At 31.7% G+C, this 72,089-nt stretch overlaps 7 protein-coding genes, 2 long non-coding RNA genes and 1 pseudogene across 9 annotated transcripts; 4 read left to right on the top strand and 6 right to left on the bottom strand.

Moving 5' to 3' along the window:
• LOC122855082 overlaps window positions 1–1,672 on the bottom strand; it is a 1,830-nt pseudogene extending 158 nt beyond the window's left edge.
• A 6,792-nt stretch (window positions 1,673–8,464) lies between these two features.
• Window positions 8,465–10,609, top strand: LOC122853855. Its single transcript, XM_044154268.1, has one exon. The coding sequence runs from the start codon at window positions 8,465–8,467 to the stop codon at window positions 10,607–10,609; it is 2,145 nt and encodes a 714-aa protein (XP_044010203.1).
• Window positions 10,610–12,548: 1,939 nt separating this feature from the next.
• LOC122855089 lies at window positions 12,549–13,187 on the bottom strand. The gene is made up of 3 exons (XR_006374045.1): window positions 12,929–13,187; window positions 12,672–12,760; window positions 12,549–12,586 (listed from the first exon to the last, which is right to left on the bottom strand). It is a non-coding gene; the product is annotated as an uncharacterized LOC122855089 (long non-coding RNA).
• A 6,175-nt stretch (window positions 13,188–19,362) lies between these two features.
• On the top strand, window positions 19,363–26,801 carry LOC122855062 (clathrin heavy chain). Its single transcript, XM_044156184.1, has 5 exons — window positions 19,363–19,993; window positions 20,467–22,842; window positions 22,942–25,127; window positions 25,212–25,434; window positions 25,493–26,801. Exons 1-5 carry the CDS (start codon window positions 19,952–19,954, stop codon window positions 25,700–25,702), a joined length of 5,037 nt encoding a protein of 1,678 aa, XP_044012119.1. The 5' UTR covers window positions 19,363–19,951; the 3' UTR covers window positions 25,703–26,801.
• Window positions 25,931–28,076, bottom strand: LOC122855080 (ribonuclease P protein subunit p29). The gene is made up of 4 exons (XM_044156239.1): window positions 27,923–28,076; window positions 27,722–27,861; window positions 27,049–27,439; window positions 25,931–26,973 (listed from the first exon to the last, which is right to left on the bottom strand). Exons 1-4 carry the CDS (start codon window positions 27,939–27,941, stop codon window positions 26,837–26,839), a joined length of 687 nt encoding a protein of 228 aa, XP_044012174.1. The 5' UTR covers window positions 27,942–28,076; the 3' UTR covers window positions 25,931–26,836.
• A 7,527-nt stretch (window positions 28,077–35,603) lies between these two features.
• Window positions 35,604–45,755, top strand: LOC122855061 (DNA polymerase zeta catalytic subunit). The gene is made up of 5 exons (XM_044156183.1): window positions 35,604–36,187; window positions 36,254–36,534; window positions 36,601–39,157; window positions 41,405–41,465; window positions 41,549–45,755. Exons 1-5 carry the CDS (start codon window positions 36,049–36,051, stop codon window positions 44,949–44,951), a joined length of 6,441 nt encoding a protein of 2,146 aa, XP_044012118.1. The 5' UTR covers window positions 35,604–36,048; the 3' UTR covers window positions 44,952–45,755.
• On the bottom strand, window positions 38,499–40,064 carry LOC122855090. Its single transcript, XR_006374046.1, has 3 exons — window positions 39,696–40,064; window positions 38,837–38,938; window positions 38,499–38,764 (listed from the first exon to the last, which is right to left on the bottom strand). It is a non-coding gene; the product is annotated as an uncharacterized LOC122855090 (long non-coding RNA).
• LOC122855086 (guanine nucleotide-binding protein subunit gamma-1-like) lies at window positions 45,562–46,006 on the bottom strand. Its single transcript, XM_044156243.1, has one exon. It carries the CDS (start codon window positions 45,889–45,891, stop codon window positions 45,679–45,681), a length of 213 nt encoding a protein of 70 aa, XP_044012178.1. The 5' UTR covers window positions 45,892–46,006; the 3' UTR covers window positions 45,562–45,678.
• A 15,017-nt stretch (window positions 46,007–61,023) lies between these two features.
• Window positions 61,024–66,894, top strand: LOC122855063 (THO complex subunit 2). The gene is made up of 13 exons (XM_044156185.1): window positions 61,024–61,342; window positions 61,532–61,575; window positions 61,902–61,993; window positions 62,066–62,182; window positions 62,240–62,355; window positions 62,431–62,561; window positions 62,628–65,848; window positions 65,929–66,031; window positions 66,134–66,279; window positions 66,343–66,403; window positions 66,487–66,548; window positions 66,699–66,757; window positions 66,846–66,894. Exons 1-13 carry the CDS (start codon window positions 61,275–61,277, stop codon window positions 66,874–66,876), a joined length of 4,251 nt encoding a protein of 1,416 aa, XP_044012120.1. The 5' UTR covers window positions 61,024–61,274; the 3' UTR covers window positions 66,877–66,894.
• Window positions 66,895–67,001: 107 nt separating this feature from the next.
• On the bottom strand, window positions 67,002–68,982 carry LOC122855074. Its single transcript, XM_044156231.1, has 4 exons — window positions 68,742–68,982; window positions 68,010–68,673; window positions 67,787–67,917; window positions 67,002–67,724 (listed from the first exon to the last, which is right to left on the bottom strand). The coding sequence occupies exons 1-4, from the start codon at window positions 68,774–68,776 to the stop codon at window positions 67,244–67,246; spliced, it is 1,311 nt and encodes a 436-aa protein (XP_044012166.1). The 5' UTR covers window positions 68,777–68,982; the 3' UTR covers window positions 67,002–67,243.
• Between the last annotated feature and the right edge of the window lie 3,107 nt (window positions 68,983–72,089).

The following is a 72,089-nucleotide window of genomic DNA, read 5'->3' as shown; positions in this document are numbered from 1 at the left end:
ATAGAGTTTGAATTTAAGATAAATGAACCAAAACCATGAATGAACCGTTATTGAACCCACTAAAAAAGGTTCATTTTCGGTTATCGGCAAAAAATTTTGCAACCATAAAAGAACCATTCAATTACAGTTCAAGTAGAGTTTCGATTTAAGAGAAATGAACCAAAACCATAATTGAACTCACCAAAATGGGTTTATTTCCGGTTACTTAACAGAGCAATCAAAAGCCACAATTGAACTGAAAACAAACTCACTAAATTACGTAAAATGACGTATTTCTTTTATTCTTTCTTACATAGAAACATATCTTTTAGTTATGGCATAAGAGCCTACACATACATAGCAGAAAATGAAAACATAAACAAAGTATTTAATAGAAAAATAGTGAAAATGCTCACGATATTGGAAAGCGTATTTTAGGAGTAATTCGACCTTCAATTTTGTTTGCTGTTCTAGGCTTTGATTGTATTCGTGGCATGGTCGTAGAACCACTTCGCTATCTTGTTGAAAACTTATTGACTTCATAAGTTGCTGCTGCTCTAACTTTAGCTTTATCATCTTTTAATAAAACTTGAAATTCTGGTACAAGATCAGTTTTAGTTATTTCAGGACCAACTGCTTTTTGAAAATCTGTAAATTTATCATCAACCATATAACGTACATGCCATGATAAATCAGTATCACATTGACGTAATTTTGGCATAACAAAATGTTCAACATCTTCTTGTTGTAATAATGTTGCAATACTAACACATGCACTGCAAAAACTGCGCCTTTGGATTATAGGCACTGTTCCATTGGATTCATGGAGCACTGCTCCGCTAAAGTTGTTCCTTTGATTTCTTGGTCCTGTACCTATATATTTGTTGAGCAGATTTCGGCGTTTCGGAGGCATGCGCAAACACAACTACATTATATTTTTTCTCTCTCTCTATTTGTACTTTTATATCTGTCATGTCATGATATTTACATCATAAATATTCATTTATAAATTATTATAAATATTCTATATATCTTTAGTTATTAAATTTATCGAATATTTAACATATATGCATTCATATATATGTTAATTGTTTAATAGTTACTGATATAGAGAGGTTATGTTATGTGTATGCGTGTCTCTTTCTTAATTCGAGTGACGGCTCAGGCTGCTCAACGAATACAGTTGAACAGTACCTTTGAATTAACAGAGCAACTGGACCGATATCGGTGCTCCTTGAATATAATTGAGCAGCGCTCAATAAAATGTGCTCCATGAATCCAATGGAACAGTGCCTAGAATCCAAAGGCGCAGTTTTTGCAGTGTGCATCAACAGCTAATAAACAAACAGAATCTTGTTCATCTTGGGCAAGTATAACAAACATTGGAATTAAATCAGATTTTAAATATTCAATTTCAACAACTTTTGCAAATTCTCCCAACTTCGATGATGCTGAACGTCGCCCCATTGGTGTATCATGTTGACATAAATTACAAAAATGATTTCTTAATTCAGCTTTTGTTGCTGTACTTACACGTGGATAACATACACTTAACTAACCACATGTCGATGTTCTTGACGTAAACCAATCACCAGATGCCAAACGTTGTACCAATGGAACAAAATGCATCAACTCACTACGAGTATGTTCAGCACAAAGTGCCACGGCAATCGTTGAAAGTTTTTTGATTGAATTTAATCGCAGCTATAAAATAAAAATATATTCATTAATTGTAATAAAATAAAATGTTCATCATATTTACATTTTAAACAAATTTTAAGTCAACTGATATGATGGAATTAATATAAAAAAAAACCGCTCCAGTTATAACCTCATTGTTACAAACACTTGCTGACTAAGATCGAGTTATTTTTTTTTTTTCAAACATAAAAAACTTTGGTAATATTTGAAAAATAATAATTATTGTACTTACTAGTAAATTTGCATTTTATAATTTATCGATCAAAACTCAATTGGATAAAGACTGTCGTCCGTTGATGAGTCGGCTGCTTCCATTTTGCTCAACCACAAATTTATCCAAGCGGAATTTATTTATTCTTAGTGTTTTAATATAAGCTCTGTGCACAATATTGCCGCTTTTTTTATTATTTTATTTGTTTATTTATATGATTTTCTATTGCCTTATACACTAGGGCACAACACTACAACTTTTTTCTTTAAACAAGATGAAGTATGAAAACAATCTATATACGTGGCTGGCTTCTTGCTACGGATTATTATTTATAAGAGGCTTTCCTAGTTTCTTTCGCGGCGGACGACCGCCAGAAATACCACTTCCACTGCTCACCGTCACTACTCTTATAAATGTGTGCGCCACTGTAACACTCACACATATATAAGAGTAGTGACGGCGACCAATGGAGGCCGTATTTCTGGCAGCCGTCCGCCGTGAAAGAAAACCCCTAATATAACTATGTAACAAGCGTTGATCGAAAATGCATTGGATAATAAAAGTGAACTTGACAATTTTTTTTTTTCAATAAAGCATGTGTAATTGTAATTCAATAAAGATTGTGTATGTGCAAGGTTGCATGTGGTTCTCCATAAACCAAAAGAACACAAAAGAATAGATTGTCATATCATGAAAATGTTCAACCGATGAAAAATACTTTTAGTTTGTCTGCTCAAAAATAGTCAAACGGATAATTTATTAATAACAACCCTGGTAGAAATAATCTCTCCGGATTTTCTCCGGATTTCTCTAGATTTCTCCGGATTTTCCCCGGATTTCTCCGGATTTCTCCGGATTTCTCCGGATTTTCTACGTAATTGAGACTTCTGGGGATATGTACGGAGTAATCTCCAGACTATTTCTATAATATCTCCGGATTTTTTCCGGAATTTTGACTTAAAAAAACAAACACAAAAGAATGGAAAAATTAATAAGAAAAAGTAGAAATAAGAGTTTACATACGAAAAATCTACATCATTTTTTCCCAAAATAATCATAAACCGCTCTATAATAACTTATAAGTTCATAGTAACCGTTAAATAACCTAAAGATGACCATTACTTAACCACCGAATAAATTATCAGTTTGAACGGTTATAGAACCCTAAAATAACCGTTAGAAATTTGTTAAAAAACCGTTCGATAATGGTTGCAAACGCGCAACATGCAACCGTTTATAGAGTTATTTAACAGTTTACTAACGGCTATTGAAATGAACCTGATATTACTAACCTGAAATGAACCAAACCAACAAATAACCATTAATGAACCAAGAAAAATGGTTGCACCATTCCGTCAGGGATTATAATATCGTAGGAGAATACTTTATTGGAATACATCAGTGCAAGATAATTGTGGTTTTTTTTTTTTATAATAAATAAGCATTGAAATTTTATTCATATTGAAATTATTGTTAATTAAAAAATAAAAGTTTTAAGTTGATTAAATAAACGAATTAAAAAAAGAAATAGTTTTAAAGCGTAGTTATCCCAAGCGCCCTTGTAAAAACCGGTATGAGCATGTTCAACTCTATTTTTCTATGAAGAATACGGATAGACTCTGCTAACATGTGCTTAGGATTTTGAGAGAAATACTGATATTTGTACTGAATTTGATTTGATTAATGTATATAAAAAAATGTTAATTTTTAAATTAAAAAATAAATTATTTGAAAAATGAAAAAAAATAACAGTGGTCTATACATAGGCAAAAAGTTTTCTTCATTTGAAGACACAGAAAAAGTGATATTTAATTATATGAGTGAAATACGATATGAGTTTGTACTGAAAAACAGTAAATCTTTACAAAATTTATATCCAAAAAACTCTTACTTAGTTATTTATTGCGCCGTTTTTATAACTTGTAAAATTTTCACATAAAAACGTATGTACTATTTCAAGTTACATAAATAATAATTTAAGAAGAATGAAATATAAAAGAGAAAAGATTTACGAACAAAAAACTCTGGTGATAAATACTCTCTGATGGATAGTTTAGACACCACAAATTTTTTAGTAAGAAAAAAAATTTTTTCAAAATTTACATTTTACTTTTTTGATTAAAAACTTTTGAGCCTAGTACGAAGTCTCTCGGTTACTTAGTTCGTAAGTTATGAGCGTTTTTTTGTTTTCGCCGATGAATTCAAGACTGCGGCTGAGCCTATGGCTAGGGCCTCCGTAAAAAAGAGAAATAGACATTGATGTGTTAGTTAGAAGAAGAAAATTAGTATTGTAATTGTACAATAATTTAACAATATAATTTATTCATACTTTTTTAATCAAAGTAAAGAAAAAATGGTATACTTGATAAATATATATATGTATATTTGTAATTATTAAGTTTATTATTGTGAATTAAAAAAAGGTCTTTTTTAGTTAAAAAAATCTTTTTCCATTTAAACTAAAAAGTATCTTTTTTTCAATAAGTATAATATATTACGTATAAAAAAACACAGTGATATTCAAAGTTTCAATATCGATATTATTAGGATCTCACTATGTATTATATTTCATCTGTCGATATTTATTGATTTCCAATTATTCAAGTTCGTTTAACATACTAAATGCGAAATAGTGTTCGTAAAATATAATTTGGGAACTGAACTATCGAGGTGCTGTAATGTATAGGTACACTGAGAAAAAAAATTGCTGTTATTGAAAAAAAATTTTCTTCATATTAGCAAATTTTTTCTTGGAACTTTTTTGTCTTACGTTGAAAAAAAAAATAATTAATTCGAGAAAAAATGTCTTGTTTCGAGAAAATATTTTTTTTCAATTTGAGAGAAATTATTTTTTTTTTTTTAAAATATAGAATTAATTTAGGAAAACTTGTGATAAACTTAAGGATATTTTGTCTTTTGATTTGAGAAAATTTGCAAAAAAAAAATGACATATACCTCAATTTGAAAGACAAGTCATTCGATTTAAGGCAACAAGCGTTCAAGTTGAGAGAAAATTTGCTAAAATAAAATAATATATACCTCAATTCAAAACAATATTGATTTTTTTTATGTAAAATATTTATTAATTAAAATAACTTGAAAATTAAATTAAAGCAACAAACGATCAATTTAAGAAAAACTTTGCTAAAATGAAATGACATAACCCTCAATTTGGAAGAAGAGTCATTCAATTTAAAGCAACGAGCGATCAAGTTGAGAGAAAATTTGCTAAAATAAAATAATATATGCCTCAATTCAAAACAGTATTGATTTTTTTTATGTAAAATATTTGTTAATTAAAATCACTTGAGAATTAAATCAAAGCAACAAACAATCAATTTGAGAAAAAATTTGCTAAAATAAAATGACATATACCTTAATTTGAAAGACGAGTCATTCAATTTGAAGCAGCGAGCGATCAAGTTGAGAGAAAATTTGCTAAAATAAAATAAAAAATTGCTTTATTTATATCATTATTCACTCAACTTAAATATGTTCTTTTCTTAACTGAAATGATTTTTGTCTCAACTTAAATTAATCAATAATCAAAAGTTGAAAAAATACATTTTTTGATTAAAAAAAAAAAAAAAATTATTATTTTTTGCTCACTGAGAACTTCGTTTCGTTTTTTATTTGTATCATAGTTTTTACGAGGGCTAGAAGCCATAGGCTCAGCCGCAGTATTGGATTTATCAACGAAAAAAAAAAAAAGTCTATAACTTTTGAACCACTGAACTTAGAAAGTTTGTTCGTAGCTCAAAAGAAGCGCCTCGAAAAACTCTTCGAAAACCATCATAAAATTTTTCCCTGTTAGTCCAGTCAAAAAACTTCGAAGTTCGCCAAATTTCTCAACAAGAAAAAGGAAAAATATGGGCAGATTCCTTGTGACGAGCTGATTAAAGATATGTAAAAAAAAATTGCATCAACCCCCGGGAAAGGGTTGCAAAAAAATAAATCAAGTTTATTTTTTAAAAAACACATAGAAAAAATAATTTTACAGGGATAAAGTTTAGTAACTTTTTGTAGAGAAAAAAATTTGCAATTTTTTGGTTTTTTTAGTTTTTTTTTATATAGAAGGGTTGATTTAATATCAGGGTTCAAAGTTTAAATTAATCGCGTAATCGTTGTAAGTAATGGGGGAACTAAAAGTTTCAGGGGAAAGTTGACATGGAAATATATTGTTGTCGCGCTCACACTCGGTTACACTCGGCCACGCTCGTTCATTCGGTTCCTACTATATCTGTCTTCTTTAAATATATATCTTTCTTTTTTTTTTTCAAATCAAACTCTGAGCCGATTTTCATTTTCGAAGCATCCGCGGCCGAAAAATAATAACAAAAGCAATTGTTTATTGTTAAATTAATATTAACAAATGGATACTAGCTTTAATAGTTGACCGATTTCAATAATTTTTTTATTGTTTTAAAGGGCTTGAAACGTGCTATTATATAATTGAATGAAAAAAATTATCACTTAAAAAACAACAATAAAAAAAATTGTTTTTTGTAAAATTATTATTAAAAATTGAATTTCTATTTTAATAATTAATTGATTTGAAAATTTTTTTTTTTGTTCTAAAGGAGACAAAAAGAAACTTCAATATTATTATAAAAAAAATTTTCACTTGGAAAATAACAATGAAAGCAATTGTTTATTGTAAAATTGTTATTTAAAAATTAAATTTCTATCTTAATAATTGATTTATTTCTTTTTTTTTTGTTTTTTTTGTTTTAAAAAAAACAAGATAAACTTTAATATTTTTGAAGAAAAAAAAATTTTCATTCGACTTCGTTTTAGGCTCAAAAAATGCGTCTACAAAAACTCTAGAGCCCGCATTATGGACTTTTTCCGCCATGAGCGATAGTTTTCGAACCAAAAAAAAAAAACCTTGAAATTAAAAAAAAAAAAAAGACATTATCTAAACCTATATTCCCAACGCCAGTGTGTTATCCCCTAAGCCATCGCACGTTAACTTGAAAGACCAAAAATTTTCATCCTCATTAAGAATGACTTTCTTTCACATATACTATTTATTAAATATATAATAAACTTGACGTCTTATAATACATCTATTTGAATAAATTAGTTGAATCTATATATCTATGTAGTAAAAAAAGAAAATATATGATTGACTTCGTTAACTTATTCAAATTAGAGTATGTATTTTATAATAAATTAAGTTACATCACCACTTAACTTTTTTTTGTTATTTGTCTAAAAAAAAAAAAATAAAATAAACTTTATTCAAATAAATGTATTATAAGACGTCAAGTTTATTTTATATTTAATAAATAATATATGTGAAAGAGGGTGATTCTTAATGAGGATGAAAATTTTCGGTCTTTAACAAGAACTCTTTACTGGCGTTAAAATATCTAAGGTTTTAGGTAGGTTTTTAGGGAGATAGGTTCGGATCGCGCTCGGGACAAAAAATTAATTTACAAAAAAAAAAAAACTATGATATGTTACGTCTTGGTATTAAAATAATTTATAATCAATAAATAAAATAATACTTTAATAGATTTAACACATGGAGATACCGAGTCAACATTAAAAATTATTATGCATCTTATCATCCATGCCATGTCACGCAAATTAATTTTAAACAAAATTAAAACAAATAGTTATAGTAAAATTAAATAAAATTAAATAAGTAATTACAACACACTAAATATAAATAAATTAATTAAATTAATTAACAACATTCTATAATTTTATAAATTATATCAACGAGCGACCAATCCTATATAATTATTGACTGTGACATTTCTCTCTGTGCAAGTTTATTTTACCGTTTATTATTCTTACATCAAGGTACATCTACAATCATACACATTCCCTCCTAACCTGTTACCCTGTAGGGAATAACAAAATAAGAGGATTTTTAATTTTAACGTGAAATACCAAGTTGATTTATTTTAATTATTCTATGATTATTTGGTTATTTAATTTTGATTTTACATATTCTTTCTTTTTCTTGTTATTTCATAGTTAAATTTTAATTTTTCAACTTGGTACGTAACAGATACAAATAAAAAACGAAATGAAGTTCTCAGTGAGCAAAAAATAATAATTTTTTTTTTTTTTTTAATCAAAAAATGTATTTTTTCAACTTTTGATTATTGATTAATTTAAGTTGAGACAAAAATCATTTCAGTTGAGAAAAGAACATATTTAAGTTGAGTGAATAATGATATAAATAGAGCAATTTTTGATTTTATTTTAGCAAATTTTCTCTCAACTTGATCGCTCGCTGCTTCTAATTGAATGACTCGTCTTTCAAATTAAGGTATATGTCATTTTATTTTAGCAAATTTTTTCTCAAATTGATTGTTTGTTGCTTTGATTTAATTCTCAAGTGATTTTAATTAACAAATATTTTACATAAAAAAAATCAATACTGTTGGGTGTCATATGTATACTATTGAATGGCAAAAAAGAGGTTCGCCTCACGTTCACCTCTTGGTATGGCTTAAGGATAAAGTGAGGCCAAATGATATCGATTTTGTTCTTAGTGCTGAGTTGCCCAATCAGAACGAAGATCCTCTTTTATTTAATATCGTTAGTAGAAACATGATTCATAGCCCATGTGGACCATTGAACATAACATCACCATGTATGCAAAATGGGAAGTGTTCAAAAGGTTTTTCCAAACTGTTTACTATCGAAACTCAATCAGGGCAAGATGGGTATCCAAAATATCAACGTCGATCTCCTGAAGACGGTGGACAAACTTTCCAGCTTAGAAAGTCTGGCCGCATGGTAACGATCGACAATCGGTGGATTGTGCCATATAGCCCCGTATTATTACGTGCATTTGACTGTCACATCAACATAGAACCATGTCATTCAGTAAAAGCTATTCAATATATTTGTAGTTATATTAATAAAGGATCTGATCAGGCTGCATTCTCGGTAGAATCACGTGATGAAATAAAGGCATTCCAAAATGGTAGATATATTAGTTCCTCAGAAGCTGCATGGCGAATATTTGGTTTTACGATTCATGAACGGTCACCAGTAGTTTTTCAGCTTTCAGTACACCTTGAAAATGGTCAACGCGTTTACTTCACGGATCAAAATGCTCGCGAAAGACTTGAAAATGTGAGAAACACTACTCTCATGGCTTTTTTTGAACTTTGCTCCCGTGATGACTTTGCAAAAACCTTGCTTTATATTGAAGTTTCATCTTATTTTACTTTTACTAATAATCGTTTTAATAGAAGAAAACAAGGAAGTCCGGTTGAACAATATCCTGGAGTCAAGAAATCCAATATGCTTGGTCGAGTATACACAGTTCATCCGACCAATGTTGAGTGTTATTATCTACGTATGCTTTTGCATCACGTCCGCGGACCAACTTCTTTTGTAGATTTGAAAACTGTTGATGACGTTATTCACCCAACATTTCAAAGAGCTTGCCAAGCACTTGGTCTGTTAGAAGACGAAAGTCATTGGAATGCTACTCTCGAAGAAGCTGTTTTATTTCAATCCGCGTCGAATCTAAGAGAACTGTTTGTTACTATGATTGCATTCTGCCATATTACTAATTTAACAGAATTGTGGGAAACTCACAGAGAGAGTATGTCATTAGACATTTTGCAACAAGAAAGGCATCGCTCCGGAAATCGCGATTTTGCTGTCACTCCATATATTCTGAATAAAACTTTAATATTAATAGAAAATGATCTTTTAAAAATATCGGGAAAAAAACTGTCTGATTTTAACATGGAATCACCGTCACGAACTGATGATAACGATGATAATTTTCTTCGAGATAGGGCTTATATTGCGGAAACCTCTTATGATTTAGATATACTTTCAAATTACATTCAGGAAAATGAACCAAAATTAACAGACGATCAGCAAGCAGTTTATAATACAATTTTACAAAGTGTATTGCAAAATACTGGTAAATTATTTTTTCTCGATGCACCTGGTGGAGCTGGTAAGACTTTCATGCTGAATCTTTTGCTTTCAAAGCTACGTGTGCAGGGGATAATTTCATTAGCAGTCGCTTCTTCGGGGATAGCAGCAACATTATTACAAAATGGCAAGACAGCACATTCCGCTTTTAAACTCCCTTTGGATCTTCAGACTACCGAGCACCCAGTTTGTAGTGTGAAGAAGCAAAGTTCTTTAGGAAAATTGCTAAGAGAAACACGTTTTATTGTTTGGGATGAATCGACAATGGCAAATAAAGGTGGTCCTGAGGCACTTGATCGGACGCTGAAGGATTTCAAAAGTGATGATTGTCCGATGGGTGGAGTTGTTGTTCTTTTTGCTGGTGACTTTAGGCAAATATTGCCAGTTGTACCAAAAGGCAGTGAAAGCGATGAAATCAATGCATGCTTAAAATCATCATATCTTTGGTCTTCCATAGCATCTTTGAGACTAACGACCAATATGCGTGTACACCTTGGTGGTGATAATAATGCTGACCTCTTCTCTCAAACACTTTTAAAAATTGGTAGTGGAACTTTCCAGAATGATAACGATAGCACGATACAGATAACATCTACATTTGCGATTTCCGTTCTAGATCAAAATAATGTAATCAATAAAGTATATCTCGAAATTTCTCAACTTCCCAATAAATCTAATGAATGGCTCCGTGAACGTGCTATTTTGGCCCCTAAAAATGACACCGTCAACGTCATAAACGAAAAGATTCTTTCTATGTTTGAAGCTGATGAAAAAACTTATATTTCTTTTTAGTCCGTAAGACAGAGGCAAAAACAGCGTGTGAAACTGAATTGAACAAATAGTCCGTAAGCTGATGGAAAAAAATCGCCACAAAACGGCCACGTACAAATACCTGTTAAATGATAGTTTTTTATACCCAGAACACGTTACACCTATTGTCAAGCAGTTTTTTTGTCGCCCGTCCACAGGTAAGCCAGGTAAAAAATCGATAATTTATACGACTCTAAATTGATTAGAATTTGTTTAATACTTTTAATTTTATTATATTGAGTTAATTTTAAAATTCCAATCAAATGAGTTATCATCCGGCCGAGATATTAATTTTTAAAAATTGAAAAAAACATGAATTATAGCGTACGTCTAAACTGATTGGTGAGCTAGGTTATTTTTCTTTAATGTATTTTAAATATAAAAAAAAAAATTCCAATCAAAAAAAAAATCATTAAAAGGGTTAAAAAATCTATTAAAAATTAAATTGAATTGTAGAGTAATGCGGGGGCTGAGCGTGAAAATAATAGAGTGGTGGGGAGTCAGCTTGGAGTTTATATTAGAAAAGGAAGACTATAGAGAAAAAAAAGATAAAAAACTCCCACCACTCTATTATTTTCACGCCCCTCTGTATTCCCCATACCGCTCAGCCCCCGCATTACTCTACAATTCAATTTAATTAGATTTTAACCCGCACAATGTTTTGATTGAATTTTTATAAAAATACATTAAAAAATAACCTAGCTCATCAATCAGTTTAGACGTACGCTAACCATGTTTTTCAATAAAATTAATATCGGATGATAACTCATTTGATTGAAATTTTAAAATTAACTTAATATAATAAAATTAAAAGTATTAAATCCAATCAATTTAAGTCGTATAAATATCGATTTTTTTACCTGTGGACGGCAGACAATAAAAATGATTGGAAATAGGTGCAACGTGTTCTGGGTCTTAAGGACTACCATTTAACAGGTATTTTCTTCAATTCAGTTTCACACGCTGTTTTTGCCTCTGTCTTACCGTCTATTTGATACACTTAGTGATCAATTAAGACGATGCTGTAGATATCCCGATCGAATTTCTCAATTCATTAAATCCGTCAGGTCTCCCACCACACAAACTTAATTTAAAAATTGGCGCCCCTATTATTCTCATGCGTAATTTAAATGCTCCAAAATTGTGCAATGGGACAAGGTTAAGAATAATATCTTTGAAGCATGGAGGTGTATAAGGAGGGTAATCTCCTATGTTAAAGCATAGGCTGTTGGTGAAGCTCACGGAATGGAGCAAGTCAGTACCTTTTTTTGCCGATGGTGGCGCTTTTACTACAACAGTTCTATGGTCACGTGGTATTTTTATTTACATTTTTGGCAATTTCATAATATGTACATGACAATGTGACACATCAAAGTATATGATCATTAAAAAATTAAAATTACCGGTGTTTACATTCAATTTTTTTTTATTTAGTTCGAATGAATCATTATGGTCTACAGTCTGAGTTGACGCATGTATCATATGTAATGATGATTTAGTTGGTACATGAACATTACATTGCATTGGTACATATAATTCGTACTCATCTGGTACATGAACATCAGAGTCATTTTGTTCATGAACATTACATTGCATTGGTACATAAAATTCATGCTCATCTGGTACATTAACACCAGGTTTAATTGATACATGAACATAAGGATTAATTGATGCATCAACGATAGATTCATCTGGTACTTCATCAATCGCTTTTATTGCCTCGTTATCACCCTTGAATATTGTATTATCTGAAGATGAACAGACGTCTGAAGATATAGGGACATATTAGGTTTCAATCGTTTTTACTACGAGGATATATCCACGTTCCTGAAGGTAATTGTTGAGTAAGCTGTGATATTATAGCGCTTGGATGAAAAGGTTTTTCACAAACCAAACTGGATACACTAAATTCCTTAGCTTTTAGAGATTTGATTTCCAAGCATCAAAAAGTTTAGGATCCTTAAATTGTTAAGAAAATACAAATTAGTATGAAAAATAATATATATATGTAGGTATATAAATATATATTTCATTAAAATATTACCTTTGGTACAGAAAAAATAGAAATACCATTTTTATTTGCCTTTAATGTTTGACATTCGAAAACAATACATTTTTGTACCATTTTTCGTGCTAAAAAAAAGAACACCAGTGATAATAAAATAATTTTAAATATTAGTTATAACTGTATATTATTTATTTAATAATATTCGAATATTTTTAACATTAAAGCTACATAAACAAAAGGATTGACATATCTATACTTATATCTTATTATAAAAAAAATAAGAACTAACTTACTTTTAAATGCAGACTTATTGATAGTTTTATCAATTTATTATATATTATGATCATAGTTTAAATCGTCACATTAATTAATAACAATTAATAAATAATTATCTTTTGACTTGTCACATTATCATGAAAAAATATAAACAAAAATAACATGTGACCATAGAACTGTTGTAGCAAAAGCGTCATCACCGGCAGAAAAACGTACTGACTTGCTCCATTCTGTGAGCTTCAGTAAATTTCGAGAGATTACCCTCCTTATTCACCTCCATGCTTTGAAGAAAAATCTCATCGAAGCCGAAATCCTAACTGGTTCTGCGAGTGGTTAAATCGTTTATATTCCAATTCCAATATTCCGATTCCCTATTAAACTTTGTTTTGCTATGTCCATTAATAAGGCACAAGGACAGACAATGAAAGTATCAGGAATTGACAACACCGATCCCTGCTTTACTCATGGACAATTTTATGTTGCCTGCTCAGTGCTCCCGTGTAAGTTCAGAAAAAAACTTATACATATACGCCCCTGACCAAAGAACTAATAATATCGTTTATAAAGAAATATTAGATAATCAGAAGTATTTAGCACATTTTAATAGGAATAAAATTACTTTTCCAAAAACATTTAGCTTAGTTGTTAGTTTGAGACTATAGCAATTTAAGTGTTTTATATTACTTTATTTTAAATTTTTATTTTTGTTATTTAATTTTTATGTTAATAAATATAGATAAAATGGCTATACTAGAGTTGAATCTTATAAACCTTCGGAAAGTCGGAAAGAAATTAATATTTTCCAATAATTTTTTTTTTATTTTAAAGAGCAAAACAAAGGCTAATTTGTACCGATAAAATTACAATTTGTACCTCAATAATAATAATAAAGTATTATCAATTGATATTTCGGAGTAACTTGTTTTTTTATTATTATTATTGAGGTACAAATTCTAATTTAATCGGTACAAATTAGTTTGATTTGTTTTAAAAAAAATTATTAAAAAATATTGATTTTTAAAGGCGCCATGCAATTGTTTATCAAATATTATTATTAACAATTGCATGGCGCCTTTAAAAATTAATATTTTTCAATAATTTTTTTTTTATTTTAAAGAGCAAAACAAAGGATGTTTTGTTGACAAGAAAAAAAAAATGATAAAATTAGCGTTTTTTTTTTTTTCATTGCTATTTTTTATAAACAATAAGATAGTAACTGACAAAACTAAAACTGTCAATCTGTTCTAAATAATTTCGTTTACTTATATTCACAAAAAAACACTATACAAAATAATTCCGGTCTATACTTTTTTTTGCAATAACTACTGTTTTGGAGGGTCATTTTTTCATTACTCCATAAGAGCCCATGTTAAATTTTTTTTTTTATAAACATTATAACTCTTAAACTAAGTCTGTAAGAAACGTAAAGATTTGTTTTAATAGATTCATCATAATTTTAACTATCTAAAAACACAATAAAAAAAGAAGTTTATAATTCTACGTACCCTGGCGGAAATGACGAGAGTTGATTTCAGTGCTTTTACAAGAACTAATCAATAGCTATCCAAGAGCAAATTAAAATTAATATTACAGAACCCCTAATTATAATATAAACCATTAAATACCATAATAAAATATTAAAATATTCTATTGACAGTTTAGACACATTAATTTAACGTAAATTATCTTTCATTATTGATAATTTATACGATTCAAAAACATAGAATTAAGAGGTTAGGGAGCGAGCTGTCAAACAGATTTCAGACACAAAACACAAGACCTCCAATAGCGGTAATTTATGAAAACTTACTACTAAAATCAAAAGCAAATCAATAGCAAAACAAGAGCGAAACAAGAACAAAAAAAAAATCATGAAAATTAATAAATTAACTCTTTTGTTGATAAGTGTATGGCATTTTATCATATTTATTATTATTATTTAGTCATTTTAACCAAAAAAAAAAAAAAAAAAGTACACCTAGTCTGCGCAGTATCCAATCCATAGCAAAACAAGAGCAAAACAAGAACAAAACCAGAACGTTCCAATAGCAAAACAAGAGCGAAACAAAAACAAAAAAAAAATCATAAAAATTAATAAATAAACTTATTGTTGATAACTGTATGTCATTTTATCATATTTATTATTATTATTTAGTCATTTTAACCAAAAAAAAAAATATATTTATAAAAAGAAACTATACTTTCTTATGCCCATATATACTTATATTAGTAATTCAATTTAAAGAAAATCCAATCTATATAATAAAAAAAAACTTCTTTTGATTTTTTAATTCATATATTCTTGATATGACAATAAATTGACCATGGAAAATTTATTCTCCATTTTAACAAGTCATTGATTTTTGTTCTTGTTTCGCTCTTGTTTTCATATTGGAACGTTCTGGTTTTGTTCTTGTTTTGCTCTTGTTTTGCTATGGATTGGATACTGCGCAGACTAGGTGTACTTTTTTTTTTTTTTTTTTATAAATATATATTTTTTTTTGGTTAAAATGACTAAATAATAATAATAAATATGATAAAATGACATACAGTTATCAACAAAAAGTTTATTTATTAATTTTTATGATTTTTTTTTTGTTCTTGTTTCGCTCTTGATTTGCTATTGGAACGTTCTGGTTTTGTTCGCATGTTTTGCTCTTGTTTTGCTATGGATTGGATACTGCGCATACTAGGTGTATTTTTTTTTTTTTTTTTTTATATAGGTATATATTTTTTTTTTTTGGTTAAAATGACTAAATAATAATAATAAATATGATAAAATGACATACACTTATCAACAAAAGGGTTAATTTATTAATTTTCATGGTTTTTTTTTTGTTCTTGTTTCGCTCTTGGGTGCATTCCTTTAATAAAAAATTTTTTTTCGTTTTGCAATTTTGCCCTGTAATACCGACTAAAAACTAGAAACAGAAACAACGACAAAAGTGATAAAATTCTCTATGCAATATTCCAGGCTTTACAGTTTATGTACGATAATGTGTGGTACGAGTGTACGACCTATGTGACAATAACAAACAATCACAACAAGTCAATTTTCTATCTATTTCAGTTTGATATAAACATTGAACAGTTATCCATCTAATAATTGGAAGCCAAAAAAAATAATGTCATGTGCCAGTACTGCCACTACAAGAAACAGCTTTTTCCTATAAAATTTTGGCCGGTATTACAGGGCGAAATCGCAAAACGTAAAAAAATTTTTTATTAAAGGAATGCACCCAATGTTTTGCTATTGATTTGCTTTTGATTTTAGTAGTAAGTTTTCATAAATTACCGCTATTGGAGGTCTTGTGTTTTGTGTCTGAAATCTGTTTGACAGCTCGCTCCCTAACCTCTTAATTCTATGTTTTTGAATCGTATAAATTATCAATAATGAAAGATAATTTACGTTAAATTAATGTGTCTAAACTGTCAATAGAATATTTTAATATTTTATTATGGTATTTAATGGTTCATATTATAATTAGGGGTTCTGTAATATTAATTTTAATTTGCTCCTGGATAGCTATTGATTCGTTCTTGTAAAAACGCTGAAATCATTCTATAATAGCTAATGAATTGCTCTTGTGTGTTCCGCCAGGGTATTTATAGATGTTGCAAAACAATTAGAAATTGAACTTTTACTTTTTCACAAAAAACAATTAGATAAAATAAAAGAAGTTTTTACATGTTTAGTTAACAAACTAGAAATTTGGATAAAAAGAACAATATAAATATTGCACTGGATGCAATATAATGTTTGATACATACTTGTACGTACATTTGACTCAGTTTTTAATAGGCAAATTATAGAAGATAATAAAAAAAAAAAAAAGAAAAGAAAAGTTAAAAAAAAATATGTAACAAAGCTTAATATGTATTTTATTTTTTATTTTTTATATAATTAATCATTTGTTTATGTATATTTATTATTTTAATTCCTTATATAAAAAGGAGAATGAAGCCTCTCTTCGAACTATTTGATTGGCTGTATTTATAATAATTCATTTATTTTTGTTTAATTAATTTATTTTTTATTTTGTTAATCCGTTGCTATGTGTACCCGTTGTTATTTTATTTTTTGCTTATATGTGATGTTTTGTCAATGATGCAAGAAGGTGTAGTGAATAGTAAGAAGTAGGTATATAATAAATAAATTAACAATTTTCATTAATTCTTCAGCAATATTTCCCATAATAAATTAATATAATTATGGAAAATATGGCTGAAAAAATAATTTAAATTAATTTCACAGCAATATTTCTATATTAAATTAGAATTATTGTGTCAAATAATTATGGCAAATGTCGCTGAGAAAAGAATGTGACTAAATAAATTAATCTGTAGTCTAAATAAATTCCTCAGCAATACTTTCTATATTAAATTAAAATTATTGTGTCAAATGGCTGAGGAATTGATCTAGACTAATAATAAGTTTATTTGGTATTCTTTTTTTTTCTACTATATACTCAAAAAGAAAAAGTAAATTATAAATTGGGAGATATCGTGAATTTTTACGTAATGATCAAGATCAAAAAACTTCTTATTACAACCTTCTTACATCATTGACAAAACATCATATATAATAGCACGCGAAGCGCGCCAATTAGTCTAGTCTTCTATTCATGGAGGTGAATAAGGAGTGTAAGCTTCGCTTTTTTACTGAGTTAGGCTGTCACTGAAGCCTCAATTTCGGAGTAAGTCAGTTCGAAAAACTACCAGCTGCAGCGCTGACATCAGCCCTTGACCAAAAAAAAAGACAGAACAAAATATTCTTATTCACTCTAGCCTGCACCCGTATTCAGAGCAATTCAGAGGATGTTCTCATTAGGGCGTTTTGTTCCGATGGTGGCGTTTGTGGAGCTTTTCTATGTGAAATCTATATAACAAATATTTTGTCGAGCGCCATCAGCGGAAAAAAAAAGCCCTAATTTTTTCAAAAAATGAATTGACGCATAGAAGGACGTCGGAGTCAACTTGATGAAACTTAGAAAAAATAAGAAGCCCTGTGGTCTAGTGGTCAAGGCGTTTGCCCGGAAAGCAAGAGACCCGGGTTCGATTCCCGGCGGGGGAACTTCGTTATTTTTTCTAAGTTTCTGGTTTTTTTCAAAAAACCCAATGTTGCCCCGTGAATACGGGTGCGGCAGTCCAATTCACAGGGCATTACAATTTAGAGCTTTTTTCCTCCACTGACGGCGCTTGTGAAGCTTTTGTATATAAAATCTATATAAAAAAAATTTTACAAGCGCCATCAGCGGCAAAAAATAGCCCTAAATTGTAAAAAATTTGCCCTGTGAATTGGACTGCTGTACAACTATGTTTAAAGATAAAAGATTACACGTGATACTGTCGTTCAAGTCCAATCCCAGCGCTCTCATTTACTCCGAAATGTCGGCTTCAGTAAAAAAGCAAAGCTCACACTCCTTATTCATGCTCCTATTAAATTTTAATCTTCTATCTTTTAATTTTTTGATTTAAATCTTCTATCTTTAATATGTATTTTAATTTATGATTTAAATATAGTCGCGCCGCTTTAGCCAATATGGCAACCGGTGGTCAGCACCTCTTAGTGGCTTAAAAAAACGTATGTACATGGACCTACCTGTATATTTCTACCATGAGTCAGACAAATATTGCTTAATGGGTGCATTCCTTTAATAAAAAATTTTTTTTCGTTTTGCGATTTCGCCCTGTAATACCGGCCAAAATTTTATAGAAAAAAGCTGTTTCTTGTAGTGGCAGCACATGACATTCTTTTTTTTTGGCTTCCAATTATTAGATGGATAACTGTTCAATGTTTATATCAAACTGAAATAGATAGAAAATTGACTTGTTGTGATTGTTTGTTATTGTCACATAGGTCGTACCACACATTATCGTAAACTGAAAAGCCTGGAATATTGCATAGAGATATTTATCACTTTTGTCGTTGTTTCTGTTTCTAGTTTTTAGTCGGTATTACAGGGCAAAATTGCAAAACGAAAAAAAAGGAATGCACCCCATTTTTGAATTCTAACTCAGCGGTGCTACCACTACAAAAATATAAAATCCACCATAACAAAAAATTAGCCAGCTTTTTGGCTTCGGTCAGCAGTCCAATTCACAGGGCAAATTTTTTACAATTTAGGGCTTTTTTTGCCGCTGATGGCGCTTGTAAAATTTTTTTTATATAGATTTTACATACAAAAGCTCTACAAGCGTCGCCAGTGGAGGCTTTAAGGCCGTGATATGGATAGGTTTGGGCACAATTTGCTTTTGATCCGATTTGTATGTGAAATCTATATAAAAAAAATTTTAAAAGCGCCATCAGCGGCAAAAAAAAGCCCTAAATTGTATGAAATTTGCCCTGTGAATTGGACTGCTGTGAATTGGACTGCAGCTATCGAACGCTCCCCTGAGGCTGTTTAAAACATTACGTTTCATACATGCCCATCCCTGCTGACCCCGCTGAATCGCTGTTACGATTTACGACCGCACTCCTGGGTGAGTTCGTTTTTTACTTAAACAGACTTGCAAGCAGTTTTAAATTATATCTTCCCTTTTTTTTCAAATTCATTCGGAGTTCATTTAGAAATAAGTTATTAAAATATAAAACTCCTATAAATTGGGTTTTTGTGAGTTGAATTTGACTGAATTTGACTATTGCTTTTGGTGGGCGGATATGAAAATGACAGCCATATAGATATTTAGATATATATACTGATACAGACGTGTGTATAAAAAAGCAAGCTTGACACAGCACGACAGTCTGCACAACTTGTATGCCTTGGTCCTTCGTGGCTTCGTCAGCCAGTTTACATGTTTTGATGTGTGTGTCTGACGTTTGTGTTCAAGCCAGTATTTAGTTTTGTCAAGTTGACGATTGACTTAATGCCAACTGGTATCATTGTGACACGTAAAAACGCTTTTATACAAAATTAAACAAATAGTGCCTATAAAATCTAATATTTGTGATTTCATTAATTTTCCATAAAGCTGTTAGTTACGAATAAAAACGAAATAAATAAATCGAAATAACTGAGGTGTGATAAATTGCAGCAATGACGCAGCTACTACCTATAAGGTTTCAGGAACATCTTCAGGTAAGTGACCTCCATTTTTTGTACTTCATGATTTTTCCTTAATTAATAACGGTTACTCTACTAATATAACTAATTTTGGCATATAAATAAAAAAAAGTAAGCGATAAGGTGATTTGCGGGATAGAAGAGACTCACCGTTTGTCACGAGCCGTAGGAGGGGAGTATACCTACAGAGAAAGATCGAGTTTCATTATTAGTGCCCAGCACCAAGTTCTCTGAAACCTTTCGTGTTTTTCATAAATTGTAGAAAAAAGCGTTGTTAAAATCTTGTTAAATTCATCCGAGTACGAGCATTATTAGTGTTATAACTAATTATATGTTGAAATTTGAAAAAAATATCCTCGATTAAAGATTATTTTACTTTATTTTCACATACGCCCCCTTTATCTTCCTCCTTGTTGAAATATTGGTAATATTTCGGTTGTTCCGTCACAATTTTCAAAATATAATGATCGCATTATGATTTCTTTCAGCTCACTGCTGTGGGAATAAATGCCAACAATGTCAGCTTTAATACCCTTACAATGGAGTCTGATAAATTCATTTGTGTACGTGAAAAAGTTGGTGATACATCGCAAGTTGTTATTATTGATATGAATGACTCGGGAAATCCGATAAGACGACCAATATCTGCTGATTCAGCAATAATGAATCCAGCAAGTAAAGTTATTGCCTTAAAAGCACAAAAAACACTTCAAATATTCAATATCGAAATGAAATCAAAAATGAAAGCGCACACGATGACTGAGGATGTTGTCTTTTGGAAATGGATATCACTAAATACACTAGCACTTGTAACTGAACAATCAGTTTATCATTGGTCAATGGCAGGTGATTCTACACCAACGAAAATGTTTGATCGTCATGCATCTCTCAATGGCTGTCAAATAATAAATTATCGAACTGATTTAAAACAAACATGGCTTTTGTTAATTGGTATTTCAGCCCAACATAATCGTGTTGTTGGAGCAATGCATCTATATTCAGTAGAGCGCAATTGTTCTCAGCAAATCGAGGGTCATGCTGCATCATTTGCTCAATTTAAAATGGAAGGTAATGCCGAGCCGAGTAATTTATTTTGTTTTGCCGCTAGAACTGTCCAAAGTGCTAAGCTTCATATAATCGAAGTTGGTCAACCACCAGCGGGTAATGCACCATTCCAAAAAAAGGCTGTTGATGTTTTTTTTCCACCTGAAGCTGGCAATGACTTTCCTGTTGCCATGCAAGTTAGTTCTAAATACGATGTTATCTATCTCATAACTAAATATGGCTATATTCATATGTATGACATTGAATCAGCCACTTGCATATATATGAATCGTATTTCTGGAGAAACAATATTTGTAACAGCACCACATGAAGCCTCTGGTGGTATCATTGGAGTTAATCGCAAGGGTCACGTTCTTTCTGTGTCTGTTGAAGAAGAAAATATAATTCCTTATATCAATGGAGTATTACAAAATCCGGAACTTGCACTACGAATGGCTGTAAGAAATAATTTGTCAGGAGCTGAAGATCTTTTTGTCAGAAAATTTAATATGCTTTTCCAAAATGGTCAGTATGCAGAAGCAGCTAAAGTTGCTGCAAATGCACCAAAAGGTATTTTACGTACTCCAGCAACAATTCAACGTTTTCAACAGGTACCAGCAACCCAAGGCCAAACATCTCCACTTCTTCAGTATTTTGGTATCTTACTGGATCAAGGACAATTAAATAAATATGAATCATTAGAGTTGTGCCGCCCAGTCCTCGTCCAAGGTCACAAGCAACTTCTAGAAAAATGGCTAAAAGAAGACAAGCTTGAATGTAGCGAAGAACTCGGTGATTTAGTGAAACAAGCGGATCCAACTCTTGCTTTGAGTGTTTATCTTCGAGCTAATGTTCCCAACAAAGTGATACAGTGTTTTGCCGAGACTGGTCAATTTCAAAAAATTGTACTTTATGCAAAAAAAGTATCGTATACACCAGATTATATATTTCTTTTAAGAAATGTCATGAGAATAAATCCAGATCAAGGTGTTGCATTTTCACAAATGCTCGTTCAAGATGAAGAGCCCCTTGCTGATATTAATCAAATTGTTGATATATTTATGGAGCAGAACATGGTGCAACAGTGTACAGCCTTTTTACTAGATGCCCTTAAAAATAATCGTTCAACTGAAGGAGCTTTACAAACTCGTCTTCTTGAAATAAATTTAGTATCTGCGCCTCAAGTTGCTGATGCAATTCTTGGTAATCAGATGTTTACACATTATGATCGTGCCCATGTTGCACAACTTTGTGAAAAAGCTGGATTATTGCAACGTGCTTTGGAACACTACACTGATTTATATGACATAAAACGAGCTGTCGTTCATACCCATCTATTGTCTTCTGACTGGCTAGTTGGATTTTTTGGTACTTTATCAGTGGAAGACTCACTCGAGTGTTTGAAAGCCATGCTTACAGCAAATATTAGACAAAATCTTCAAATTTGTGTGCAAATCGCGACAAAATACCACGAACAATTGACAACAAAAGCCCTTATTGATCTTTTTGAAAGCTTTAAATCATATGAGGGACTTTTTTATTTTCTTGGATCAATTGTTAATTTCAGCCAAGATCAAGAAGTACACTTTAAATATATTCAAGCTGCTTGTAAAATTGGGCAAATTAAGGAAGTTGAGCGCATATGTCGTGAGAGTAATTGCTACAATGCCGAGCGAGTCAAAAATTTTTTGAAAGAAGCCAAACTTTCAGATCAATTACCACTTATTATCGTTTGCGATCGCTTTGATTTTGTTCATGATCTCGTGCTTTATTTATACCGCAATAATTTGCAGAAATATATTGAAATTTACGTACAAAAGGTATGTTTATCACTTTGATATACATTTTATATAATAACTTTAATATATAACTTTAATATATTTAACTGTATTTTGTTTTTTTTTTTTAAATTCTTTCAGGTAAATCCATCTCGTCTACCAGTTGTAATTGGTGGTCTTTTAGATGTTGATTGCTCTGAAGATATTATCAAAAATTTGATCTTAGTAGTAAGAGGACAATTTTCCACTGACGAATTGGTTGAAGAAGTGGAAAAACGTAATCGTCTTAAGCTACTTTTACCATGGTTGGAATCACGAGTTCATGAGGGTTGTATTGAACCGGCCACTCACAATGCTCTTGCTAAAATCTACATTGACAGTAACAACAATCCTGAACGATTTCTTAAAGAAAATCAATTTTACGACAGTCGAGTCGTTGGTAAATACTGCGAAAAACGTGATCCACACTTGGCATGCATCGCTTACGAACGTGGCCAGTGTGATCGTGAACTGATAAGTGTTTGTAATGAAAACAGTCTTTTCAAGAGTGAAGCCAGGTATTTGGTAAGACGGAGAGATCCCGATCTTTGGGCTGAAGTTTTGCTCGAAAGTAATCCTTACAAAAGACCATTGATTGATCAGGTAGTTCAAACTGCTTTATCTGAGACCCAGGATCCTGAAGACATATCGGTTACTGTTAAAGCATTTATGACTGCTGATTTGCCAAACGAATTGATCGAGTTGTTAGAAAAAATTGTTCTTGACAGCAGTGTTTTCAGTGATCATCGCAATCTTCAGAATCTCTTAATTCTGACAGCTATTAAAGCAGATCGTACCCGCGTCATGGAATACATTAATCGTTTGGATAACTATGATGCTCCAGATATTGCTAATATTGCAATAAATAACGAGCTTTTCGAAGAAGCTTTTGCAATCTTTAAAAAATTTGATGTCAACACATCGGCGATTCAGGTTCTTATTGAACAAGTAAAAAATCTTGATCGTGCTTATGAGTTTGCTGAGAGGTGTAATGAACCCGCAGTGTGGTCACAACTCGCTGGAGCCCAGTTGCAACAAGGACTGGTTAAAGAATCAATCGACAGTTTTATCAAAGCTGATGATCCATCAGCCTACGTAAATGTTGTTGAAACAGCGCGTCGTACATCACAATGGGAAGACCTTGTACGTTATTTACAAATGGCAAGAAAAAAAGCACGAGAATCTTTCATCGAAAGCGAACTGATCTATGCATATGCCCGGACAAATCGACTTGCTGATTTAGAGGAATTTATATCAGGGCCGAATCACGCTGACATCCAAAAAATTGGAGATCGCTGCTTTGATGACAGGATGTACGAGCCTGCAAAGCTACTCTATAACAATGTTTCAAATTTTGCAAGATTAGCAATAACTCTGGTACATCTGAAAGAATTTCAAGGAGCTGTTGATTCTGCGAGAAAAGCTAACTCCACCAGAACATGGAAAGAGGTTTGCTTTGCTTGTGTTGATAGTGGTGAATTTCGCCTTGCCCAAATGTGTGGGTTACATATTGTCGTTCATGCCGATGAACTTGAAGATTTGATAAATTATTATCAAGATCGTGGTCATTTTGAAGAACTAATTAATCTTTTAGAGGCCGCTCTTGGTCTTGAACGAGCTCACATGGGTATGTTTACCGAGCTTGCAATTCTTTACAGCAAATATAAACCTCAGCGAATGCGTGAACATCTTGAGCTTTTTTGGTCGCGTGTTAATATTCCAAAAGTATTGCGTGCTGCTGAACAAGCACACCTTTGGGCCGAGCTTGTTTTTCTTTATGATAAATATGAAGAATATGATAATGCAGTACTTGCCATGATGCAACATCCGACAGAGGCATGGCGAGAAGGACACTTCAAAGACGTCATCACCAAAGTTGCCAATGTTGAATTATATTACAAGGCAATTCAATTTTATGTTGACTACAAACCACTTTTATTAAATGATATTCTTTTGGTACTGTCACCTCGGATGGATCATACGAGATCAGTTGCATATTTCACAAAAACCGAACATCTTCAACTTGTCAAGCCTTATCTAAGATCCGTACAATCACTAAACAACAAAGCAATAAATGAGGCACTTAATGGTTTACTCATTGATGAAGAAGATTACCAGGGTTTGAGAACGTCAATTGATGCATTTGATAATTTTGACAATATTGCACTTGCTCAACAGCTCGAGAAACACGAGCTTATTGAGTTTAGAAGAATTGCAGCTTATTTGTACAAAGGCAACAACAGATGGAAACAGTCCGTTGAGTTATGTAAAAAAGACAGATTGTTCCGGTAAATTATTATTATTTTAACTTTTTAATAATATATATATATTATTTTTATTTTATTTCTTAAATTTTTTTTTCTTTTTTTTAGTGATGCTATGGAATACGCTGCGGAATCAAAAAATGCTGAAGTTGCAGAAGAACTTTTAGAATGGTTTCTCGAGCGAGGTTCCAAGGATTGCTTTGCAGCATGCTTATTTTATTGCTATGATCTTCTACATCCTGATGTGATACTTGAGCTTGCCTGGCGACACCAAATTCTACACTTTGCCATGCCCTATCTTATACAAGTTATGCGCGAATATATCACCAAGGTAAATTAATGTCATAATTATCCAATCACAAATTATAATTCATTGTTTTTTTCGACAGGTTGACAAACTTGAGGAGTCTGAAAGCAGGCGTGTTGAAGAAACTGACCATCAAGACCACAAACCGATTATTATGCCAGAACCACAACTGATGTTGACGGCTGGACCAGGCATGATGGCGCCAGGATATGCCCCACAAGCAGTCTATGGCAATACTCCACCAGGTGTTTATACATCACCAGCTGCAGTCTACCAGGGGTACAGTATATAAAGTCTCGTCAACAATAATATATTTCACTGCATCGATGAATAGTCTCATAGGTTGAATGGGCTGGATTGATGATTGCGTGACGTGTATCTATATAATATTTGTTAACTCTTAAGTAATCAGGAGTAACAGAAATAAAGTTTTAAAAAAAATTAAAAAAGAACATCAAATATAATGTAAGCAAATAATATACATAATACAAGTTAAAAAAAACATTGAAGATTGTTGAATCTCTGGCAATATTCCTATACAAAATGGTTTTCGTCAGAGAATTATTGACTTGCGCAGTTTTCCGTTGAAAATTACATGCTCTATGAAAAATATAAAATTATATTCTATATTAAAATTACCAATAATAAAACATATAGAAGTATATTACATAAGACAAAAAAAAATTGAAAAATTATTATTTAATAATTAGTTTTAATTAATTAATGTTAATCATTTATGCGTATCTATCATCTAATTGCTGCTTGGAATGACCTATTAACTGGTGTTGAACATATATTTGTTTGTTGATATATTCAATATGTATATTTATGGATTAGCTAAAGCAAAATAGTTTGAATGAAAATTTAGAAACTGAAGTGTGATGATACAGTTGATGTCATCATAGTTTTTATTACAATAAGATTTTTTTTTTTTCGGTAAATAAAAGAAAATAAAAACTAGAATGTCATGTCTTAATCGAAAAAATAAAAATAGTATTGTAATAATGAATCAATTAACAATATTAAAATTATCAGAAAATATAGATGAATTGAGTAATATTTTTTTCTTGTACACTTACAGGAACTGTTATTGTTTATAAGTTTGGAGTAGGTGTTTTTAAATGTATACAATTTTTTTTTCTTCAATTTATTAACTTCATTATTATTCATTACAAGTTGAAAATTTATTTCTATCTATGTTAGATTTTGTTTAGTTAACAATCTTTGAAATAATGAAAATGTATTTGAATTCGCTTTATAATTAATAATAAAAATAGTTTATGGCAATTAAAAACATGTCGACTTCATAAAAGTATCGTGAGACAATCCGATTACGATTTCAAGATTTTACAATTAACATACAAAGTTAGAAAGTAATCGATCAATAAATCTGTAGAACAATAAAATCTAGTAGTATGTTGATGTCTCATAGTTCTGGTAGATGATTGGCTTTATACTTTCTAACCGACCGTTCTGCAGATCTGAGGCAAAGTTCTTTGCCAAAAAATTCAAGTGTTGCTTCAATGAGATGAATTTTCACCACGATGATTTGTTTTAAAAGTGCTATCCAGAAAAGATAAATAATTTATATAACAACAATGGTTTAATATTAAATAAAATAGAATTTTTTATAGTTACTCCGTATGATATTGTCTTTTCCGATGACTTGAAATGTATTTCGAGTGTCTTGTAGGATGATTCCTTCTATTCCGATTAAACTTGGACACTTGGACCGTATTACGATAATTTTCGCTCCATGAAGATCAGATTTCATTAGACGCTGGCCAACCGTTTCCCAATTAATATGTTCGGGACTTTGAGGTAGAGCTAGAAAACTTTTGCCACCAATAGCTTGCTGAATATACTCCAGCCATAAATTATTCAATGACAAAACATCTTCATACTTCAGATCTTTTTTGCAACGAGTTTTCTTTAATTCCAGAAGCTTTCTTAGTTTTATACTCAGATATTTTCTTTTTTTTGGTTTTTTTATTGCCACGTTTGATTTAATTTTGTCCAAAATAAATTTCTGAAACAATTATTCATTATAAAAAATTTGTACGTAGGCTCATTTGATAGACAATTATTGAGACAATAAAAAACATGTTGTCTGGGATATGATAATATACCCAAATTTATGAAATCATGGACAAGCAACGTAATTATATTATAACCCGGCAGGTCTCATGGCGCAGATAATAAATTGAGACCCTACCGGTTTTCTTGATATGACGGATAAAATAGACCAAAGCACGCATACTCTATTTGTTGTATCATAATCTAACTTATGATAGATTTCAACTATTCATACCTTGTTAAGTTCTTCTGATATTCCATTGACGTCAGAACCTGGTAGAGAATTTTTTAACAATCCCAACACGACATTGTCTCCCGTATTCAATGAATTTATTTGCGTGAAAATATCATTGAACAATGGTTCACGGAGTTCATCTGTAAATAATAATAATAATATGCGTTATTTTATTATTGATTGAAAAAATATATGACTAACCTGTAATAACATCTGTCATTGATATATGTATTGTTATAACAACACGAGTCGTGTACTCGTGTTGCCAGAGCCTGGGGTGCTAAACAGCGCTAAAGTCAAGTGTCAAGGTCAACTGTCAACTGAGCGAATCGAGCGAATGTTACTAAAATACGATTTACCAAAGTTTACTATACCGCACCCGTATTCACAGGGCATTACAATTTAGGGCTTTTTTCATCCACCGGTGGCGCTTGTGGAGCTTTTATATGTAAAATCTATATAAAAAAATTTTTATAAGCGCCATCAGTGGCAAAAGAAGCCCTAAGAAAATATGGTGGCACAAGGCCACGGGTTGCCGGTATGAAAGAAATTATAGAAAGGCTTAAAATCGACCATTTATTCAACACTGCTCACATGCACTGCTCTACCCAAGGTCCTATGTAATAATTCCCAACACTGTGTACAGGTCATCCCAAGGTCCCTAGAATGATTCCCAATATAAATCCAGTAACTCATCTAGGGACCTTGGGTCATCCGAAATAAAGGGGACGTTCCAAAAATCACTCGGAAACTCGGAAGGTCAAGATTGTGATCATAGAAAATTTTTGATATTTTGTTGTGGTAGTTATGATTTTTTGTTCATGTATTTTTATAGGCACAAAACAATAAATTATTATTGTTTAATTATTAATAATAATTATAAAAAATACTTTTCACAATTGTAATAAGTAACAAAAGTAAATGGCATATGCAATATGGCTGTTTTTGTTGCTTACAATATCTACAGTAACCTCTAGTTACTTTTAAGTTTATTTTATCTCTATATTTTTTCATCTACTGCGCCGGTCTGGGTTTCCGAGTGATTTTTGGAACGTCCCCAAAATCGTCGATATCCCCAATATGGCGGAGCCGCGCAAATTCAAACTGCTACGGCGTCAAGTATATGAATTGCAGTCACAAAATAAATCAAAATAAATGATTAAAATTTTTTGTTGCATCTGTAATCATCATTAATGATCAATATATTAATATGAAATAAAATATAAATAAGAATATTAATGTTTATAAAATTTTATTGAATAAAATAACCTGAACGAATTTTTTTTTTTTTTCTTTTGATCAAAATATAATTATGATAGTATATTAATTTAACTTTATCTATTTGAATATAGGAGTACTAATATTATCACACAAATTGCATTTATAATTAAATATCAAGTATCTATAATTAACAAATTAAATTCAATTCAAGGTCAGACAATGTTTACCATAAACATTGATAAACATGTGTGAATGTGTGTGACTATCCACGCATACATACGTACCTATCTTGTGTACATATACGCATGCACACAACTACTGATCCCCAATATGGCGTCCCAAATTCTAGCTTCGGATGACCTGTCTAAATCCAGTAACTCATCTAGGGACCTTGCTGCACCCGTATTCACGGGGCAAAATTGTTCTCATTAGGGCTTTTTTTTCCGCTGATGGCGCTCGACAAAATTTTTTTTATATAGATTTCATATAGAAAACGCCACAAAACGCCACAAACGCCACCATCGGAAAAAAACGCCCTAATGAGAACATCCTCTGAATACGGGTGCTGGGTTTTTACTGTGTTAAAGCATAGGCAGTCACTGAAGCCGAAATTTCGGAGTAAGTCAGTTCGAAAAACCACCAAGTGCAGCGCTGACATCAGCCCTTGACCAAAAAAAAAGACAGAACAAAATATTCTTATTCACTCTAGCCTGTACAATTATGTTTTAATATCTTCTTGGACCATTCAGGTGCATGCAGTTTGATTGAATTTAATTATTAATGTGAATTCATTATTTAAAATATCCAATAACATCTTATTTTTTTGAATTTTTCAATAAATTTAAAGGTCATCTTATTACTCAAGTTGTTCGCGGAATGTCAGTTGTTGCAAAATCTTTTTATAATTTTTTTAAGTTGAAACAAAAAATTCTAATTTCAACGTGCTTTAAATTACACCTCTTTCAACAGTTGAATAGATACATAAACCAATTAAATACTATACAAAAGTTTTCTTCAAATAAACTAATTCCTAGTCTCAATTAATTCCACACCGAAATTTTCTATAATAAATTGAAATAATTGTAGCCATACGGCTGAGGAATTAATTTAGACTACAAATTATTTTATTTAGTTATACATCCATTCCTTAGATACATTTGCCAATAGTTTTTTTATTAATTATTTATGGCAAATGTTACTAAGAAAATAACGTAACCGAATAAATTAATGCGTAGTCTAAATTAATTTCTCAGCCATTTCCCACAATTATTTTAATTTATTATAGAAATAATTGCTACGAAATTAATCTAGACTGTTAATTAATTTATTTACGGCTTTATTTTCTTCTTAGATACATTTTCCATAATTAATTAATTAAAAAACTATTTGCCAATGTTGCTGAGAAAAAGATGTCACCAAATACATTTATTTATAATCTAAATTAACTCTACAGCCATTTTAAAATCATTGTGTCAAACGGCTGTGGAGTTAATGTAGATTATAAATCAATTTATTTGGTCACATCCTTTCCTTAACTATTTCTGCTATAATTAATTCATTAAAAATCTATAAGCGATTAAAAACAAATTGACAGCTGTTTCTAGTTCTAACCTTGTGTTTACCTTTCAAAAATTAATTTTAGACAAACAGATTAGACACAAAAACAATAGACTTCACACACAAGTTCTAAATAATCAATTAATTTATCAACTAATTACATTTAATTCGCATTTAAAGAATAATATTCGCAATTAAAATCAACCAAAACTGACATCAACAGTATTTGCATTACAAACATCACAAAAAAAATAAACAAGCAGTAAATAAAAGATTACACGTGATACTGTCGTTCGAGTCCGATCCCAGCGCCCTCATTTACTCCGAAATGTCGGCTTCAGTAAAAAAGCAAAGCTTACACTTCTTATTCACCTCCATGATTTAGGCAAAGGATTCTTGGTCTCGTATTGCGGGAGTTATTGCGGCACCTGGGGTACGTTCCAAAAATCACACGGAAGCCCGGAAGTTCAAGATTGTGATCATAGAAAATTTTTGATATTTTGTTGTGGTAGACATGATTTTTTTTCCATGAATTTTAATAGGTGCAAGTCAGAAAAATATTATTGTTTAATAATTGTTAAAAATTATAAAAATACTTTTCACAACTGTAATAAGTAACAAAAGTAAATGGCATATGCAATATGGCTGTTTTTGTTGTTTACAATATCTACAGTAACCTCTAGATACTTTTAAGTTTATTTTATCACTATATTTTTTCGTCTAATGCGCCGGTTCCGGGTTTCCGAGTGATTTTTGGAACGTCCCCCTGCACCCGCACCCGCAGTCCAATTCACAGGGCATTACAATTTAGAGCTTTTTTCCTCTACTGGCGGCGCTTGTAAAGCTTTCGTATATGAAATCTATATAAAAAAAATTTTACTTGCGCCATCAACGGCAACAAAAAGCCCTAAATTGTAAAAAATTTGCCCTGTGAATTAGACTGCAGCAATACGGCACCCGTATTCTCAGGGCAAATTTTATACAATTTAGGGCTTCTTTTTGCCACTGATGGCGCTTATAAAATTTTTTTTATATAGATTTTACATATAAAAGCTCCACAAGCGCCACCGGTGGATGAAAAAAGCCCTAAATTGTAATGCCCTGTGAATACGTCTCTAGTCTTCTTGCTTGCAGCAAGATTTTACACGAAAAAATGGAACATTTTCTATTGGCTACGATAGTCTTGCAAGCTTTCAAAGGCTGATTTCCACCAAAATTCTAGTAATTATCTAGTGATGATAGATCTTGCAAGCATTTCTATTATCCATAAAAAATAAAAATCTCCCTAGGAATCCCTAAGAAATAACCAGTCTCATGTATTCTTCTTTTTACACCTTTCTATGTATGTATTGTTATTGTTGTGGATTGTGTTGCTTACTGAATTTTGTACTGAATAAAATTATTAAGACAATAAATTTGTCAATAACAGTCAACGAAATGGAAAAAAAAATTTCACTTTGAACACATTATCTATTGACCGATGTAAATGGTAATGTTCTTGTTGGAAATGGACAGCAACGTCAGCTATTTTAAGATCCTGGAAGATAACAAAAATATAAGTGCTGTCTTAATCTTACATTTGAGTTATGATATGTTTTAAACATTAAATTTAACAAAACTACAATTCACAGGCTAAATAACTAATTGAGATAACAACAATATACACCTAGCATTTTAATTGACAATTTTTTTTGATGCCAAATTATTTTTTTTTTTGTAATATGTTAATTATATTTTTCGGTGTTTACGTTTGTTTATGTTTGTTTACGTTTTGTAATACATAGCAGTGCTGACACTACAACGAAATTAAATTCACCATGATGTTTCTAGTTTTTTTCAAAAAATGAATTAACGCGTAGAAGGACGTCGGAGTTAACTTGAGGAAACTTAGAAAAAATAAGAAGCCCTGTGGTCTAGTGGTCAAGGCGTTTGCTCGGAAAGCAAAAGACCCGGGTTCGATTCCCGGCGGGGGAACTTCGTTATTTTTTCTAAGTTTCTGGTTTTTTTCAAAAAATTAACTATATAGTATTAACTATGTTGACAAGTGAAATGTTGCTTGTCGTGAGTTTAAGCTCTTAAAGGGAATCCAGCACCCGTATTCAGAGGATGTTCTTATTAGGGCGTTTTTTTTTCGATGGTGGCGTTTGTGAAGCTTTTCTATGTGAAATCTATATAAAAAAAAAATTTTGTCAAGCGCCATCAGCGGAAAAAAAGCCCTAATGAGAACAATTTTGCCCCGTGAATACGGGTGCAGGGGTGCATTTCTTTAATAAAAATTTTTTTTTCGCTCTGCAATTTCGCCCTGTAATACCGACAAAAATTTTATGGGAAAAAGCTGTTTCTTGTAGTGGCAGTACTAGCACATGACATTATTTTTTTTGGCTTTCAATTATTGGAAAAATTACCTAAATGACTGTTCAATATTTTTTTGTCAAACTGAAATAAAAAGAGAATTTACTTGTTGTAATTGCTTGTTATTGTCACATAGGTTGTACAGGATATTATCGTAAATGTTCAAAGTCTGGAGAATTACATAGAGGATTCTATCACTTTTGTCGTTGTGTCTGTTTCTAGTTTTTAGTCGGTATTACAGGGCGAAATTGCAGAGCGAAAAAAAAATTTTTATTAAAGGAATGCACCCCTGCAGTCCAATTCACAGGGCAAATTTTTTACAATATAGGGCTTTTTTTTGCCGGTGATGGCGCTTGTTAAATTTTTTTTATGTAGATTTCACATACAAGTGTGGGGTATTACGGGTGTTTACCTCACAAGTGCGCATGATCCGCGTATTATGGTATGATCCATATTTTTATGGTGTATTTGTTGGTAAATGAGTGTTAATTTATTTATTGTTAATTAATTAATAATTATTATAAATTGGGTTAATTAAATAACGAGACAAATTTTAAGATGTTGAGCTTTTGCCATTTTATTGAACACTAAATATTATTTATTAGAAAGTTAGCTAAATGATAAAAAATATAAATGATTTTCGAAGTTAGCCAGTAGAGGCGTAAGTGTGGGCTTGAGGACCACCACACAAGAGCTTTACAAGCGCCGCCAGTGGAGGAAAAAAGCCCTAAATTGTAATGCCCTGTGAATTGGACTGCTGGATACAGTGTTGGGTAGGTATGAAACCCATTGTAATTTACAATGTAATTTACATGTAATTTACACCTTGTTTTGTACATGGTAAATTACACGACTTGCGTGCTTCGCCGTGGAGAGTCTGGAACTATGTATTTCGTAGCCATTTTGCAAACCATGGAGGTGAATAAGGAGTGTAAGCTTTGCTTTTTTACTGAAGCCGACATTTCGGAGTAAATGAGGGCGCTAGTATCGGCCTCGAACGACAGTATCACGTGTAATTTTTTTTTTTACTGCATGCACCTGAACGGTCCAAGAAGATATTTAAACATAATTGTACGGTGTATGATACAGTGTATGATACTGCTGTATGATACACCTCCATGTACCTACCCAACACTGAATACGGGTGCTGGACACATGCGTATATTTAGTGTGTGTATTAACAACCATGGTAGAAATACTAGGGGACGTTCCAAAAATCACTCGGAAACCCGGACCGGCGCAGTAGATGAAAAAATATAGAGATAAAATAAACTTAAAAGTAACTAGAGGTTACTGTAGATATTGTAAGCAACAAAAACAGCCATATTGCATATGCCATTTACTTTTGTTACTTATTACAGTTGTGAAAAGTATTTTTTATAATTATTATTAATAATTAAACAATAATAATTTATTGTTTTGTGCCTATAAAAATACATGAACAAAAAATCATGTCTACCACAACAAAATATCAAAAATTTTCTATGATCACAATCTTGACCTTCCGAGTTTCCGAGTGATTTTTGGAACGTCCCCCTACAGGTATGGCAGTGCGCAGCCTGGTTTGGCCGCTGTGAATCGACCAATCAAAAGGTCGCCTTCTCGCCACAAAAATGGAAGACTTTATGCGCGCGCGATACAAATTTGTTAAGAAAATTTTCAAGTTTTGGTTTTTTTATTTTTTTGATTTTTTATAAACATGCTCCACATATATTTATTATTATTATTAGTATTTACAACAATATAAAAAATAGTTGTCAAAACAGTATGTTAGAGAGAGAGGATCTTATAATAGAGATTGCGTGTTAGAAAGAAAAGCAAAACAGCTCGATGGCGCGTTGTTGATTGGTTGAAAAAATAAGGCTGCGCAGAACGCGACGAAAAAAGCATGGACTACTGCCATACCATGGTAGAAGTACTACAGGTAACGGCAGTCGTGCATGTAGCGTTCTGCGCAGCCAATCAAGAACGCGCCATCGCTTTTTTTTACTGCCCAACTCTCTAGGATCCTCTCCAACATACTGTTTTGACAACTATTTTTTATTGTAAATACTAATAAATATGTGAGCATGTTTATAAAAATAAAAAATAAAAAACCAAGACAGTTTAACAAATAAATTATAATATTTTCATTGTTGTTGTTTTTTTTGATGCCACAAACAATAGAGGTTGTGTTGTATTTATTATACTTGGATTCATTTATTTAATATAAATAATTAGTTTTTATTATTGATGTATGTGAATCATTATAAAATATACCAAATCTAGTTGAATAAATATGATAACTTTTGAAAAATTTAAAAAAAACTTGAAAATTTTCTTAACAAATTTGTATCGCGCGCGCATAAAGTCTTCCATTTTTGTGGCGAGAAGGCGACCTTTTGATAGGTCGATTCACAGCGGCCAAACCAGGCTGCGCACTGCCATACCTGTAGTATTTCTACCATGCTGCCATACCTGCAGTCCAATTCACAGGGCATTACAATTTAGGGCTTTTTTCCTCCACTGGCGGTGCTTGTGGGGCTCTTGTATGTGAAATCTATATATGATGAAACCGGCCAAAGAGAGGCGCGACAGCTTTCATGTAAACCATATAGTATTAGCTTAATTATATCTCTGTTCATGGTTTACATGAAATAGCTGTCGCGCCTCTCTTTGGCCGGTTTCATCATAAAAAAAATTTTACAAGCGCCATCACCGGCAAAAAAAAGCCCTAAATTGTAAAAAATTTGCCCTGTGAATTGGACTGCTGTAGTACTTCTACCATGATTAACAACAATAATATACTGACAACTGACAAAGTGACACTATTATTTTACTAAAAATTAATTACTCCAAATTCATATTTATTTCAAATAATGATATTAAAAAATAGTCTTCTGGTATCGAACGCTCCGTCGCTCCCCTTGATTACCATGTTACGTATTCATAATATTAAAAATAATGACATCATGAACAAGATCATAAAATTTTTAAGAAGATAGCGCAGTAACCAACTTTTTGTAACTCCAATTGAATATTTTAATTGACACTTTAAGCTTATACTTTTTACCTTTTTTATACTTTATATGAACTTTGAAATTTATTTAAACAAAAAATCTTCTAAAAAGTTCAAAAGTATTACACAAATATTCCATCAACGAAGAACTATTTGAATGATTTTTCATTGAGACTTTATTAATCACTAAAAAAAAGTCATGTTTTCGGTACGTTTGATTAATGCAGACAGCTATCAGGCACTCCCATCGCCTCAGCTGGATCCAACTTTTTCAGAATTTCGAGGTTCTGAAATTAAGTATGTGCCTATTATTCGAATTTTTGGTACTACTCCAACAGGTAATACATTCTCAATAGATTTTTTTTTTGCCGAAGCCTTTTTTTATTTTTGATGATTATTACCAGGAAAAAAGACATGTTTGCACTTGCATGGTGCGTTTCCGTACATGTATGTACCATATACTAGCGAGAAAAAAGATGATAATTTATTATACAAACTTGCTGCATCGCTTGATGCTGCAATAAATATATCACTTGGTACAGCTACTTCAAAAACGCAGCATGTTTATAAAATACAAGTTGTTACTGGAATACCACTTTATGGATATCACAAGGAACAACATCAGTTTTTAAAAATATTATTTTATAATCCAATGATAATAAAAAAAGCAGCCAGTTTGTTACAAGTAAGTCATTTATTTATTTTTTATCATTATTGGTAGAAATGAATTCAATATAAAATATGTTTGTAGAATGGATCAGTAATGAACCAAAGCTTGCAACCTCACGAAGCTCACATACCATATGTTCTTCAGTTCATGATTGATTATAATGTACATGGCATGAGTTGGATAAATCTATCGACGATCAAATTTCGACAAGCCTCACAATCTCAAACAGAAAATGGAAAAGTTCTAAACGCTTTCAACTGTTTGTCTGATTCTGAATATTCGACAACTACTATCGAGTGTCAAAGTACATGCCAACTTGAAGCCGATGCTTTTGTATCCGATATTCTAAATCGTCAAGAAGTAGAGAAAAACGTTGATTTAAATCCAGGACTCGCTGCCATTTGGAATGAAGAAAAAGCAAGAAGATTTCAAAATAAATTCCATGGTTGTGATTCACAACTTGTTTACCCAAAGAGTCCAAAACGCCCTACTTATCGTATGACAATCGATGATCTTTATCAAGAACGAAGATTCAATCAACGATTGGAAACAATATCATTGTCTGACAAAAGTAAAATATCAAAAAATGAAATATGGCATCCTTTTCAAATAGAAAATATGGAAGAATTGCCAAGTTCATCAACTGTAGAAAAACCAAAAATTATCTTAAATCAATGTTCTAATCGATCGTTATTGGACTGTAGTGTGTTGGACTCAGCAGATCAACCATTAGTTGAAATGCTCGATGATCTGGCACAAGATGATTTAGTTGACAATGACAGTATTCTTGGTTTAAGAATAAATTCTCACAATACCCAAGATGACTTTGAATATGACATAAAAGAAGAGAAAGAAATGGAAGATGCTGAACATGAAGCAAATGATCTTACCTTGACATGTATGCAACTGGAATCGTTAAGTTCTTGGAGTACTATAAAACCGCTATTCGATGATCATTCTCAAAATAAAACAATGATGGTTAATGAACCATTAATGGAAAAATTACCGGTAAATAATTCGGATTCCGGAGAGGTAGAATTTACCATTCCTCAACTAGATGGAATTGGAGATTTATTAGTGAATGGTTTTGGCTCTGAAACCAGTGAAAATCTCCAAGTATCCAAACGTGTCGGACAACTCAATGAAAAATCATTTGGTGACACAAGAGACATTAATAATCGGAAATGTCTTAATTCTATCAAGTCAGTCAACTATTCAGAATTTTTAAGAAATTCAGATCGTTCATGGCCGTCGGCTTCAACCAATGTTCATTTTTTACGAGCTGTAGTATTTAACAAATGTAAGTCATATTATAAAAATATTACGCCTGAGATAAATAACAAAAATATTTATGAACATAAGTCAGACCAACATCAATTTAATAGTAAAGATATTTTGCGGTTGTCAACAACTAAGAATTTAAATTATAATTTTAATACTGTTGCTACATCGGAAAAATTGCAAAGTGTCAAATTTATATCGATTGAAATAGCGAAAAATAAGCGTTTCAATAAATTGCGACGCAATAATATTTTTATTAATCGTCCATTTGATGACTCGATTATAAGAAAAAGAAGAAAAACACTTGGAAATAGATTATCAAACCAAACTCATCAGAATAATTGGCCAAAGATTAAAGATATTAATCGTAAATTTGTAAAATTTATTTATAGTGAATCAATGAAAAATACATTTTTACATATCTTTCGTAATATTAGTATTACATTTAAATGTTTATCGCCAAATGACAATTATCGTTCGCCTCAAGCAAATGAAGATAACGCATACAATAATATCAGTAACTCATACAATGACAATATTACACGAACTGATACAAAACTACTTGCATTTAATAGATATGACCAAATGTTGAAATTAATTTTGTGCAGTGAAGATAAAAAAACCGATGAATTAAGTATACAAACAAAAAAACTACATGCGTGTTTATCAATCCACGAATTAAATTTCGACGACCAAGACAAAACTATTCAGATTGATACTTATGAGAAAAAAAGTTATTTAAACAATATTTACGATTATCGTGGTGATTCAAAGTGTCTTTTGAAAGTATCTTCAGATCTAACGGACTCTGATAAACTCTGCAAAAAAATAAGCCAAGAAAGTTTTTTTATAAGCAATAGGCTGGATCCATTAGAACCAAGATTTTCTGGTTGGAATCCTAAAATTACAAGAACTGCATTCACTCAGCTCCAAAAGCCAAAAGTTATGCTGCAACGATTGTCACCTGCAACTCGAAAACATTATGGCTATAATCAACCTCTTGAATCTAAAATATTTCAAAATAATTTCTCAATACCTTCTCTCGATGGGTCAGCAGATTTTACTTCAAGTGATTCAGAGCCAGATACTGATACTTCAGTAGTTAAGACTGAAGAAAAACGAGTATGTGCTTACATATCTGAAAACAATAAAAGGAAACATAAAGAAATTGATAATAAAGCTGATCAATGCATACCAATCAACCAAACAGCTCAATTTTCAACGAGTCTACGACAATTGCCAAAAAATTATTCGTCACTTGAAATATTTATAGAACCTAAAGAAGCTTCTACCAATAAAAGTTTTACACCACAACACAAAAGACAAAAGATTCTCACTCGATCTACACAAAACGAAGGTAATTCATGAAAGTCATAAAAACAAAAACTCTAATCAAGAGGCACGGTAGTGCCTCGAGTCAAGTATGAGAATACTATTATGTTACTAGGGACAGTGGTAATAATGTGTGAATTTCCAAAAAGCGCACTACCCCTCTTACGCTTTGGAAATTCACACATTATTCCCACTGCCCTTGTAACATAAAATATTGTATATAACTCGTACGTGAAGAAGGTGATCCTCCACGACTTTGAAAGTGTCATACTCGTCACCGGGTCGTTTTCGATTCTCCTTCGGCTCGTTCTCAACTCCTGGTGACTCGTATTGACACCTTCAAAATCGTGCAAGAATCACCTACTTCACGTACTAGTTATATAATATACTATTGTCCCCTTCCGTCTCAAATCTTTTAGAAATTTAATTAAAATATGATAGAGTTGAATGAGGATGTTGAGGTTTGGTAATGATCCCATAAGTCGATGTCAAGCTTTTTTTTAAAAAAAAAATCAGATTTTTTCATTGCGGTAATATATATTTAAAGCATAATTGATATTTACGGTCTGCGTTTTTATCAAATCGACCAGATTTCTTCCGTTCAGTTGGAAAACTTTACAATTACTTCTCTTCTCTTTTTTTTAGTGTTTATATTTTGGTTGCACTGCAGTATGTTATTATTTGTTTGTATGCATGACATAACCTCTAAACTAATTTGATAGCATAAATAAATTGTTTACTTTACAAAAAGATGTGATATCTCAACAAAAAAAAAAACAATTGTTTTTTTTACAAAAAAAGTGTCAAGTATTCGAAATTGTCACTAATTGTGAGTATATTAATTAACATGTGATACCAGAAAGACAAAAAGGAAATATATTTTTGACGTATGTAATTAAGTCTGAACTATTGAAAAAAAAAAATTTTAAACTTGACCCCACCTGGTTTTTCCCAAATAAAATTTCAGTATTCAATAGACATATATTTTACAACAGGTGGGGTCAAGTTTAAAATTTTTTTTTTCAATAGTTCAGACTTAATTACAACGTCAACATCTTAATTAATATAAACACAATTAGTGACAATTTCGAATACTTGACACTTTTTTTGTAAAAAAAACTTGTTTTTTTTTTTTGTTGAGATATACATATCAGGAGAGTCGACTCATTTTTTCCCAGCGCGAGAGATTTACCGGGTATTATATATAAATAGGTTGCGTGTGTATGACGTCACAAGTCTTCATTTATTTAATTTAATAATATATAACTCCTTTAATATCAATAATAATAATAATAATAATAATAATTTATAACTCCTTAAATATCAATTTAAACTAATAACCGTTTTCCTTATTAAAATTGATGATTTCCTATCCAATAAGCCTACACTTGAATAATAAAATAGATAAAAAGTCTCCGTAAATGCCAGGTCACAATTTTCACTAAAAAATATTCTCAAACTTAAAAATGAGCCAATCTAACGCGTTCTCTTTGCCTCTTCCACATTGTCACTCTCTTTTCTTCGTCTTGTCCTATACATGCATCGGTCTTATCTGTATGTCACTTCAATATGATACGTACTTACATAAATTACATACGCATATCGAATTGGTTCACTGTGTACAGGGATGGTTTGCGCGCTTTAGATTTTTTCTTTTTTTTAACCAAATAAAAAACAATTGTTTAAAATTGTGGACCGGAATTTTAATAAATACACTTGTGCTCTACTTATTCTAAACTCTATTTTAATAATTTTCATTTTCAAAAAAAACTTTTAATTTTTGTTCGAAAATTGAAAACTTAGAATTTTCCCCAAAATAGCGTCTAATTGAACAAAAGAAATGAAATAACATAAAAATAAAAATTCTTAATTTTTGAATAAAAAAGTGACTCATTTTTTCCTTTTTTAATAAAACAAAAGATGTAAAATAAAAAAAAAAAATACGAATAAAAAAAATTAGGATTTTTCCTTACGATAGTAAGTAAATTTGATTTTGTAATTTTGAAAAAAACTGCTTAATTTTTTTTATTCATATTTTTTTGTTATTTTACATCTTTTCCCTGATAGAAATTTGTGAGCGCCGCCCGACTTAACCTGTAAAATCATATAGGTATGCTTATATGTACATGTAAAGTCGGGCCAACGTCGGGCCGACGGAATTTTTCTACCAGGGTTGTTTATTAAAAATGAGTCACTTTTGTATACAAAAATTAAGAATTTATACATATATTATATTGCAAAAATATAAATCCAAAACACACTTGTATTTCAGAAATGAATTTTAAACCAGCACTTATAAAAACACCACATTCACCAGATAATTCCGAAAATATGTAAGTCATAATCTTATTCAATTTTTTAATTTTATAAAAGTTGAATAAATTAATAATTGGCATAAAAACTTCCACAAATATAGAACAGCCCAAACAACGAGCGATATGATCAGTGAGTCCAGATCAATCAGTGATTTGTTATGCAATCTTGAAAATAAGCCTGAAGTTATACAAACAAATCAAGGAAATGATAAAAATATTGGAAGTATTAGTAATCTTATGGACATATCTTCAATGCAATTGCTAAATAATCATTATGATAAGAGCGAGTGTACAGCTACTCTTACTGAACATCTTGAATCTAAGATTACAGAAAGTTTTTTTTTGAAACGTAGTTATGTAATATGTGACAGTGTAAAAAAATCGGTTATAATAATTCCGAATACGAATCCACCAAAATTACATGATATAATTGCAACCTTGAAATTATATGATTTTTCAAAAAGACAAAAGAAACTTGCTCAACAAATGCTAAAAGTTAACAGCAAGAATATAATTAATGTGCCAGTTTTCAAATCAAGGTTGAAAAGTCTTACGGGTATAAATCTGTGGCGTAAATTGAAATTGCAAGATTTTTATTCTTTAAATAAAAAAAATAAATTTATTTTAAATGCTCCAACAATTATAACTCCTTTGCTTTTTCCACCTTTACGGAAAAAAGTTATAAATTTGATGACAGCTCGAAAAAATGATGAATCAAATAAAATAATTACATCAAAAATATTCAATTCAACTTCGTCAGAACACAATAATCCTTTATTTGAAAAAAAAACAAGAATAAACGTTCAACCGAAAAGAAAAATTATTGGTAAATATAATAAACCGCTTAAAAATAGTTTTAAAAAAAAATTAAAAGTATCAAGTTTATTGAAACAAAATAAAACATCAAATCGAATTGGTTTTTCATGTGGTCAAATTGAGTATCAATCGGATTCAACAAGAAGTAACATTACGAATGAAAATTTGAATAATGCAAAAACTCTTGTAGCTTATGATTATTTAACGATTCTTTGTATTGAAATACATGCAAATACTCGAGGTGATTTACTGCCTGATCCTCAAAGCGATTCAATAAATGCAATTTTTTATGCAATTAAAAAAAATATACCTCCTGGTCCCGATGTTAAGCCGCTTGAGCACGGTGTTATTGTAGTTATATCGAAAGGACAATATGAATTTGATTACGACTTGCAATCAAATAAGCATTTTGCCATCAATCATGTATCTAGTGAAATTGAACTCTTTGAAAGATTAATCGAGCTTATTTCACGTACAGATCCAGAAATATTTATTGGATGGGAAATTGAGTTTTTATCATGGGGGTACTTATTTCAACGAGCTGCAAAACTAGATTTAAACTTAGCCAAAAGTATATCAAGAATTCCAAACGTCCAATCTAAATGGGAAAGTAATGTCTTGGCTGCATCAGAGTCATTACAAGAGACTAAACTCCCAGGGCGTATTGTACTCGACATATGGCGAATTATGCGATCAGAAATATCACTATTGACTTACACTTTTGAAAATGTTATGTACCACGTTCTGAATGAGAGGTTGCCATGTCCATCATTTAAAGCATTAACTAGTTGGTGGGAATTACAGCAGCCAAAAACACGTTGGAAAGTTATTCAGCATTATTGTATCAAAGTCGTTGGAATATTAAGAATTATTGAGCAGCTAGATATTATAGGTCGAACAAGTGAACACGCACGCTTATTTGGTATTCAGTTTTACGAGGTTTTTTCTCGTGGATCACAATATCGTGTAGAATCAATTATGCTACGTTTAGCAAAACCCTTAAACTACATTCCTGTTTCACCGTCAGCACATCAACGAGCATCAATGAGAGCTATGGAAGCACTTCCACTTATCATGGAGCCCGAATCAATGTTTTATACCGATCCACTCATTGTGCTTGATTTTCAAAGTCTCTACCCCAGTATTATTATCGCCTACAATATTTGCTTTTCAACGTGTCTTGGTCGTATTGAACACATTGGTCAGTCCGATCCATTCGAATTTGGTGCCTCTGTTCTTCGTGTATCAAAAAATACAGCTTTAGAACTTAAAGGAAAAGTCAACTTTACACCGTGTGGAGTAGCCTTTGTTAAGCCTGAAGTACGAGTAGGAATATTACCTAGAATGCTTACTGAGATATTGGATACTCGATTTATGGTGAAAAAAGCTATGAAAGATTATGCACAAAATAACAAGACTCTTCACCGAGTACTTCACTCACGGCAACATGGTCTCAAATATCTTGCCAATGTTACCTATGGGTACACTGCAGCAAATTTTAGCGGAAGAATGCCTTGTATTGAGGTTGGTGATAGTGTAATAAGTAAAGCCAAGGAGACCTTGGAAAGAGCTATAAAACTCGTCGAGTCGACAACTAAGTGGGGAGCTCGGGTGGTTTACGGAGATACGGACTCGCTTTTCATTCTTATACCGGGAAAATCAAAAAAAGATGCATTCGCAATTGGCAATGAAATTGCTGATGCTGTGACTTTAGACAATCCATCACCAATTAAATTAAAATTTGAAAAAATTTTATTTCCGTCAATTTTACAGACGAAAAAACGTTATTGCGGTTATATGTACGAGCAGCCGGATCAAATTTCTCCAAAGTTCTTGGCAAAAGGAATTGAAACTGTTCGACGAGATGGTTGTCCAGCTGTTTCCAAAATACTTGAAAAAACTTTGAAAATTCTTTTTGATTCAAAAGACTTATCGCAAGTCAAACATTATATTACAAGACAAATTGATAAAATCCTTCGTGGCAAGGTTTCTCTTGACGATTTGACGTTTGCAAAAGAATTTCGGGGTCTGCGAGGGTATAAGGAAAAAGCTTGTGTTCCTGCGTTGGAACTGACACGACGCTTAATGAAAAAGGATCCTCTGGCGCTTCCAAGACGCGGTGAACGTGTTCGTTATGTGATTGTTTGTGGTGCTCCAAATCAAGCCCTTATTCACTGCGTACGTACACCTTGGGAAGTCCTTAATGATCCTGGATTGCGACTTAATGTTTTTTACTATATAACTCGAGTAATTATACCACCATTGAATCGATGTTTAAATTTAATGGGTGTAGAAGTAAATAACTGGTTACAAGAAATGCCACATCGTCAAATACTTGACAATCCGACTATCTTGCCTAGTGACAAACAGAAACATACAATCTTTCAATACTTTGGGAACATTGTTTGTATCATTTGCGAGTCTCTAACCAATAAGGGTATCTGCTTTGATTGCGTAACAAAACCCACTGATACACTGATTATACTTAATGAAAAAGTTAGATGGTTAGACAGAATCAATGATCACATAAATGGTATGTGTCAATCGTGTTTCGGCCGAACAAACGATATCGATTGTAGTTCTCTTGATTGTCCGGTACTTTATCGCAGAGTTAGAGCGGAAAACGATTTTCGACAAGCCAATGAATTGATAAAGTTTATCGAAGATGGAAGTACCTTTAAAAACTAGTTATTGATGTGATATTTTTATAAAAAAAAAAAAAAAAAGTATCTTGTTATATGTATTTATATCAATGTCCACTGCTGGCGGTGTTTTAAACCACTGATAAATGAAATATAAATTATGACAGTATATTAAAACATGTATAACACTCGATTTTATTATCCAAAGACCAAAATATCATTATAAAAAGTAACGATTTTCCCGTTTGAAAATCAAAATGTTCAATACTCTCGTGAATGTGGTACAATTTTTATCCAGTGTATTTTTCATTCACACGTCTCGGTAGGTAATAGACAGGTTGCATGGTTAATATAACATAATATAACCATTCATAAACGCATAAATATAAATTTATAAATTCAGAACATATTTATCATGTGAAAAATTTTATTTCTCTTAGGTGGAATTCAATATAGGCAAATATTTTTTAAGTAGTTAGTAACTGATACATGACAAATATAGAATTTACAATTACAAACAGTTTTCGTTCAGAATTTTCGGATTTTGATGGAAAAAAGAACAACTCTGCGTCTTCATGATGGACATGAGGAAACATATTGTTCTTAGTTTATCAAGTTTATGGCATTTTTTTTTTTTTTTTTTACTATAAATACATTTTTAAAGTGTTAAATTATAAGTTGGTTCATAAATATTGAACTTAAATATTTTAGAAAGAGTGATCAATTTCAGTGAATCCATGGTGTAAGTTGTTGGTGTTGAATAACAGTTTCTATTACAAAACTATACAAGAGCTTTTTTCACGGTATGGGTTCAACTTTTGAGATGAAAAACCAACAAGAAGACAATCTTCTTGTTCGTGCTCAGTGATATATTTCATGATGTCCTCGACAGCTTTGCTCACGGTGATGCGCTTTATCGCCGCTTCACGCCGAAGCTGCTCGGTCACTTGCCGTTGTTGTTGTAAATTCGTAATCACCATGTCCATAACCGCTGTATCTGATAGACCTATTTTTAGGCGGGGTCGAAGCAACACGATAGACAATATATTTTGGTGGCTTGCGGTACCGAAAAGGAATGATTGTTGTTGTTAAATAATGAGAAGGCAAAATTTTTGGTGTTTCTTGATCAACAACCAACTTTGTCACTGACACTTATATTTGGTTAAATGAAATTTTATTTTTATTTTTTTCTCACTTAGAAAAAAATGGTATAGATTGGCTTGAGGCCACGGGAGCCAACTTAAACTTATGTATGTACAAGAATCACTTGGCTGGCTGCACCCGTATTCAGAGGATGTTCTCATTAGGGCTTTTTTTTTCCGATGGCGGCGCTTGTGAACTTTTTATATAGATTTTACATAGAAAAGCTTCACAAGCGCCGCCATCAACAATAACATCCCTCTGAATACTGCAATACCAATGATGGGTAAATAGTCGATTTTTGAGGTTTCATACACTTACAGTAAGATACTGTAAGATACTGTAAGAAACTGTAAGATACCTGAGACGCCATTTTTGAACATTCTTACCGACTGTCGACTCGACAATTAGCTGTCATTGCTCGATATCATGGAGGTGAATAAGGAGTGTAAGCTTTGCTTTTTTACTGAAGCCGACATTTCGGAGTAAATGAGGGCGCTGGAATCGAACTCGAACGACAGTATCACGTGTATTATTTTACTTACTGTTTGTTTACTTTTTGTGTTGTTTGTAGCGCAAATACGGTTAATGTCAGATTTAATCTACTTTAATTACAAATATTTTACAATAAATGGATTGAATTTAACTAATTAATAGATTAATTGTTTTTTTAGAACTTGTGTGTTAGCGTATGAATACTCTTTGCAATCGTTATAATGATATTTATTTATCATCAAGAAGAGAAGAGACACAAATGCTCACCAAAATAGCCAAGTTAAAATAAATAAATCAATTAAACTGCGAGAAAATGAAAATGTATAAAATAATATAAATAACGTATTATCAAATAAAAGTAAGAATAACTGTACACTATAAGAGATCATATTTTATTCTGAACAAACAAAATTAATTCTATCCTGAAACTTATGTATGACATTTTATTGATATATTATTTTATTTAATCGCTAAAAGGGTGTAATTAAAACCACATTAAAATTAATATTTCGTTTCAATTCAAGAAATTATAAAAAGATTCTCAAGAAATGACATCTTTGTCTAACAATTTGAGTAGCTGTAAGATGTCCTTTAACTTTATCGAAAAATAAAAAATTAGAATTCAGTGGAAAATTTAATTAATAAAGTCATATCATATTAATAATTAAACTGCACCTGAATGGTCAAAAAAGGTAAACATAATTGTACAGGCTAGAGTGAATAAGAATATTTTGTTCTATCTCTCTTTTTGGTCAATGGTCGATGTCAGCGCTGCAGCTGGTAGTTTTTCGAACTGACTTACTCCGAAATTTAGGCTTCAGTGACAGCCTATGCTTTAACACAGTAAAAAATCAAAGCTTACACTCCTTATTCACCTCCATGCTCGATATATGTTGGTCAAGGTCCCTAGATGAGTTACTGAATTTAGACAGGTCATCCGAAGCTAGAATTTGGGACGCCATATTGGGGATCAGTAGTTGTGTGCATGCGTATATGTACACAAGATAGGTACGTATGTATGCGTGGATAGTCACACACATTCACACATGTTTATCAATGTTTATATTTGACTGTATTTGACATTGTCTGACGTTGAATTAAATTTAATTTGGTAATTATAGATACTTGATATTCAATTATAAATGCAATTTGTGTGATAATATTAGTACTCCTATATTCAAATAGACAAAGTTAAATTAATATATTATCATAATTATATTTTATTTAAAAGGAAAAAAAAAAAAATTTCGTTCAGGTTAATTTATTCAATAATATTTTATAAACATTAATATTCTTATTATTATTTTATTTCATATTAATATATTGATCATTAATGATGATTACAGATGCAAAAAAAAATTTTAATCATTTATTTTGTGACTGCAATTCATATAACTTGACGCCGTAGTAGTTTGAATTTGCGCGGCTCCGCCATATTGGGGATATCGACGATTTTACTTCGGATGACCTGTATATTGGGAATCATTCTAGGGACCTTGTATGTTGGTACATGTATTTTATTTGTTAAATAAATATATAAGATACCAAGGAGAAGCAGTGGCTAAGGAAAGATGTAGCTCGGATATTAATGTTGCCAAACAATTATGTTTTAAGAAAGTAATGTTGCTTGAAACAGAATTTTTTTGGCAACTGTAATTCCTGCTTACATCTTTCATATACTACTTTCATATTGACATTTGTATTTTTAAGAAATAAATTTACATGTATTTTATTCATAAAATAAATAAAAATGTCCAAGGAAAAGCAGTAGCTAAGGAAAAGATGCGTGGCTAAGGAATTACAGTTGCTCAAAAAATAATTCCTTATACCCACTGCAGCACCCGTATTCACAGGGCATTACAATTTAGGGCTTTTTTCATCCACCGGTGACGCTCGTGGAGCTTTTATATGTAAAATCTATATAAAAAAAAATTTATAAGCGCCATCAGTGGCAAAAAAAAGCTCTAAATTGTATAAAATTTGCCCTGTGAATACGGGTGCAGCAACTGTAATTCTTTAGCTCCATCTTTTCCTTAGCTACTGCTTGTTCTTGGGATTTTTATTTATTTAATAAATAAATGACATGTATTTATAGAATAAAAAAAAAATTGTGGCATGAAGGTTCCACTAAAAAATCATAGGAGGCGCTGGGAACGCAGTGTAAGATACCTCAATGTATGAAACCAATGATGTAAGATACAGTATCTTACATGGTATCTTACCCATGTAAGATACCAAGGTATCTTACCTACCCAACACTGGTGCAGGGCATTACAATTTAAAGCTTTTTTCCTCAACTGGCGGCGCTTGTGGAGCTTTTGTATGTAAAATCTATATAAAAAAAATTTTACAAGCGCCATCAGCGGCAAAAAAAGACCCTAAATTGTAAAAAATTTGCCCTGTGAATTGGACTGCAGCACCCGTATTCAGAGGATGTTCTCATTAGGGCGTTTTTTTCCGATGGTGGCGCTTGTGAAGCTTTTCTATGTAAAATCTATATAAAAAGTTCACAAGCGCCGCCATCGGAAAAAAAAGCCCTAATGAGAACATCCTCTGAATACGGGTGCAGAAGATGTGCATGTATAAAACATAATATTATAAACATAGTTTTAAACATCCTCAGTTTTATCCGTTTGTATATAACCAAGAAGACTAGAAATAGGGCCAGGGTTGCCAGACAGTCTAAAAGAGAAGTCTGGAGGGGGCTGAGCAAAAGTCTGGATTTATCTGGATGGCTTAGAAAAAATAAAAAAACCCTAGCATTTTATTAAATTTTTTATTGTGTAAAACGGAATATACCTATTAGCATGGTAGAAAAATATATTTCTACCATGCCTATTAGTGCAAAATTTTCTCCTATTAATTTTTTAAAGATATTTATTAATATGTAAAAAAAAATATATTAATTTTTTTTTTAACATTAATATTAATATTGCTACTTAATATTTAATATAGGCATATAGTCCACATGGTAAAGTAGATAAGGTTAATAAAAAAGAATCATACATATCATAGCTACCCTAGATAAGAAATTTAAATGAATATATATTATAAAATTTCAATTCAAAATCAACCTTTGAAAATTTTAGATACCATATGAATAATAAAATATGGTTTTTGATAAAAAATTTCTGGTCATTTAATATCCCGCCACAAACATGGAAACCATAATAATGATTGTGATTGGTCCAAATTAATTTGTAGGTGATTTTTAGTTGTTATCTTTTATCGGTATCTGTAAAAGTTTAGCGAAAGATTAAAATATAAATAAAAAAAATGAAAAATCTAAAAAATCTGGAAAAAAATGATACAGAATCTGGATTCTGGACAGCCACTAAAATGTATGGAAGAATCCAGACAATTCTGGACGCCTGGCAACCCTAAATAGGGATCAAACTCAAAAGCTAGGTGCAGCTAAGTGCTTCCTTTTGGATGTTTATTTTTTTTCACTTCAATGCGCATGATCATTCACATGCGCATATTAGGTGCTTTCTTTTGTGTATTTATATTTTTTCACTTCGATGCGCATGATCATGCACATGCGCATATTATACAAACATGAGAAGAGTACAGTGGCGTCGAACAAATAATTCTTCAAAAATAAAAATTGAAACATGGCTGATCCAGCCTCTCATGTCCTACGCTGTTGCAAATTGACTTTTTGCTGACTGCGCATTCAACTGCGCATGCGTAAGAATAAACAGGAAAAGAAATAAACACCCAAAAGAAAGCACCTATTATGCAAACATTAGATGCTTTCTTTTGGGTATTTATTTTTAGGGTACGTTCCAAAAATCACTCGGAAGCCCGGAAACGGCGCAGTAGACAGAAAAATTTAGGAATAAAATAAACTTAAAAGTTACTGGAGGTTACTGTTGATTGCAAACAACAAAATTAGCCATATTGCATACATGCCACTTGCTTTTGTTATTTATTACAGTTGAGAAAAGTATTTTTATAATTATTAATAATAATTAAACAGTAATATTTTTCTGACTTGCACCTATTAAAATTCATGGGAACAAATCATGTCTACCACAACAAAATATCAAAAATTTTCTATGATCACAATCTTGAACTTCCGGCACCCGTATTCAGAGGATGTTCTCATTAGGTTTTTCCGATGGTGGGGTTTGTGGAGCTTTTTTATGTGAAATCTATATAAAAAAAATTTTGTCAAGCGCCATCAGCGGAAAAAAAAGCCCTAATGGGAACAGTTTTGCCCCGTGAATACGGGTGCTGTTAGAGCTGTGAGTCGGTTAATAACCGCGGTTATTAACCGGTTAATAACAGGCGGTTAAAAATTTTTTGGTTTTTAACCAAAAAAGGGAGGAGCCTGCGCACAAAAAGCTGCGCGTACTTTATACTGCGTACGTATTATTTATTAATTTTCAACAATAAAAATATTAATTTATTATAAATAATATTAACATTAAATATTATTTATTTGATGTCAAAAAAATATGAATAATTAAATTATGTTAACAAAAATTCAATCGTAGTGTCAACTGAAAAATTTATGAATAAAAAAACACAGTGAAAAAGGTAAACATCATAACAACTTTTATTTTTATTGTTATTAATATTTTTTTAAACATTTTTCTAAAAAATAAGTATTATTAGTGATAAATTTCAAATAATTATATAATAATTAATATTATAATTTGCAGTTGATGGGTATGTCATATTCAATCCAGAGAGACTTGATTATTGTAAAGAGGAAAAGTGAGGTTAAACCCAGAGTTGACAGCCTACGTTTTTGTTGTTGATATGTCATATATGTAAGTAAAAAAAGTAATTAAATTTAGTCCAAAGAGATTTAATAACAGTCCATATATTTTATAGATACCAATTTTAACAATGGGTCGTTCTGAATCTGAGGTTTGGAAACATTTTAATGTTGTTGCAAATCCTGAATGCAAATACAAGACAGGAAGTTTTAAATATTGTGGAAAAAAATATGTTTCAAATGCTGGTAGAATGATGAAGCATCTTGCTCAAGAATGTCAAAATTGTGATGATGAAATTTAAACAAATTTTATGGAAATAATTGTGCAAAAAAATAAACTTGATGTCAGACAATCATCTGAGCAATTTGTAGCACTAATTACAAAGAACAAAACAACTTAAAACAAAGGCTCAATTGACAGGTTTATTGATACTAAAATGTCCAAAGAAAATCATGATAAATTGAATGCTTCTTGTGCACGAGCAATATATTCCAGAGCTTCAATTAACATTATTGTATTCAAAAAAGGGTTACAACTATTAAATTGTAAAGTTCAAAGTACACCAAAAATTAATCATAAAATTTAAAAACATATCTAGTTTTTAGTTGAGTTTGTCTTTTTTTTTTTTCTTTTTTTTCTCATCAAAAAATTGCTTATTTTTTTGTTTTTTCCTTTTAATTTATTTTTTTTAAGGACAAATTGCAAGTGCAAAATATTGACAAACTAATGTCACAATGAAAATAGAAAGCTTTATTAGTTTTCAACAAGTTCATGGTATAAAAAAATATAAAAAACGTTAACATATGGTATATTTCTAAATTTGTATCATTCTACTTGTTACAATATTATTAGTCTCAATTTTTCTTCCATTCATTGTTACTAATAAATATAATATATGGAATCTACAGGTCTTGCTAATATTATTATTCCCAATCATCATTGTTTTTTATATTTATTGTTATTTTCAGTATGTATCATTAAAATTTTTTTTTTTAACCCAAATTTAATATAAATAACTCAAATATTATATTTTGTTTGTTTATAACAATTTATTTATTTATAATAATTTATTGTTTTTATTATTAATAATTAATTAAATTAAACATTGAAATAAGTCTCTGATTTTGGACCTATCATGAAGCTCTCAATTTTGCGCATGCGTGTCGATGCCCCGCCCCCGTTTGGTTTTAAACCGGTTATTAACCGTTAATAACAGTTATTAACCGTCAAAAAAAATAAATAGCCGGCTAATTAACAGCTCTAAGGGCATTACAATTTAGTGCTTTTTTCCTCCACTGGCGGTGCTTGTAGAGCTCTTGTTTGTGAAATCTATATAAAGGGATGTGGCCACTAGCATAGTCTTTCGACCAAGTTCTATGCCATGGCACTTGTGTCACTATATCTCACTAGAAATTTACTAGAAAATGGCCGCCGAGGACTATGTTGAAAAAATGCTGCACGCAGCATTTCCAGCATAGAACCGCTAACTTCACACTAGTTTTTTTTGATACAGCCAACAAAAAAAAATATAACAACAATGATTAGCGTTGTTAATAAATTCGTTTGTTTATATTTACCCATGTATATAATTGTATCATGTACATATATATAATGATTGACTGTCAAAATATCAAATTGTTAACAAATAAGAAAAGTTATATTTTTATTTATTTTTTATGTGTTTGTAAGCAAGTTGGTACAGCTGAAACAATTTCAAGAAACCATTAAAACGCCGCCCTATAGCCGTTATATGTGAACTTTTCCTTCCATAGTGCTATGACATAGAACTTGGTCGAAAAACTATGCTAGTGGCCACAAGCATTAAAAAAAATTTTACAAGTGCCATCACCGGCAAAAAAAAACCCTAAATTGTAAAAAATTTTCCCTGTGAATTGGACTGCGGGAAGACGAACTTGGCTTAAAAAATCGTATCACTATATGATCGCCGCATAATCGAGTAGCGCTGCAATATTCCGGTAATTAAAGTGGGTATGCACTCTACTAACGTGCGTGACTTGTATCGCTTTAGTTTTACAATGCGCATAATACAAACATACTTCGCAAACAATAAATAGAGCATTATACAGCTCTCAGCCAGTGATGGGTAATTCGACGATTTTCGGGGTATCATACAATCATACGTATGATACGTATCATACTACATAAAGTGTATGATAGTTGAAAGTGCCCTCTTTTTTTATAAAATGAACTAAATGATTTATTAAACTCTCACCACTGTACACAACTGTCAAATTGTTTTTGTTTATTACACGATAAATAATAAATTAATTCATCAACGTGTATAAAAAATTTTATTAGAATTAAAACATTATACGAGAAAATAATTTAACAGTTAATATTGTGACTTCTTTGAAAAATAGGCTCATGAGTTCGCCTGGAATATATTCAAGTATGCTAATATGATGAAAAAGGTCAACTTGGCAAATAGGTCTCCCCGATTCATATAATACGTTTCTCATGAAGAACAACAGGGAAAATATATTTGTGATATTGAGTGATGTTAAATTATCTGTGTGATTATAATCTCATAATTACTGTATTTATTATTTTTTTGTTGCAAGCTAATGAAACTATCTTTTTTCCTGGCATTTCATGATGTTCCTTAGAACCTGTCAAAAATCTCCTTGCCCACATATCATGTCTATTATCTCATTTTTTTATTGTAATTTTTGAGATTATTCAAATAAAATACACACAATCATTTTTCGTTGGTTGATTTATTAATAAATATTAATAAATTCTTGAGATTACATATTATGTAAGTGGAATGATACATGGCGTATGGTAATGGAGATGGATCATACTGTATGATACAGTGTATGATACACCGGTACCATACCTACCCAACTGCTCTCAGCAACAGTCCAATTCACAGGACATTACGATTTACGGCTTTTTTCCTCCACTGGCGGTGCTTGTGGAGCTCTTGTATGTGAAGTCTATATAAAAAAAATTTGACAAGCGCCATCACCGGCGAAAAAAAGCCCTAAATTGTAAAAAATTTGCCCTGTGAATTGGACTGCAGTTCAATTCACAAGGCAAAATAAATTTTACACTTTAGGGCTTTTTTTCCGATTTGAAAACCTTGTCAAACTCTGTAATTCTGAATGAATCAGAAAAGTGAAACCGTCAGAAGTTCACGAGGTATGTTATGCGCATGCGAATTTAAAGCCACACAGATACAATATGCCTGTGCTTCAGTATGCGCATGTGATACAACTTCCCTGAATCTGAAGCACAAGAATTTGAAATGGAGTGCCTAGAACCAATCGAGGGCTAGCACCCAAGTGACTCGAATGACAATTCGCATTTCCACTTTGAATAGAGCAGCCATAGGTATCGCCAAAACGCACAATACAAACCCTGAACGCAATAGGCAAAAAAAAATCAGGACGGACCGGCGCAAGATGAAAAATATAGTGATAAAATAAACAAAAGTAACAGATATACAAAAAACAGCCATATTGCATATGCCATTTACTTTTGTTACTTATTACAGTTGTGAAAAGTATTTTTATAATTATTATTAATAATCAAACAATAATAATTTATTGTTTTGTGCCTATAAAAATACATGAACAAACAATCATGTCTACCACAACAAAGTATCAAAAATTTTCTATGATCACAATCTTGAACTTCCGGGTTTCCGAATGCTTTTTGGAACGTCCCCATTCACATGATGTTTGTCAGAGTATGTTTGCATTGTGCGCATTGTAGAAAAAAAGCGATACAAGTCGCGCACGTTACCCGAGTACTACTAGCGCCCCTCAATTATGCGGCGACCATATAGCGATACGGTTTTCATATACAGGCGAGATAGGGAGTAAGTCCTCCTGTATTTCTAGTCTTCTTGGGTTTCACTCTAGAGACCTCATTTTTTTTGTGTTACGTTCAGTTACGTAAAGAGGAGAGTTCTCGAAAAGTATGCATCACAGAGCAAAAATTTTTTGAAAAGCACTAGATCTTCCGCTGGAGCTACTTTTGAGCCTAATACAAAGTCTCTATGATGATAAAAACTCCAAATATGGTGGTCCGAAAAAAAACGAAAAATGGCGCCAACAATAACTCGTTAAAAAAACAAAATAGAGACTTCCTGTTAGGCTTAAAAAATGCGTTTTTGAAGACTCTATCGCCCGCATCCTGGACTTCCTTCCGAACATTTTGAACCAAAAAACCAATTTTAAAAAAATGACATTTTTTTTTTTTTCTTAAAAAGTATTCATTATAGAACAAAAATTAGCACTAGATCTTTTGAAGACGCTTTTTTTAAGCCTAATACGAAGTCTCCATGTTCAAAAGAACGCCAAATATGGTGGTTCGAAAAAAACGACAAAATGGCGCTAACAATAACTCGTAAAAAAATCAAGCTAGAGACTTCGTGTTAGGCTTAAAAAATGCGTTTTTGAAAACTCTATCGCCCGCATCATGGACTTTTTCCGCTATGAGCAATAGTTTTTGAAACAGAAAAAAAAAAAAGGCATTTTTTTTTTTGTCTCAAAAAGTATGCATCATAGAACAAAAAATTTTTAAAAAGCACTAGATCGTTTGAAGACGCTTCTTTTAAGCCTAATACAAAGTTTCCATGTTGATAATAACTCCAAATATGGCGGTCCGAAAAAATGACAAAATGGCGCCATCAACAACTCGTAAAAAAATCAAGCCAGAGACTTCGTTTTAGGCTTAAAAAAGGCGTTCTTGCAAACTCCCGCAACATGGACTTTTTCTACTCTGAACAATAGTTTTTGTAGCAGAAAATAAAAACCTTGAAATTTGAAAAAAAAAAAGATATATAAAAGATATATAATAAAAGGTATATATACAACCAATGGCTGAAAAAAATATGTGACTGACCTGTTAATTTCTTTGGCTACATTAATCGCTCAGAAATTAACAGGTAAAACACACCGATTCCTTAGCCATTCGGCAGCAGTAATAACTTTCAATTGAGCCTAATACAATGTTTCTATCTTCAGTATCCTGAAAGTTATAGCATTTTTAATCAATTTTTTAACAATTTTGAAAAATTAGGCGATAAATAGCTCAACGTAGAATTGGATTAAAAACTTCGTAATCGGCTCTCATTTTGCGTCTCAAAAAACTCTATCGCCCGCATCGTGGGTTCTTTCTGCTATCTCCAATATTTTTTAAGAAAAAAAAAAAATAAACATAAAAATTTATTTTTGAATAATTTTATTATCAATAAACCATAAAATTATTTTAAAACCATAATTTTATTATATCTGAAAATTAAGATAACCATGGCCCTAGCCGGAGTATTGAAAATTTTTAATTTTCAACGGGTAACGCGGGCAACACGCCCCAACAAACGTTACCAGCAGTCTAATTCACAAGGCAAATTTTTTACAATTTAGGGCTTTTTTTTGCCGGTGATGGCGCTTGTCAAGTTTTTTTTATATAGATTTCACATACAAAAGCTCTACAAGCGCCGCCAGTAGAGGAAAAAAGCCCTAAATTGTAATGCCCTGTGAATTGGACTGCAGGTCTTTTTTTATATAGATTTTACATATAAAGCTCCACAAGCGCTACTGGTGGATGAAAAAAAACTCTAAATTGTAATGCCCTGTGAATACGGGTGCTGTGAATTGGACTGCCGTATTTCTAGTCTTCTTGGCATTATGTAAGGTAGGTACGTATGTATGCGTGCATAGTCACACACAGTCACACATGTTTATTGATGTTCATATTTGACATTGTGTGACATTGAATTGAATTGAATTTATTAATTATAGATACTTGATATTTTAGAAGTAATCTAATTTGTGTGATAATATACTTTTATATTCAAATAGAAAAAGTTAAATTAGTATTCTATCATAATTATATTTTATTTGAAAGAAGAAAAAAAAAAAAAGAAATAAATTTCTTTCAGGTTTTTTTATTCAATAATATTTTATAAACAATCATATTCTTATTATTATTTTATTTCATATTTGATTTTATTGATCATTAATGATGATTACAAATTAAAAAAAAAATTTCAATCATTCTTTTTGTTACTGCAATTCTTATAACTTGGCGCTGTAGCAGTTTGTATTTTCGCGGCTCCGCCATATTCTGGATATCGACAATTTTACTTCGGATGACCGGCACCCAAGGTCCCTAGATGAGTTACTAGATTTAGACAGCACCCGCACCCGTATTCAGAGGATGTTCTTATTAGGGCGTTTTTTTTCCGATGGTGGCGTTTGTGAAGCTTTTCTATATGAAATCTATATAAAAAAAATTTTGTTTAGCGCCATCAGCGGAAAAAAAAAGCCCTAATGAGAACAATTTTGCCCCGTGAATACGGGTGCCGTATTCAGAGGATGTTCTCATTAGGGCTTTTTTTTTCCGATCGTGGCGCTTGTGAAGCTTTTCTATGTAAAATCTATATAAAAAGTTCACAAGCGCCGCCATCGGAAAAAAAGCCCTAATGAGAACATCCTCTGAATACGGGTGCAGGTCATCCGAAGCTAGAATTTGAGACGCCATATTGGGGATCAGTAGTTGTGTGCATGCGTATATGTACACAAGATAGGTACGTATGTATGCGTGGATAGTCACACACATTCACACATGTTTATCAATGTTTATATTTGACATTGTCTGACGTTGAATTGAATTTAATTTGTTAATTGTAGATACTTGATATTTAATTATAAATGCAATTTGTGTGATAATATTAGTACTCCTATATTCAAATAGACAAAGTTAAATTAATATACTATCATAATTATATTTTGATCAAAAGAAAAAAAAAAAAAAATTCGTTCAGGTTATTTTATTCAATAAAATTTTATAAACATTAATATTCTTATTATTATTCTATTTCATATTAATATATTGATCATTAATGATGATTACAGATGCAAAAAAAAATTTTATACATTTATTTTATGACTGCAATTCATATAACTTGACGCCGTAGCAGTTTGAATTTGCGCGGCTCCGCCATATTGGGGATATCGACGATTTTACTTCGGATGACCTGTATATTGGGAGTCATTCTAGGGACCTTGCCGGCACCCGTCAGTGTTGGGTAGGTATGATACCGGTGTATCATACAGCACTATCATTAATTATTAAATTAATAATAATGAAAGAGAGCGAAAGAACTGGAAAAAACGAATAGCAATAAATAAATAGTAAATTTTAGTTGCTAAAGTTTCTTCAAATGACCGCAAAACGCTAGCGCTTCCTTGCATACGCTCCGTGCATACGCTCGGTGTGAAAAGTGAACGAACACACCTAGAATATTTCAGTAGTCTCAACCAATTATAGTTGACGTGACTGTACCGACAAGGACAACAGGCCAACCATTGAGTTTCTCTCTCGGCGACACGAAGCTCGGCTTCCTGCACCCGTATTCACGGGGCAAAATTGTTCTCATTAGGGCTTTTTTTTCCGCTGATGGCGCTTGACAAAATTTTTTTTATATAGATTTCATATAGAAAGGCTTCACAAACGCCGCCATCGGAAAAAAAACGCCCTAATGAGAACATCCTCTGAATACGGGTGCAGTTTTATTATATTTCAGTAGCTGTGTTCGATGGTCGTCTCGGCTCAGTTCCGTCTCACTTACGGCTCACTCATGGCGCTAGCGACGTACGGTTGTTTGAAGAACTACAAAGGCACAAAATCTCAATACAGGTGCTTATCTATATCATCACTGTATCAATGCTTCAATAAATATTGTTTATTTACTTTATGCAAACAGTGTCATCATAATAATCTATTACAATGAGTTGATAAATATATAATCAAAATGAATATAGAAAATATAATTCAGGTGAGAGCAAATAGTGAATGAAAGAAATAAAAATGAAAATACAAATTTTGGAGATGGAATTATTATCTGTGCTATTGAACAATAATTTTTTATCTTTCATACATAGGAAATAGATGAAAACAATCAAAATAATATTATGAACTCATTTTGTTATTACAAAATTAAAGTTTTAATAAATAACAATAAATTTTGAAACGACAACGAACAACAACAACAATCGTCATTTCGTCAATCAATCATGGTAGAAATATACAGGTAGGTCCATGCGCATACGTTTTATTAAGCCAATAAGAAGTGCGGCCCCTACGTCGCCATATTGGCTAAATTAGCGCGATTTTATTTGAATCATAATTTGAAGTACATATCAAAGATGGTCTCAATAAAAAATTGAAATAATAAAGACACATAAACAAATGATTAATTCTATAAAAAATAAAGAATAAAATTCATATTTAACTTTGTTACATATTTTTTTTAACTTTTTTTTCTTATTTCTTTTTTTTTTATCTTCTATAATTTTCTCATTCAAAACTCTAAGTCAAATGTACGTACAAGTATGTACCAAACATTGTATTGCATTCAGTGCAATATTTATATTGTTTTTTTCATCCATACTTCTAGTTTGTTAACTAAATATGTATAATTATTAAACAATATTTTTAAAGTTTTCAATTATGGTTAATGTAAATTTTAAACATGTTCTGCATTAATTAATAACAGTATAATAATAATAGTATGACGGGCACACAAATTTACACACATACAAACAAGATGGCTAATAATAATAATATGACGGGCACACAGATTTACACACATGTAGACAAGATGGCTACTTAGAGTTTTGCGCAGTAGAATTTATTTTCGTCCGAGGAATGGACATACCTGTATATTTCTACCATGTCAATCAACAATATTTATTGGGGCATTGATACAGTGATGATATAGATAGGCACCTGTATTGAGATTTTGTGCCTTTGTAGTTCTTCAAACAACCGTACGTCGCTAGCGCCATAAGTGAGCCGTAAGTGAGACGGAACTGAGCCGAGACGACCATCGAACACAGCTAGTGTATCATACCTACCCAAGGGTGCGTTCCGTGGCTATCCAGTCCGTACGAACTTCAAAATGGCGGAGTTTGGAAATCTTTTGATCATTTGTTGTGGTAGATCTGATTTTTTTTATTTAAAAACAATCTGATCAAATTTGACATTAGCCAATTTATTTGACAGATTTGAAATAACTAAATAGAAACTTTGCCAACTTAAACCTAAAAAAAATAGTAATACTTAATATTTTAAATTTTTATAAATCTCTGGCCTTCTCTCTGACTATAGTGATGTATCATAGTAACTTTTAACATTATTAGGATTTTCATTTTTTTCGTCGCCATTTTGAAGTTCGTACGGACTGGATAGCCACGGAACGCACCCCAACACTGCGCACAGTACCGCAAAAAAAAATTAATAAGCGGTGTGTTCGTTCACTATTCACATCGAGCGTACGCACGGAGCGTATGCAAGGAAGCGCGCTAGAGTCGTGCGGTCATTTGAAGAAACTTTAGTAACTAAAATTTACTATTTATTTATTGTTATTTGTTTTTTCTAGCTCTTTCGTTCTCTTTATTCATCAATAATTGGTAATTTGTTCTTGCGTCTTAGAAAAAATTAACAAAATAAACACAATGACTGAAAATAACGAATGCGTCGGTAAATTTTAGTTGCAAAAAACAAAAGATTCATTAAATGACCGCACGACTCTAGCGCTTCCTTGCATAACGCTCCGTGCGTACGCTCGGTGTGAAAAGTGAACGAACACACCTAAGAAATACCGCACCCGTATTCACGGGGCAAAATTGTTCTCATTAGGGCTTTTTTTTTCCGCTGATGGCGCTTGACAAAATTTTTTTTATATAGATTTCACATAGAAAAGCTTCACAAACGCCACCATCGGAAAAAAAACGCCCTAATGAGAACATCCTCTGAATACGGGTGCCGGCCTCTTTCACATCACTAGCAAGTAGCAACACCACTGTCCTGCACTGTCCAACACAACGAAGCAAATGGAGGAATCGTTGTCTAACCTGACGATGTGTTGATGCGCTTTTTTTAATCATATATCATTGGTTTAAGTTTTTATATGTATAAATAAAAATAAATTAATTTTCAATAAGTACCTTCTCACAAACTCTATTATGACGGGTAATAAAGTGTGGAATACTGATCTATGGAAGGCATTGGATAAACACGGAAAAAATGATTTGTAAGTGCTCTAGGACCCAGATTTATAAACGACGGGGACCATGATAATTGTTATTTGAATTCATTCATCTCTTCACTGTGTGAAAAAATAGAAATATATTAATAAATAATAATTTGATGGTTGCATCTTTAATATACCGCGCTTGTCGCTCTACCCCAGAGTTAATTGTCGATTAACAACTGTTTGCAGCCTCAAACTTATCAACCAGAAATTCAAGGAAGGAAACACGACAGGTACTTTAAATTTTTTTTCTTCATAAACATTACGCAGAACTGTATTATTTTATATTGTCATTATCGTTTACGAAAATTCATTAAAACTGAGAATATAGCTATTTGTACACGTTTTCGTCATTTTAGAGTGAATTTAAAGTGTGATTAGAGTGGATCCAAGCTGGCCCAACACAATAAAGCTAAAACATACCCAAACTATATAACAACAACTTTAAATTCACTCTAAAATAACGAAGTGTGTACAAACAGCAGCTTTCTAAAACCGACAGAATAGTTTTTCAAAGCTGATTTTTTTTCATGTATTGATATTTCTCTTCCTCTTTCAGTATGGAAGCGAGGATTGTACGAATTAATTACCCATGGGATTCAAGGAAACGTAAAAAAGGACAATGTTGTATCTATTCTGGCTGAGTTGGCGGTTAGTTTTTAGATTCATCAGTGTGCCTTGCCTTCATCTATCAGGGCCAATTTACTTTTAAAATTTTTTCAGATCATTAACAGCGCAATGCCCTCAGCCATAGTTGACCTGTTCACTTTGATTGATGCTGAAGGTCATACTAATGATATAAGAAATAACTTCAATTATATTGTAAAAGAATGCGAAAAGGTATTTGTTTTAATCTGAAACTGTTTGAAAAGAATATCTTATAAACTTGTATTGCAGTTTTTAACAGACAGGATCCTCATGGAAAGACTGGAAATTGATACCCTACAAGATGTTGGCACCCTAAAAGATCGAAACTTTCATACAAAATTCATCCGAGTCAAGACAAAACTTTAGTACGTATTTTTTTTGAATCCATATTCATATTTTTTGTTTGTTTTTTAAATTTTTATTTCTTTTTTCTCTTACAGCTATAAACAGCGTAAATTTAATCTATTTAGAGAAGAAAGTGAAGGATATTCTAAGCTAATAGTTGAGCTAAATCAAGAGAGATCAACTGATGAAGTTTTCAGTACTTTGGAAGTTATTAAAAGTTTGATTGGTAAGAATTAAAATCTTCCTTCAAATAAACAGATTAAAAACATTATTAATAATATGGAATTTTTAGGATACTTCAATCTAGATCCAAATCGAGTACTTGATATTCTTCTCGAAACTTTCGAAAACAAGCCTCAAAATGATGATTTGTTTATTCCTCTTATACGCTCTTACATGAGCAATCCACAAGTACTATGCGAGGTACTTGGTTTTAAATATCGTGCAGCAGTCAATGCAACACCAATTTCGTTGCAAACAGTAACAGCAATGATGCTTCAACATCGTCTAATTGAACTGGATGATATTTTGCCGTGGTTGGTTCCAGATGACAAAATAATTATAAAAGATCATGAGCTACAAATGCGTCAGGCAAAAGATTACGTCAAAAAAATGAGTATTATTTCTACCAGGGATAAAGAAGAAATACTAGAAGAGCCTGATAACATCCAAGACAAGTATTCGACAAACCAAAAATTTGGTCTTTGCGAGGCTCTCTTAAAAGTTGGTGCTTGGGAAATTGTTCAAAGATTATTTAAACGACTTCCTGATTTTTGTTTGACTGACAAAAAGCCAATTGCTCTTGCTTTTTGCAACATGATACAGTCAATGATCGATATAGTTTATCGGAAGCACTGCACTATATCACCCAAGCTACCAGGTCGTACAATTGAGCCCGTTTACAAGAACTCATTGGCAGTTAAGCCGATGCAATCATTTATTGATATTCATAACCAGCTCGTACCAATGCTCATCATTCTTGGTCCAAATCTACATAACGATCCTATCCTCATGTACAAAGTAATGAGACTATGTCAAGCTGTAATCAAGTCTATCGATAGAAGCAACTGTCTCTGGAACGATATTCTCACGATTCTTGATGTTGCTTTGCTTCCATCATTGTCATTTATGGACTGTAACTGCTGCGTTGCTGAAGAAATGTGGAACATTCTCAAGTGTTATCCATATGAGAACCGATATTGCTTGTATGCCAGATGGAAAAATGATACGCCGATGCAGCATCCAGCACTTTTACGTAAGCGTGCAGATGCCCAAAAGAAAATAAAGTCAATTATGAAAAGAGTCAGCAAAGAAACAATAAAACCGGTTGGGCGTACTATTGGTAAGTTGACACATTCGTCACCTGGTGTTCTGTTTGATTATGTACTGATACAAATTCAGCTCTACGACAATCTCATTGGTCCTGTTGTTGATTCCTTGAAATATCTTACTAATATTTCTTACGATGTTCTTGGCTATTGTCTTGTTGAGACGCTTGCGGGTGCTGATCGTGACAGATTAAAGCATGACGGTAACAGCATCTCTCTTTGGCTTCAGTCTCTTGCATCTTTTTGTGGTGCTATATACAAAAAGTATAACATTGAGCTAACTGGTTTATTGCAGTACGTCGCTAATCAGTTGAAAGCACAAAAAAGCCTAGACTTACTGATTCTTAAAGAAATTGTACAAAAAATGGCGGGAATTGAGGCTGCTGAAGAAATGACCTCCGAGCAATTGGATGCGATGGCTGGTGGAGATTTGCTGAAAAACGAAGCTGGATATTTTACTCAAGTTCGAAATACAAAAAAACCATCACAGCGCTTAAAAGATGCACTTTCAGAAAATGATTTAGCTGTAGCACTTTGTCTTTTGATGGCACAACAAAAACACTGCGTTGTTTATCGAGAAACTGATAAATCACATTTAAAACTTGTTGGAAAGTTATACGATCAATGTCAAGATACTCTGGTGCAATTTGGTACATTTCTTGCGTCAACAATGACTGTAGACGAATATGTTCAGCGCTTACCTTCAATACACAGTATGTTGCGAGATAATCACATTCACTCAGATGTAGCTTTTTTTTTAGCACGACAGATGTTCGCTCATGCAATCAACATAAAGTATGATTCCCTTCGTAAAGCTGATTCAAATTACAAAAAAATGTCTATTACCATGAAGCAAGCCAAATGGGTTGAAGCAGCGCAATCAGTTATGGCACCCGTTGCTGAGTCAGTTCGGCCACTTCATCCACTTAAAGTTTGGGAGGACATTTCACCTCAATTTCTCGTGACATTTTGGTCTCTTTCAATTTATGATTTATTTGTTCCTGCTGATAGTTATCAACGTGAAATCAACAAACTTAAGCAGCTCGTTGATCAAACTGTTGATTCCAAAGACATGAATGTCAGCAAAGGTAAGAAAGAGCAAGAACGTTGCACAACGCTTATTGAAAAACTTCAAGATGAAAAAAGAAAACAAGAAGAACATGTTGAAAAAGTATTTGCTTATTTGAAGCAAGAAAAAGATTCTTGGTTTTTATCGAGAAGTGCCAAGTCTGCAAAAAATGAAACCATCACACAGTTTCTTCAATTATGTTTATTTCCTAGATGCACATTTACAACTGTTGATGCAATGTATTGTGCTAAGTTTGTTCACACAATTCATTCCTTGAAAACAGCCAATTTTTCAACATTACTTTGCTATGATCGACTATTCTGTGATATCACTTATTCAGTAACATCTTGTACTGAAAATGAAGCAAATCGATATGGTCGTTTTTTATGTGCCATGCTTGAAACAGTCATGAGATGGCATTCAGAGAAAGCCATATTTGACAAAGAATGCAGTAATTATCCAGGATTTGTTACAAAGTTCCGTGTGAGTAATCAATTCTCAGAAGCTAATGACATGGTAGGATTTGAAAATTACCGTCATGTTTGTCATAAATGGCACTATAAAATTACAAAAGCTATTGTCGTATGCTTGGACTCAAAAGACTATGTTCAAATAAGAAACTCTCTAATTATTTTGATTAAGATACTTCCCCATTTTCCAGTGCTTTTGAAATTATCGCAAATACTTGAGCGTAAAGTTGAAAAAGTACGTGAACAAGAACGTGGAAATAGACAAGATCTTCATGTACTCGCAACGTCTTACAGTGGCCAGTTGAAAGCAAGATCATCACAAATGATTCATGAAACAGATTTTCATCACGTCGGTGAAACAACCATAAAAGCCCAAGACACATGCAGCACTGAGTCTAATGATAAAATTACTAATGGTGTTTCCATCAAAGAGACCAGTAATGGTTCTGAAGCACGCACTGATAAAGATGGCAAAGAACAACGCGAGAAACGACCAGCTTTTAATCAAATTCAACATGATTCAATTGAAAAAAATAAAAAAAAAGAAGCAACCAAAGAAGATCTGGAAGCTCAAGAAAAATATTCGAAAAAAGAAGAAATAAGAGATGATGAAATAGTAGACAAAAAAGACCGCAAATATTTAAAAGTAAATTTAATTGTTAATCCGCTTATAAGTTATTAATTATTATTACTCGACTACTTAACAACTTCTCTAAACTTTCACAGGAAGAACATTACTACAGCGGAATTGATAATTTAGATCGAGATTTGTCTAGTGTTTCTAATAGCAGCGTGAGCTCCGGTCCACCTCCAGATACTCTTGAGAGAGGTGACTCCTTGTTTTTTTTTTCTTCGTAATAATATATTATATAAATTTCGTCTTTCGAAGAAATAACAACATATATTACATTACATTTTTCTCATTTGTCAGAACCTAAGAGAAGAAAGCTAGAAACCACTTTGAAAGAAACTAAACGTCTAGAAGCTGGTAGTGAGAAAAAAGACCGTTCTGGAAAAGCTAAATCGCGAGATGAGCAGAAAGAATTGCGTCGAGAAAAAAAACTCGGTCGTAAAAGAGTAAGTATTAATTTTGACATTATCTTTGATTAAGCTGTTCAAAATTTAAACCAATTATTGCAGGATCGTGCTGAAGATGCTGTTATTGCCGCTGAGCAAAAACGAAGAAAAGACGATGATAAAAGTTGGTGGCTTTGTTTATGACATATTATACTCTATCATTAAATATCATCAAATATTAAAAGCTTATATAATTTGAATTTTCAGCTAAAAGTACTCATCAAAATGGAGATATACCAGAACACCGTGAAAAACATCACTACAGTAAGGTTAGTATTAATAATAATAATAATAGTATTTTAATATTAGTATTTTAATAATAATAATAATAATAATAATAATAATAATAATAATTGTGTAAAAAAAAGATGTATACTGTATGTAGTTTTTTTTTTTTTTTTTTTTTTTTTTTTTCTCAGGAAAAATCACCATACAATAAAGAACAGCGCATTCATGAGCGTGAAGGGCGTGATAAACAATATCCTTTTTATTAATTTAATTTTTCAGAATCAAATAATAGACATGGTTAATATTGCAATATGTTTAATTCCTTAACTCAAAAACACTAGACGGAGTTCAGATCCAAAACGAAGATGATGTAAAGTAATCCAAGAATTATAACTATATACATTTTATAATCCATAAATTTTCACTGTAATTGAAAAAAAAACTACTAAAATAAAAAGTGTTATAATAGTGACAAAAAACAAAAAAAAAAACGATATTTTTAGAAGATAATGTTTTTTAATTATTTAGTATAGTATGACTATTCAAATACGAGATAGCTATAATACTGTTAACATCGCAAGATGCTCGTAACTTTTTGTTTTTTTTTTAGTACAAATTATGATATTAGTGCCTTTTTTTTCCAAATATCTAAAAATTCAACAAACACTGACAACACTGAAAAATTGATCTCTAAATAAATGCAGTGTTTTTATGTGAGCAGGTATATACACATTCTTTATAATAATGGTAAAGAAACGATAGAATTAAAATAACCTTGATCGGCTTTAAAAGTTTCTTCCTTGAGTCGTTTAAGTCTTTTTTTTGCATCCTGAATAATGTCATCAGTCGAGCTGTTTTCGTATATATTTTTAGATAAACATTCTGTATGTGTTATTGGACTAAATATTACATTTGCCGTGTTTTGTGAGAAATGGGTTTCAATTTTTTCAGACAAGCTTACTGCTTTTAAAGTCAATTTTTCAATACGCAATTGTTGTTCTTTTATAAGCATTTGTAACTCTAGTGTCTCTTTGTAACTTGAATAATTTATGTTTTCATTATTAAAAAAGCATTCATCAGTTTGAATGGAAGTTTCTATTGTTTTTATGTGTGAAGAATTTTCTAGTTGATCTTTTTTCTTTACTCTTTTTAGTTCATCTTTCAGTTCTTTCAAATTTGTTTCAAGTTTCGTATAATTATTCCACTTGATCTCTAATCTGTAAATAAGTTTAATTTAGTGTAAATAATAATTAACTATCATAGTCTTTAGAAAACATACTTTTTCGCTTCTTGATACAGTGTACTCTCTTTCATAGATAATTCGAGTTGTTTGACATGAATTCTCTGTTCTTCTTTTTGTTTATCTTGATAAAATTTCTTTTTTTTTAAATTCACTTCATCTATTAAAATCTGAAAAGAAAAAGTTTTATAGAATAATCTTATTCAAGCTAATAACATCTGATTTTCACAATTATTTTAAAATATCAATTGATATTTCTTACTTGCATTTTAGACAATTTATCATTAATAGCCACCATTTGCTGACCAACGGTACAAGAATAATTCTTTAACTGACTTTTCTTCTTTGTTAATTGCTTATCGAATACGTTTTTTTGTATAAGAAGTTTTTCCATCATTTCATCAACCATAACATTTTTTTTCGATAAGTCAATTGACGTGCTATTTTTTTTTTCGCAATCACATGGTACTTTTTTTGAGACGACTGCAGTATCGGGTTGATTGGATTGCGAATGATACTTGAGAATTGATAGGAGTAATGAAACGTCATTGTTCGCATAATCAGTAATGATTGATTTACCAACAGTTTCATTTGGTTGTATTCCCAATGCTTCTAGTGTGTAACAAATATAGTCACTTTGTAATTTTCTTTTTGCAGAAGTTTTTTGAGTATTCTTCTTATAAGAAATGATGGGCTTATGATTATGATTAACAAGTATTGGAACCTCACTTGCAAACACAGAGAGTGTATAGTCATAATCATGATTCCACAAATAATCGGCAATCAATAGATCATAAAAATATTGATTAGCTGAAGGGGAAAAGACTTTGGTTTTATCGAAGGTCATGTCTTTGGTCTTTAAAACTTGAAATAAACTATGTCGCAGGTGGGTTCGGACGTCCGATATTATACCACATTTATCAAACCTGAAAGTGACATTAAAACAGTAATAGAGCTGTTACGGTATAGAATAATTTGGATATTATTGTCTCACCATGTATACAAGGACGAATAAAAATCATTGTCCATTTCAACCAATTGTGAATTATTACGTGATTGAAATTACAGTAAAAATCATGAGTTACGAAGTAGAGAAAATAATTAAAAATATAACACAACGTTAGACTAGGGACAAGCGTTGTTCTTGTTACTTAAAAAAATTGTTAAATACCGCTCAAACCAAGGTCTGTACTCTGTATTACTTTATTTACTATTTGATTTAAATGTAGATAGAGGGTGCGTTCCATGCGGCCATGCAGTATTGACAATTGGGTACATAAATGCCAGTGACGTTGACTGTACAAGATTTAATGTGCGCATGCGTGAGTGAGAGGGAAAGCCATCCAATATATTGCTATCTCTAGCGACACTCCGTGCATTGGCTAAGCATAGGAGTTCACCTTCCAGCAGTCCAATTCACAGGGCATTACAATTTAGGGCTTTTTTTCACCACTCACAGCGCTTGTGAAGCTTTTGTATGTAAAATCTATATAAAAAAAATTTTTACAAGCGCCATCAGCGGCAAAAAAAAGCCCTAAATTGTAAAAAATTTGCCCCGTGAATTGGACTGCTGCACCCGCAGTCCAATTCACAGGGCAAATTTTTTACAATTTAGGGCTTTTTCTGGCGTTGATAGCGCTTTTAAAATTTTTTTTATATAGATTTCACATACAAAATCTATACGGGTGCAGCACCCGTATTCAGAGGATGTTCTCATTAGGGCGTTTTTTTTCCGATGGTGGCGCTTGTGAAGCTTTTCTATATGAAATCTATATAAAAAAAATTTTGTCAAGCGCCATCAGCGGAAAAAAAAGCCCTAAGAGAACAATTTTGCCCCGTGAATACGGGTGCAGTTTTATTATATTTCTGCACCCGTATTCAGAGGATGTTCTCATTAGGGCTTTTTTTTCCGATGGCGGCGCTTGTGAAGGTTTTCTATGTAAAATCTATATAAAAAGTTCACAAGCGCCGCCATCGGAAAAAAAAAGCCCTAATGAAAACATCCTCTGCTGCCGCAGTCCAATTCACAGGGCAAATTTTTTACAATTTAGGGCTTTTTTTGCCGGTGATGGCGCTTGTAAACTTTTTTTTACATAGATTTCACATACAAAAGCTCTACAAGCGCCGCCAGTGGAGGAAAAAAGCCCTAAATTGTAATGCCCTGTGAATTGGACTGCCGTATTCAGAGGATGTTCTCATTAGGGCGTTTTTTTCCGATGGTGGCGTTTGTGAAGCTTTTCTATGTGAAATCTATATAAAAAAAATTTTGTCCAGCGCCATCAGCGGAAAAAAAAGCTTTAATGAGAACAATTTTGCCCCGTGAATACGGGTGCAGCAGTCCAATTCACAGGGCATTACAATTTAGGGCTTTTTTCCTCCATTGGCGGCGCTTGTAGAGCTTTTGTATCTGAAATCTATATAAAAAAAATTTTACAAGCGCCATCATCGGCAAAAAAAAGCCCTAAATTGTATAAAATTTGCCCTGTGAATTGGACTGCAGTGTGGGTAAATCACTGAAATATAATAAAACTGGAAGCCGAACTTAGCGTCGCCGAGAGAGAGATTCAATGGATGGGCTTTTGTCCTTGTCGGTACAGTCACGTCAACTAAAGTTGGTTGAGACTGTACTGAAATATAATGTAACTTTTATATCGTGTAATACTAGTTTGTTTTGACGTTGACTGTACAAGATTTAATGTGCGCATGCGCGAGTGAGAGGGAAAGCCATCCAATATATTGCTATCTCTAGCGACACTCCGTGCATTGGCTAGGCATAGGAGTTCACCTTCCAGTTTTATTATATTTCAGTGGGGTAAATGGGCGATTTTTCGAGTTATTTACATTACATGTAATTTACATGTAATTTACGTGAAAAACGTAAATAATGTGAATAACCCATACCTAGCCCTACCTGACAATGTCATCTAGCTTTTTTGTGAGAATAAATACAATAATAGATAAATGAACGAACGATCATAATTATTAGATGAGTTTATATAATATAGTTCATTATAATATTATAATCAATAGCATAAACAAAAAAATTTAGAAATATGTGTGCCAAAAAAAGAAAAGGTAGTTAAAAACTTAAAAAATAAGCATGATTTTTGCATATTAGTTTTTTTAATAATTACGATTATTTAACTGAATGTGAACAAATTTATCGTTTTTTTCATTAACTTAAAAATGACTTATAATACATTTTCTGCTAGTCTTCTAATTAAGAAATTTTATACGACTTTGCATGAACCAAGAATTTTATATTAATATTACACAAGAAAAAAATAATAATTTTTTTGTATCAGATATTTATTAATTACATGTTATATAATTATTTGGTGTTCTGTAGAAAAAGTTATAATATCTTTATATTATCTTTAGTTAATTATTAAAATATTAATTATCTGTTAAACACAAAAAATTATAGTTAAGCCAAATTTTTATTCAGGTATTAAAAATATTTATATATTTGTATTTAACGACGTTTAGTATTATTTTTATTTGAACAACTATAGAATACGTCTTAAGTACAGTTTTTTGGTTTTTAAAAGTCACAAGTAACATTGAATGAAATAAAATAATAATGAGATCGAATGAAATTAATAATTTATAATTTTTATATTAAAATTGTTTACAATTTTAACACCTGACATTGTTTACAATTTTTTTAAAATAACAAAAGAACGAATTTATGCTAATTAGAGAATATAATAATAATAAGAATAACAACAAATAACAATAAACATCGAGAGTAATGAAAACATAAAACATATGTTTGCAAAATGGCTACGAAATACATAGTTCCAGACTCTCCACGGCGAGGCGCGCAAGTCGTCTAAATAACCATGTACAAAACAAGGTGTAAATTACATGTAAATTACATTGTAAATTACAATGGGTTTCATACCTACCCAACACTGTACCCAGCAGTCCAATTCACGGGGCAAATTTTTTACAATTTAGGGCTTTTTTTTGCCGCTGATGGCGCTTGTAAAAATTTTTTTTATATAGATTTTACATACAAAAGCTTCACAAGCGCTGTGAGTGGTGAAGCTTTTGTATGTAAAATCTATATAAAAAAATTAAACAAGCGCCATCACCGGCAAAAAAAAGCCTTTAATTGTAAAAAATTTGCCATGTGAATTGGACTCATGGGTGCATTCCTTTAATAAAAAATTTTTTTTCGTTTTGCGATTTCGCCCTGTAATACCGGCCAAAATTTTATAGGAAAAAGCTGTTTCGTGTAGTGGCAGTCCTGGTACATGACATTATTTTTTTTTGGCTTCCAATTATTAGATGGATAACTGTTCAATGTTTATATCAAACTGAAATAAATAGAAAA

The sequence above is a fragment of the Aphidius gifuensis genome, linkage group LG4 (genome assembly GCF_014905175.1).
Source record: "Aphidius gifuensis isolate YNYX2018 linkage group LG4, ASM1490517v1, whole genome shotgun sequence".
Classification (NCBI taxonomy): domain Eukaryota; kingdom Metazoa; phylum Arthropoda; class Insecta; order Hymenoptera; family Braconidae; genus Aphidius; species Aphidius gifuensis.
This window is presented reverse-complemented; position numbering and strand designations above follow the sequence as displayed.

Bases quoted from the DNA above. Each gene is read 5' to 3' on its own strand.
- LOC122855063 (XM_044156185.1), top strand. From the start codon at position 61,275: ATGACGGGTAATAAAGTGTGGAATACTGATCTATGGAAGGCATTGGAT. The intron at 66,032-66,133 runs GTGACTCCTTGT...CTCATTTGTCAG, and splicing joins TCCAGATACTCTTGAGAGAG to AACCTAAGAGAAGAAAGCTA. The intron at 66,404-66,486 runs GTTGGTGGCTTT...TTGAATTTTCAG, and splicing joins AAGAAAAGACGATGATAAAA to CTAAAAGTACTCATCAAAAT.
- LOC122855080 (XM_044156239.1), bottom strand. The intron at 27,440-27,721 runs GTATGAATAGTT...TAATTGTTTCAG, and splicing joins TATCAGAAGAACTTAACAAG to AAATTTATTTTGGACAAAAT. The intron at 26,974-27,048 runs GTAACTATAAAA...TTTTCTGGATAG, and splicing joins AAAAGACAATATCATACGGA to CACTTTTAAAACAAATCATC.
- LOC122853855 (XM_044154268.1), top strand. From the start codon at position 8,465: ATGATTCATAGCCCATGTGGACCATTGAACATAACATCACCATGTATG.
- LOC122855074 (XM_044156231.1), bottom strand. From the start codon at position 68,776: ATGGACAATGATTTTTATTCGTCCTTGTATACATG. The intron at 67,918-68,009 runs GTAAGAAATATC...TTTTCTTTTCAG, and splicing joins ATAAATTGTCTAAAATGCAA to ATTTTAATAGATGAAGTGAA. The intron at 67,725-67,786 runs GTATGTTTTCTA...ACTTATTTACAG, and splicing joins CTGTATCAAGAAGCGAAAAA to ATTAGAGATCAAGTGGAATA.
- LOC122855061 (XM_044156183.1), top strand. From the start codon at position 36,049: ATGTTTTCGGTACGTTTGATTAATGCAGACAGCTATCAGGCACTCCCA. The intron at 36,188-36,253 runs GTAATACATTCT...GATTATTACCAG, and splicing joins TTTTGGTACTACTCCAACAG to GAAAAAAGACATGTTTGCAC. The intron at 41,466-41,548 runs GTAAGTCATAAT...CCACAAATATAG, and splicing joins CCAGATAATTCCGAAAATAT to AACAGCCCAAACAACGAGCG.
- LOC122855086 (XM_044156243.1), bottom strand. From the start codon at position 45,891: ATGGACATGGTGATTACGAATTTACAACAACAACGGCAAGTGACCGAG.
- LOC122855062 (XM_044156184.1), top strand. From the start codon at position 19,952: ATGACGCAGCTACTACCTATAAGGTTTCAGGAACATCTTCAG. The intron at 19,994-20,466 runs GTAAGTGACCTC...GATTTCTTTCAG, and splicing joins GGTTTCAGGAACATCTTCAG to CTCACTGCTGTGGGAATAAA. The intron at 25,435-25,492 runs GTAAATTAATGT...TTTTTTCGACAG, and splicing joins TGCGCGAATATATCACCAAG to GTTGACAAACTTGAGGAGTC.